This window comes from Bradysia coprophila, unplaced genomic scaffold (assembly GCF_014529535.1).
Source record: "Bradysia coprophila strain Holo2 unplaced genomic scaffold, BU_Bcop_v1 contig_137, whole genome shotgun sequence".
In the NCBI taxonomy this organism is placed as follows: Eukaryota; Metazoa; Arthropoda; class Insecta; order Diptera; family Sciaridae; genus Bradysia; species Bradysia coprophila.
In genome coordinates this window covers 75,980-148,068 of record NW_023503408.1, presented here as the reverse complement: position 1 = coordinate 148,068, position 72,089 = coordinate 75,980, and the positions used below count along the sequence as shown (strand labels likewise).

The 72,089-nt window shown below is 37.7% G+C and overlaps 2 protein-coding genes and 1 long non-coding RNA gene across 3 annotated transcripts; 2 read left to right on the top strand and 1 right to left on the bottom strand.

The window, feature by feature from the left end:
- Window positions 1-31,979: 31,979 nt before the first annotated feature.
- Window positions 31,980-33,779, top strand: LOC119073124 (lipase member H-like). The gene is made up of 5 exons (XM_037178424.1): window positions 31,980-32,143; window positions 32,769-32,966; window positions 33,020-33,161; window positions 33,228-33,443; window positions 33,507-33,779. The coding sequence occupies exons 1-5, from the start codon at window positions 31,980-31,982 to the stop codon at window positions 33,777-33,779; spliced, it is 993 nt and encodes a 330-aa protein (XP_037034319.1).
- A 20,119-nt stretch (window positions 33,780-53,898) lies between these two features.
- On the bottom strand, window positions 53,899-59,017 carry LOC119073116. Its single transcript, XR_005086998.1, has 3 exons — window positions 59,004-59,017; window positions 58,668-58,673; window positions 53,899-54,032 (listed from the first exon to the last, which is right to left on the bottom strand). It is a non-coding gene; the product is annotated as an uncharacterized LOC119073116 (long non-coding RNA).
- Window positions 59,018-63,338: 4,321 nt separating this feature from the next.
- On the top strand, window positions 63,339-64,542 carry LOC119073101 (3-oxoacyl-[acyl-carrier-protein] reductase FabG-like). Its single transcript, XM_037178416.1, has 4 exons — window positions 63,339-63,383; window positions 63,444-63,577; window positions 63,636-64,018; window positions 64,084-64,542. The coding sequence occupies exons 1-4, from the start codon at window positions 63,344-63,346 to the stop codon at window positions 64,319-64,321; spliced, it is 795 nt and encodes a 264-aa protein (XP_037034311.1). The 5' UTR covers window positions 63,339-63,343; the 3' UTR covers window positions 64,322-64,542.
- Window positions 64,543-72,089: the final 7,547 nt, after the last annotated feature.

The window sequence follows — 72,089 nt, the reverse complement described above, 5'->3', positions numbered from 1 at the left end:
ATGTCCCCAGTATCGAAGTCGTTGCACTCTTACTTTCTTTATGATAGTACGTCCACCCAATATAACTGATACAGTTGTATCGTCAACTCTTTCTCGTGCTAATTCTTTCAATCTTTTCATGATGTACGATTCCATACGTCTTAAAGATTGTCGGTTTCTTTTTGTGAGAGTGGCCACCTTCAATCCGTACAATGCGTTTGGTGCTATAACCGAGTGGTACAGCCTAATAAGTGTGTTCATTGGTAGACGGTGCTTTTTCAAAAACGGGTACAGCGAATAGAAGGCTCGATACGTAGCTTGTATCCTATTACGTACTGTTCCTCTTCTATTTAGGTCTGCCGACATGAATATACCCAGATACTTCATCACACTAACCGACTTGATTTTTTTTCCATTAAGCACCATGAATTCTCCGATCGGTTGACAACTTTGTACTGGATCACGTAATAATATGCTGCACTTTTTCTCGTTGATGTTTAATCCTATGTCTCGTAGTTCACGTTCTAATTCCGTAAAAATAGTGTTCATTGTATTCGTCGTTTCAGCCAGTACTATGATGTCATCAGCATATGCAAGCATTAGTGGTAGTCGTAGGCTTTCCATACTTAAGTCTATGTTTAACCTGTTTGCAGCTAATTTTATCGAATGGTGCAGCATGATAATGAATATATAAGGTGAAACTGAAATGTTCATCCAAGTCGGAATTGTAAATTTTTATCAAACTAACTGCACCGTCACGAATGTCGTGATCGTTGTCTGTTTCAAGGTGGAAAAGAAAATTGAATGGCTGCAATACTTTTTCGTATGAATCTATCCTGGATTGTAGTTCAGTAGTGACAATATCCAACGTGGCGTAAAAAATGTTTACTCTGAAGTTTTTAGAATCGTCAAAAAACGTTTCAGCACTACTCCCACTGTCGTATCTAGTGTTTCGCTTAGTTTTTCTTTTGTTGTAACAATTGTAAATCAATTGATCATTTTTGTTTTCCCAATCAGGACAACTTCGAATCAAAATTTTACAATTTTCCTCTAACTTACAGAATGATTGTTCACTTCTCATGTTCTTAACATAAGTGACAAGCGATTGATACAAGGAAACTGTGGTTCGGATGTCGATTTCAGGATTTTGTAATGACTTACTCACACCATTCGCCTTATGAAGAATGTTGCACCAAAATTGGAGTAGTATCGCTGTTTCCAATTTGTAGAATTCATTGTACAGTGACTCAGCCTCCACTTGAGTAGTCTGAATTCGACAAAAAAATGCGTGACACACTTATGCTGTACTATTGCTTTTAAAAACTAACAAGATAAATGGGGACAGTTTTCCTACCTTTTTCTCATCAGGATTCTTTGAGATTTCCATTAAGGCCGAAGGAAATGCACTATATCCCGCCTTTAATGCTTGACATGCATCGTCACGTGCTGACCAACGAGTGTCACTCAACCGCTTCGGAAGTAGCATTCGAGCGTTGGGATCTTTTTCTCTTCGTTTCTGTAGATGAACTTTCAAACGACTGCTCAAGATGTCCCATCGTTTCGTTGATTTTAAAAAAAAACGTAGATATTTTGGATGAACATGAAGAATCGCACAACCTCAGGTGAACCACCAGCTGCATGCTCCAAAACTAAATTCAATGAATGTGCGCTGCACGGGACAAATACAGCCAGAGGATTCAATCCCACTATTCTTGTTTGCACGCCTTTGTATATGCCTGTCATATTTGGGGCATTGTCGTAAGACTGACCTCTACAGTCCAAGATTAATAAACCGGAGCTTTTCAAAAAGTTGAGGATTGCATCAACCATATCAATTCCCTTGTGTCCAACATTTTCCAAAAATGTTAAGAATCGTTCAAAAACATTTCTTTTTTCGTTCACATATCGAATGACAATCGTCAGTTGATCAATGTGAGAGACATCGGGAGTAGAATCCATAATCAATGAAAAGTACTTGCTATGCTTAATTGCTTCCAGGATCTTCGCTCGAGCTTCCTTAGCCAAAAGCTCAATGAACTCGTTACAAATAGTCGATGACAAATATGAAGTGTTGCCTCTTCCTTTATTGCAATATTTTTCCAAATGAGATTTTATCAACACCGCCAAAGACTGTCCCAAGCCAGTTTGAAAAAGAGTGGAGGGAATGAAGTTTAACGAGGACGTAGCAGTAGATAAGATAGGATTAGATAGATCAATCTTAAGGCTGAATGAATCGTGAGTTGGAAGCCAAAAGAATTGGGGTTAAGGGACCAACGTTGAGGCGAAACAACACGATCAGGAAGCCCAAGGATAGAACGATCCCAGAATTCTTATTAGCTACTAGGTTAAGCTTTTCAACGACGTCCTTTAAAAGACGTCAATAACCTTTTGCTCAGATAGGTTCAAAAGAATGGGCAAAGCTTTATGGAAAAGAATGTTCAAAAAGAGTAACACTACCCCGTCGGGCACTGTGCACTTTGATAGGCACTGTGGTCCCGGTACGTGCAGAAATGCGCGGGTCAGAGCTCGGGGATTACCGGGGGCGAGCAAAGTAAAGCTTTCATACTCACCAACCCGCAGTAGCAAGCGTGGTGTTTTAATGCTAAAAACCTTCAAACGAAGCCACAACGAATTATACATTGCCACATATAATGCCAGAACATTGTCGTCAAGACAAAAAATGCAAGAAATGGAAGAAGAGCTAGAAAAGATAAAATGGGATGTTGTGGGAGTGAGCGAAGTGAGAAAACCTGGAGAGGAATGCCTGAAATTACAATCAGGGCATACATTCTTCTACCGAGGAAGTGATAGTCAGATGCTGATGCACGGTGTCGGATTGTTCATAAACAAGCGGTGGTCGGATCGCATAACTCACACGAAAAGCATATCCGATCGAGTGATATACGTAAATTGATAAATAACAGATACAGTGTCAAATTAATTCAGGTTTACGCACCCACGTCCACCCATGATGACGAAGAAGTAGAAAGATTCTATGAAGATGTCGAGAAAGCTCTGGACGAAAACCCATCACATTACCAATATCTCATCGGTGATTTCAATGCGAAGCTGGGAAAACGAGAAGAAGACTCCGAAGTTTCTATTGGCAGTTTTAGCAACGACCAAAGAAATGAGCGTGGAAATGTTTTACTCAACTTCCTACAGCAACACAATTTGTACGCAATGAATTCATTTTTTGCAGGAAAGCCTCAACGGAAATGGACTTGGGCTAGTGCAGATGGTGTAACGAAAAATGAGATCGATTACATCATAACTGGCTGTAAGTCAACCGTTAAGAACGTTACGGTCCTAAACAATTTTTCAACCGGTAGTGATCACCGAATGGTTCGTGCAAGAGTCACGTTAAATACCAGATTTCAAAGATCACAACTAGTTCAAAAAAGTGAAAGGATTGACGTACAACGGCTTTACACACAAAATGAAGAATTTGCTACGAAAATGACTGCCGAATTAGATAACGTCAACAATCAATGTGAAACATTGGACGAATTGAATACCAAAATCGTCGATACAATAATGGGTTTCATGAAATCCAAATGCAAATCCGTCCAAGGGAAAGAATCAAAACTCAGCAGAGAAACATTAGACCTGATCGCAAGCAGAGCAGAGTTGGTAAAAAACGGAGGACGAGATTCGGTGGAATACCGGAACTTGTCTAAAAGTATCAACAAAGCAAGGAGATCAGATGAAAGAAAATATAATGTCCAATTGGCTCAAAACATAATTGAAGCTAACTGCAATATGAAAGTCCTACGGAGAAAAATGACAAACGCCAAAAAAGAAATCTTCAAATTACGAGACAAAACAGGAACGATCCAAACGGATCGAAATGCGATATTAAATATTGCAACAGAATTTTATGAGAATTTGTTTTCTTCAGCAAGACAGAGTCCAACGGAAGAAACCGAAGATAGACCAATAATAAGAAACGTGGGATCGGAGGATATGCCCGACATAACTGTTGATGAAGTCAAGGCCGCAGTAGCCGAGATGAAAAACAAAAAGTCTCCAGGAGAAGATGGTGTTCCAGTGGAAGCCATTAAACTAGGTGGAGACTCCTTATTAAAGGCAATCACGGCTTTGTTTAATCAATGTCTCCAATGGGAAGAAGTACCAGAAGCTTGGGAAAATGCGGTAATTACATTGCTGCATAAAAAAGGAGACATAACAAAGCTGGAAAATTACCGACCCATAAGCCTATTGTCAACACTCTACAAGTTGTTTATGAAAATCATTACGAAGAGGAACACTAACAAGTTCGACTTCTACCAACCTGTTGAACAAGCTGCTTTCAGATCTGGTTTCAGCACAAACGACCATTTGCAAGTGATGAGAACGCTTATTGAGAAGTGTCGTGAATACAACATCGACATAGTCTTGCTATTCATAGACTTCGAAAAAGCTTTCGATTCAGTGGAAACATGGTCGATATTGGACGCATTAGACGAATGTAGAGTAGACTCAAGGTACTCCAACACAATTCGATATGTGTACAAAAATGCTACTTCATGTATAAAACTTCATAAGAGCACGGAGAAATTCAGAATTGGCCGAGGTGTAAGGCAGGGTGACACCATTTCACCGAAATTATTCACGGCGATTCTGCAGAGTGTTTTTAGGAAGTTAAACTGGAGTAAAATGGGAATAAATATAAATGGAGAGTACCTGAGCAATCTCCGCTTCGCTGATGACATAGTACCGATAGCAGCGAATCTAGGTCAGGCTCAGCTTATGCTACAACAGTTAAGTGAAGAGGCAAACAAAGTTGGCCTCAAGATGAACTTATCGAAAACAAAAGTCATGACCAACATCGGGGACGATAGAGAAATCAAAATTGGTGACACTGTCATTGAACGAGTCGACAGCTACTTATATCTAGGACATAAGCTGAAGTTAGGTCTGGACAACCAAACTGCAGAAATAAGACGTAGGATTGGTCTTGCATGGGCAGCGTTCGGAAAACTCAGACTAATTTTCAAAAGCAAAATGAATAATAGTCTGAAACGCAAAGTTTTCGACACTTGTGTCCTTCCAGTGCTCACTTATGGAGCGGAAACGTTAACTTTAACGAAAGCATCCGAAGAAAAATTGAGAGTGACACAAAGAGCCATGGAACGGAGTATGCTTGGAATAACACTCAGAGACAGAATGACGAATCAATGGATTCGACAACAAACCAGGGTCGTTGATGTCATGGAAAGAATAGCATCTCTGAAATGGAGCTGGGCGGGACATATTGCAAGAAGGACAGACGAACGTTGGACCAAAAAGATCATGAACTGGCGACCATATAAAAGACGAGCTGTAGGTAGACCACCAGAGAGATGGACAAACGGAATTAAGAATATTGCAGGTACAAACTGGCAGCAAATGGCAATGGATCGTACGAAATGGAAAGAAGTTGGAGAGGCCTACATCCAGCAGTGGATAGAAACAGGCTGAAAAAGAAGAAGAAGAAGAAGATTTTATCAATGGATCCCACTCAGCGAGTAATTCCAATGCTCCTAAGTAATTACCGTTGTGACTATTACCCAGTAGTTCATTTTTGCCTCGAAATGGTAAACCACGACTTGAAAGAAACCGAAGTACAGAAAGAATGCGCCTCAAAATTTCCTTCCAGTATTTCTCGTTGACGACAGCTTGTTGTGCTAGTGCTGAGTCAACGCTATTGACTTGCATTATTCGTTTCGCAAAAACGTACGCATTTTCGCAATGATATTTTGAGGTTTCATGCTCAACAATTCTGTTCATATGTCTCCAGTCATCGAATCCAGTATCCACAAATTGTCCACTCCGTTTGGTAGAAAAGAGTGTACAAAATATGCAGAACATTTTGCCTAAGCTTTCACTGTAGAAAATCCACTGTCTTTGATGAACTTCTCCATTCTGTTGTTTTTTGAAGAACAAACTTTGTGTACAACATCGGTTGATGCCTTCACTAGTACATCTCTTCGACTTAGAAAGATCCAAATCTGCGACATTTTTCTGGATTTTGTTTTTCAGAAAATTTGTCACGAACGTCGAATCATTTATACGCCACGTCGATGGATCGTCATTGAAGGGGCCAAATGAATCAGAATTATCGATTGCTTTAATAAAGAAAACATTATTTAGAGCTTTCAATCAAAAATATTTTGAAGTGCTGTACGCTGTACCATTTTCTTCAGAAATTGGATTTTCCAAATTTCCATTCAAATCGAGGTCCAATACAACGTTTTGGTTGTTTACTTCTTGTAATTGCTCATTTACTGTTAAATCAAACATAATTAAACTTCACCCCATTCTAATGAGAAAGGTCCAGCAAAAATACCGATATTAAAATTTTGATCTCCATCAGAATTATTATTGTCAAAACCGTGCCCGTGGTTCGAATTTTCTTGTTCGGATGACTGTCTGTTCGCAGCTTCTTTTGGTTGAAAATAACTTTTTATTTTCACGGTCTTATCCACAACAGATTTGAAGTCATCGTTTTTTTTTGGCTCTAGTTTTGCGATAAAACGCGCCAGACTTTTTTGAAACCGGCTGAGTCATTATTACATAAAAGTATAGCAATACAAATATACAACATAAAAAGTAACTTGAAACTTGTAAAAATTTGTAAACTATTATGAAAGGTGACATATTGGCTATTATACCAAAAGCATGCAGGGCCTGCAGGGCAGTTAAAATTTGATTGAAAGAACAAGATTGTACAAGATTAAAATATTGACAACCAAATGCTAGAGTCGTGAATGGTATAATGTATAAATTTGGCGCCATATTTTCGATTTCAATTTTTTCTATGTATTTTTTTCAAGTGAATTTTTTATGCACCTATATTTTTTTTTTTAATAAATCCGTTTATTATCATCCCTTATACAAGCGTGCGTGGGATACGACCCAAAATTCATGCAAAAAGTACAATCAAAAGTAAAAGTAAAAAAAACAAATAATCTTAATTCAACAGGCAAAATTCTCTAAGAGAGATTCGTCAAAAAAGGCAAATAAAGTTAAACTTCAAAACGACCATAAAACTATAAAGATATCACAGAGAAAAATCATCACAACGGTAAACCAGTCAACTTAAATCAGTTAAGAAAAACGTAAGGCGATATCACATTGAACTTGTAAGCACTGTCTTTCATGACCGCAGTCTTGAGCCTAGCTTTAAAAGTCTTAATGCACATTAAATGCCGGAGGTCACCACAGAATTTATTATACTCAGTCGACGATAGCTTCAAGGCTGGATGTTTGTCGGAGCAGTGTAACTGGTTCGCTTGACGAGTGCGGTGTGAATGGATCTCATGGTTAAACCGAATGTCGAAGTTGTTTTTGGTAAGCGAATTGACGACTTTGTGGACGTAGGTGATCCGTTCAACAACTGCCAGTTTCTCAATCGGAAGTATACTTGTTGAGTATAAGAAGGTCGTTGATGTGAAGCGATGTAGGTGGTACAGAGCCTTGATACATCGATTTTGTATTCTCTGCAATTGTTGCAATTTACTCTTGGATCCCACGCTGTATATAGGCAGCATGTATGAGATGTGACTTTCAACGTAGGCAAAGTAGAGTTGTTTACGCTTGCTCAGAGGGATGAATTTCGCTTTACGCCACATAAGCGGGATGAAGGGACGTATTTTCCTCTTAACGTGTTCAATGTGTTGCTTAAACGACAGTCTTTCGTCAAGTACCAAACCAAGGTATTTGAACGTGCTAACACGCTTGATCGCCTCTCCGTCTATAGTTATGTTTAGATCAGCAAGTAGCCGTGCTTTCCCGAACGTCATATAGCAGGTCTTTGATGTGTTGATGGTGAGAACGTTCCGACACAGCCATTTGTGGAGAGCAATCATGTCGATTTGCATTGTACGTTCCAGCTCTTCCGCAGTCTCACACGCATAGTACATTGCAGTGTCGTCGGCATACAATATCAATTTACCAATCAGTCCGAGGGTGAGTATATCGGCAATGTAAATTATAAAGTGGAGAGGACCCATCTTTGAGCCTTGCGCAACTCCGACAGAAACGTTTCGAAATATGCTCCAGCTGTTCTTCATTTTTGTAGCAGTGGTACGGTTGCAGAGGTAACTCATCATCAGGTCAGCTGCTTTGTCAGATAAACCGGCACGTTTAAGCTTAAGTGATAACCGCAAGGGATCTACGGTATCAAAAGCTCGTTTCAAATCGATGAATATAACACCAACAAATTTCTTCCTATAGTTCGCTGTGATGAAATCGACAAGTTGGTAGGCAGCGCTTAGGCAACAGGATTGGCGAATGAAACCAAATTGATTTCCTTTGAAGAAGTTCAGGCTGTCGAGATACGCACACAGTTGTTTCACCAGTAGAAACTCGAACACTTTGGAAAGGGACGGTAGTAGCGTAAGTCCACGGAAGTTTTCAATGTCAAGGCTACCGCTCTTATGAATAAGTTTAAGGCGACCTTTGAGAAGCTCAGCCGGGAAAACAGTCGTCCGAATAGCCAGATTTATACAAAGAGCTATCAGAGAGGCAATGCTGGTCGAAGATGCTTTCAGTAGGCTTACGGGTACTGAGTCAACACCAGTTGATTTCTTGTTCGGTAAACAGTCGATAGCTTCAATAACATCATCAGAGTTTACTTCCTGAAATGACCAGTTGTTGTTGGTGTGAGTTGGGTGCAGATCGGCAATGTCATCAACCTCATAGCCGTGAATAGCTACAATTTCAGTAGCAAGACGTTCACCAGCAACACAAAAGTGCTCATTGACAGCATTGCAAGACTGCAGTGAAGCGGACGTTGGAGCACCATTGATTGTTGGCAGCGCATCCTGGACTTCTTTGTAGCGGTTGAACACGATCTCTTTGTAGATTTTCCAAGTTTTTCGATCATCGCCGGCTGCATCGAATAGCCTCTGGGTTTCGAATTCACAACGGCGTTTCTCATTCTCAACCTTAATGAACTGTACAGTTTTGTCAAATTGGACTCTAATTGCTTCGTTATCTGGGTATAAGTTTACCAAGGTGAACAAGCGGCTGCGATCTCTCATTGCCAGTATAAGATCTCTGTTGATATGCCTTTTCTTTATTCTGTGATCAGATTTGACGTTGATGGTGGTTGTGCAAATGTTCACGATGGATTCCAGAGCAATGTTGAGGTCGTTACCATTGCTAATTGATTCGTTATTATCGCATAAAGAGCTAACCATTGCAACTGCAGCGTTGAGATCAAATTTTGCTTTAGGTACGTGTTTAGTTGCAAAGCGAGTCATCTGGCGGTCGATCGATGTAAAAACAATTCCGTGGTCTGAAAGATCGTTGTGGACGATCGATACTTTATACTGAAGGCCAAGCATGTTGGTGGCAGCCAAATCAAGAATAGAGCCAGAGATTGATCTAGTACTGGCTTCTTTCACAATCGCATTCAGCAGGCCGAATCCGTTAGATTCCAGTATGTCCGTCAGTAATTCATGTTTTCTTTCATCGAGTTGATTCATGTTAAAGTCACCCATCAGTAAGCAGTCAGGCTGCTCAAGGCACAATTTTTGAAGATCAACGAGGAAAGCGTTGGTGTTACCGTCAGGACGATTGTACGGTATGGCAATGGTGGTTTTGATCGAAACAATGTTAACCACAAGAAAATGATGCAGTTCAGTTGTCGTGATGTCTACCAATACATTGGGTGCTGTTTCGCATATTGAGTCGTGAAGAAAAAGCGATACTCCTCCGCCATTCGAGGGGCGTACGTTGTGATAGGCTGAATAGCTAGGTAGCTGAAATGTCGAGCAATTTTCAGATAGTAAAAAAGTTTCACTTATTGCGATGGCATGCAGCACTCCGGGATAACTAGCAACCACCAGTTCAAGGTCTTCAAGTTTCTTTGTCAGATGGTTTATGTTCCAATGCATTGCGTTGAAGTCTCCGGGACTAGGCGGTATTATTGATCCGTTATGTCTGTGGACTACACTCAGTAAGCTGGTGATTGTCGCTGGCTCGAAGTCGTCCATTAATTCCGATGGTAAATGGCTGCAGTTGAATTTCAGATCGCAATTCGTTCACCTGGTCAATACTCGTTATCTTGAACACCTTAGACTTCAACTGTGGTCTGACAAGTACTTCTCCGTTGTTTGACCAGACAAATTTGTATTTGTGGCTGTGTCTCAGCGATCTAGCGGCATACAGCAAGTTCTGATTCGACTTGGTCAGTTGCTCTGTGATGAGAATCGCTTTCTTCGAATCTTGCACTATACCAATGTCACGAGGTGTGATCAATTTTTTGATGCGACGAACTTGAAGAAATTTGCGTTTCGTTTCTACGGAATGGAATTGCACTTGTATCGTCCTTAAAGTTGAAGTGGCAGTCGATGCGATAGGAAATACCTTGACTGCAGCTGGATTAAAGGAAACGTCTTGTTGTAATCCGAGATGAGTCCGGATTGAATCAAACGCTTTCACTGGCACAGATTCGTCGGATTTCTCAGTGATTTCAATTCCACGAATCACAATATTACAGTTCAATTTATGTTGTTCCGCCGATATTCCTTTGTCAGCCAGGTCTTGTTCAGCTGAAATACTCGTTTCTGACAGGGTCTCTTGAGGTTTAGCGGATTGAAGTTGATCTCTCAAGCTTGACACTTCTGATTTTAGACTCTGTAACTCGGACTTTAGCTCGGTATTCTCAGCAGACAATCGAGTGTTACTCTGAGTGGATTGCTCGAGTTTCGATTCTAGTTCAAATAACTCCAGAACAACGTATTGCACACTTTCGAAATCTCCTTTCAGTTTCGCTGAGGTTTCCTGCAGCACTTTGATTTCAGATGTCAGTCTTTCGTTAGCCTCTTCGATTGCTGAGAGTCGAGATTCTTGCAAAGCGAATGATTCAATACGAAAATGACTGCCGAATTAGATAACGTCAACAATCAATGTGAAACATTGGACGAATTGAATACCAAAATCGTCGATACAATAATGGGTTTCATGAAATCCAAATGCAAATCCGTCCAAGGGAAAGAATCAAAACTCAGCAGAGAAACATTAGACCTGATCGCAAGCAGAGCAGAGTTGGTAAAAAACGGAGGACGAGATTCGGTGGAATACCGGAACCTGTCTAAAAGTATCAACAAAGCAAGGAGATCAGATGAAAGAAAATATAATGTCCAATTGGCTCAAAACATAATTGAAGCTAACTGCAATATGAAAGTCCTACGGAGAAAAATGACAAACGCCAAAAAAGAAATCTTCAAATTACGAGACAAAACAGGAACGATCCAAACGGATCGAAATGCGATATTAAACATTGCAACAGAATTTTATGAGAATTTGTTTTCTTCAGCAAGACAGAGCCCAACGGAAGAAACCGAAGATAGACCAATAATAAGAAACGTGGGATCGGAGGATATGCCCGACATAACTGTGGATGAAGTCAAAGCTGCAGTAGCCGAGATGAAAAACAAAAAGTCTCCCGGAGAAGATGGTGTTCCAGTGGAAGCCATTAAACTGGGTGGAGACTCCTTGTTAAAGGCAATCACGGCTTTGTTTAATCAATGTCTCCAATGGGAAGAAGTACCAGAAGCCTGGGAAAATGCGGTAATTACATTGCTGCATAAAAAAGGAGACATAACAAAGCTGGAAAATTACCGACCCATAAGCCTATTGTCAACACTCTACAAGTTGTTTATGAAAATCATTACGAAGAGGAACACTAACAAGTTCGACTTCTACCAACCCGTTGAACAAGCTGCTTTCAGATCTGGTTTCAGCACAAACGACCATTTGCAGGTGATGAGAACGCTTATTGAGAAGTGTCGTGAATACAACATCGACATAGTCTTGCTATTCATAGACTTCGAAAAAGCTTTCGATTCAGTGGAAACATGGTCGATATTGGACGCATTAGACGAATGTAGAGTAGACTCAAGGTACTCCAACACAATTCGATATGTGTACAAAAATGCTACTTCATGTATAAAACTTCATAAGAGCACGGAAAAATTCAGAATTGGCCGAGGTGTAAGGCAGGGTGACACCATTTCACCGAAATTATTCACGGCGATTCTGCAGAGTATTTTTAGGAAGTTAAACTGGAGTAAAATGGGAATAAAGATAAATGGAGAGTACCTGAGCAATCTCCGCTTCGCTGATGACATTGTACCGATAGCAGCGAATCTAGGTCAGGCTCAGCTTATGCTACAACAGTTAAGTGAAGAGGCGAGCAAAGTTGGCCTCAAGATGAACTTATCGAAAACAAAAGTCATGACCAACATCGGGGACGATAGAGAGATCAAAATTGGTGACACTGTCATTGAACGAGTCGACAGCTATGTATATCTAGGACATAAACTCAAGTTAGGTCTGGACAACCAAAATGCAGAAATAAGACGTAGGATTGGTCTTGCATGGGCAGCGTTCGGAAAACTCAGACTAATTTTCAAAAGCAAAATGAATAATAGTCTAAAACGCAAAGTTTTCGACACTTGTGTCCTTCCAGTGCTCACTTATGGAGCGGAAACGTTAACTTTAACAAAAGCATCCGAAGATAAATTGAGAGTGACACAAAGAGCCATGGAACGGAGTATGCTTGGAATAACACTCAGAGACAGAATGACGAATCAATGGATTCGACAACAAACCAGGGTCGTTGATGTCATGGAAAGAATAGCATCTCTGAAATGGAGCTGGGCGGGACATATTGCAAGAAGGACAGACGAACGTTGGACCAAAAAGATCATGAACTGGCGACCATATAAAAGACGAGCTATAGGTAGACCACCAGAGAGATGGACAAACGGAATTAAGAATATTGCAGGTACAAACTGGCAGCAAATGGCAATGGATCGTACGAAATGGAAAGAAGTTGGAGAGGCCTACATCCAGCAGTGGATAGAAACAGGCTGAAAAAGAAGAAGAAGAAGAAGAATGATTCAATACGATTTTCCAAGGTAGCAATTTTATGGTTAAATAACGATGTCGATGGAGTTGATTTGGACGTGACTGCAGCTGTTGATGTTAGATTATTGAATGATAGTCGTATGCCGCTTGGCTGAATTGAAACACGTTTTCCGGATGACGTTCTCGATGATGTAATGGTTGGTACAACCGATGTCCTGACAGTCACTGGTTTAACGGGTGCAACAACCTTCACTGGTTTGACGGATGAAGCAACCGATGCTTTGACCGTGATTGGTTTAACGGATGGAACAGCCGGTGTCTTGGCCGACGCAGTGTTAGATCTGATGGCGGAGTCTTTGGTGGAGACAAGTTTCGAGCGGTCTCTGAGTATCACTACCGATTTCCGGTTGGCCATAACCACTTCACCGAATCAGGTGTAACCGATTTACAGCTCCAGTTCCAAACCGAGCACAATGCAGTATCCGGAATGACAAGTCACTTTGTGGCCAAAATCCGAAACCCTGGGTTCACCTACAGAAGCTTTCACCTGGCCGCAAAGTTCACCTTCAAAACTTATTCTTGACATTCACGGATTGCAATAAACGTACTTTCAGTCCAGTCCAGCGAATTAAGGCAATAGCGACTTAATCAACTGCGCTATAGGGAACACACTACTGGAACAGGTGACTTAGCCCCAAGTAGAGTTACCGTCGTGGCCTTAATTCGATTTATGTTCAGGGTTTGAGGTTACGTTGAATTTCCCTTGTCGAAAAATTGACGCACTGATCAGCCGGGGGCTGTAATCCGTAATATTCAGCGATACGCAACAAACACAACGTACAACGGTACGATTCAGATCGAAATACAAACAATTTACTCACTAATGATACTAAAATATTGAAAAAAATTGATGGAGCAGCAAAAATTTGGTTGCGTTGTGCTACTGTCACTCCACTTCAGCGCCCCTATTTTACCAGCGCCCAGGACAAGGTCCCGAATTGCCCATGGCATAATCCGCCACTGGCCACGTTCGTCACTCGATGATAAGTAAATTTAACAATCGTCGGTATATACTATACACATACCTAATGCCTAAGTGTAAATAACGTAAGGAAATTATAAACGAATTAAAACTTGGCGATGAAACAAATTTCTGGGCAACTGCCATCGATTACGACGGCCAAAAGTAAACGACAATCCCTTGCTAGTGAGGTCTCAGCAAAATGCATGTTGAAACAATTGAAGTAAAAGATTTTGCATTAATCTTTTGAAAATACTATGATCAACAGAAGTTATAGAACCGACAATAAAACTGATATCTGTGACAGGTCAATCGAATCATTTCTATAGAATTGCTATTCCGAATATATGATTGATGGCTGATTAGTACTAATGTTTACAAATAGGTCACACATTGAAATTCAAACTGGTGCATCGTGTCTAATTATTCCCTACCGTCCAAGATTGTTCCAGGGACAGACGCTGCATTTCCTCTTTGTAGAGCTAAACTGATTCTCTGGTTCAAAAAGGATTTTGATCGATGTTCTCCCGTCTTCTCCACAATATGGCTCCTGTATTGTTTAAAGCATTGACTAATCTTCAATACAAATTCATAAGGGTACCGATACTACCCAGAGCTCAACGCTCATCACGGTGTCAGTACGTGATCGCATTCTACGGTAATATACGAATCAAACACTCGTAGCGAACGTTAGTTTTACCCGAGGGCATTGCTCTGGTTACATCGACAGGAAATCAAAAACTATTTCCAACCATTTGAACCACTTCTTACGTCCAGTAGTTCCCAGTTCCGTTGGATACTGTAAAAACTACTCTACATCTTAATATCAATTCCTGCAATCGCTTTTTTGATCTTTGCTACCAAATTACAAAATCAGAGCTGATAAGGAAAAAGTTCATTGACATTTACTGTTCTCATAAGTTACAACAATTTTTAATTTAGAGCCAGACCTATTGTAAATGAAGAAATTGGATACTTAATTATTTGCACTGAAAGCCATTCATGCTGGACAAAAGCCAGAGCTATGGCAATGCAAGTAATGTTTAAACAATTCCGAAAGAGTCACTTACCACACACGTCAATTTGTTGTAGGGCCGTTGTCGTACCCATTTACATGTCGACCTCGTACAAAAAACAAGATTTGGAGCCCACATTGGAACTCAATCATTATGACAATCCCGTCTGGTACTGGAGGGCAAATGACGTTGATATCAACAATGATACCTGGCGATAACATTTACACCGGTACGATTGGTCTATTTCGCGATATTGCACTCAATTTTGGTGTTGAGACAGACTTTGTTGATCTTACAAACCACGATAATCTCCGGAAAGCTCTTACGCCAAAAACGAAGATGGTGTGGATGGAAACACCCACCAATCCGATGATGATTGTTTTGGATATTCGGGGTATCGCAGGTACATTTCAGTTTTGTTATTTGGTGAAATCAGGAAACATAACAAATTTTTATTTGAAGATAGGATCGTAATAAACGGGAGATAATAAAATCAAAAAGGCAGATAGAAAAATCAAAAAGGCAGATAAAAAAATAAAAAAGGCAGATAAAAACAGAGAATTTAGCAGACAAATAATTTAGAAAGGCAGATAAAAACGCATAAAAACGGAGAAGAAAACGTAGAATTTTGGAGATACGTATCTCCATTTTTGATTTATTTATCTGCAATTTTATTTATTTTTAACTGCATTTTTTTGAATTATTTATCTCTGCTTTTAAATTAATTATCTCCACTTTCTATCTGCCTTTAGTGAATTAATTATCTGCCTTTTTATTTAAAATTAACTCCAATAACTCTAATTTAATATTTCCCAAATTGATTTTTTTATCTCCAAAATTTAATTTTTTATCTGCAATTTTGTATTATGTCAGTAACGAGAACAAAGTTCTAAAAAAAAACACTCCGACGCAGTGGCGGATTACCATATGGGCAATTCGGGACTTTGCCCAGGGCGCTGGAAATTTGGGGCGCTCAGTGTCGATAAGAAAGACTCATTTTCAGTGAAAATTTTCCTTTAACACACAAAATGTAATATATAGAATAATGATTTTCACTCAGTTGTTTCATTTAGAGCTATAGGTTCTAACCTTATTGAGGGTATAATTTCAAAATTTTCGCCTGCGGCGCTTCACTCTCATATGAGATATGGGAAGTACGGTCACTAGGTCCCGCGATGGTGATTGTTGTAGTTTTAAGTTACACACATCACGGATGGCGACCCGGCGCTGTTCTTTACAAAAGAGATGCAATGTAGTGTCAAAGTAATGAACAAGAAGGGCAACAAGAGGATCCAAGTGAAGTCATTCCTCTGTTACTGATTTTTGAACGTTAAATCGCTCAACGGGGAGACCACAGGATCCTATTGGAATGTGCAAAATCATTGCGCAGGGCCTATTAAGTTGAATTAAATTCAATTCTACTTAAGGCCGTGCGCAAGCGACATAGACATAGACTTTATCGATAGCAGCATGATTTTATTTAAACAAATTGGAAATTTGAGTAAAAAAATTTGCCTCGCTTCGCTCGCCAACAGTAGTTTTGTTTCATCTTATGAAAATAATGCCTATGGAGAAGGAAGTTTTGCGATGAATATTGAAAATTGAAGGCGCAGAATTTTCAATGCCCGGGGCGCTGAAAACCTTAACCCGCCACTGCTCCGACGTTTGAGATGGTCAGGCAGCTGATGCCGTTTCAGAGAATGGAGTTAGCTGAGTGTGCCCTCGAGTCAATTCAAACTTTAAAGTTATGGGATCTCGAGACCTCGATGGTATCTTCTGGTCGGCCATTACAAGCCGTTTTTATAATCGTTACGTGGTGTATTGTTCAGTCGGGTTTCTGAAGTTGTTTTTTGGAATCGACCTCGTAGAAGTCAATCGAATGACTTTTAGAGGTTTTTCATAATAGGTTATGATTTTAGATGATCAAACTCAATTTCATTGAATTTTCTTTTTTCATTTTCCAGTTCTATCAGGACATTGTTACTGATGGTTTCAGTAACGTCTAGTAAATGGAGTTTGTAAAAACTTCCCATCACGGCTGCAAAGCTACTGCAGTGAACTTTGCAGTCTTTTCTATCAATCCCAATCAAATTGTCATTTTGTGGCTAATTCCTTTAACTATTTGACAATGTAACTTTTTACCAACTGAAAATTACCAACGAAAACTTATCAGTCTGTAAAAGGGAAAATTCACTCGATAATACTGCATTTCGTACCTAGGAATCAAAGACGTTGTCAGAGGTGAAGCCGAGTTCTGGAGTCAAATACTTTAAGAAGACTTTTAGTCATAAATACGAAATCTACTATTATCGACTGAATTTTCCCTTTTTTGGAAGATCTAGATGAATTTTCAATCTTTCAGTTTATAATAATCTATGAAAATTCCCATTTATATCAGTAAACTCTTATTTTTAAATTTATGAGGAAAATGACCTGTTTTTCGATGAAAATAAAATACCGAGAAATACCGGTAGCGAAATTCGGAAAACCGGTATTCGGTATTACCGGTTTACCGGTTTTTACCGGTTTTGGAAATACCGGTTGGATTCCCTAGTAGGGTATCGTTTTAAAGGTGAAACAAAGCAGAATCAAAATATGCAGCTTTTAGATAGGTCACAAGGTCTGGCAGGACATCCAGCCCTCTAAAGTTCCCGGTACCACCTGGTTTTTGGTAGTTTTGGTACAAAAGTCCCTACCGTCCGGAGCAATGACACTTTTCCAAGGATGTTTATATGTGGTATGATACTACAGGGGCTAGCCTGTCTAACGAACATACACATGTCATGGAATCGCGTCATTGCCGAACGTCAGGGGTCCTCCAAAGTGATCATTTTTTTCACCTAAAATGAGCTATATCTCCGGCAGGTTGACGTGTGCCTAGTCGTGTATATACTCAAACGACGCGTCTCTTCAAGGCCTACAATCGTGCTGAAAAAAGTTTTTAACTTTTAAATCATTGAAATGAATTATCACCCAAAAACGATTTTCACCACATTCATGCAGACCAACACTTCGCGCCCTCCCGCGGCGACTACAAAAATTTTTTTCGCCAAACGTAGTACTACGTTTTACTCGCATCAGTACCACGAATCGAACGAGCTATAACTCGACCAGATTCCCGACCCCTTGTGCCAAAATGTCTGATTTCGGTCGACGTTTTCGCGATATCACTCTTAAATGCGAAAATTGTTTCGGAAAGTTTTTGTTTAGTGGTTTATGCAGAAACGTTTTGCATTTAAGTAGTTAGGGAAATGTGAACTAGCACCGCTATGCTTTAATCCATTTCGGACGTAAGAGTACGTTTGGAACGCTCCGTAGACCGGAAGAAGAACTCTTGAAAATATCGCCGATGTTACTTATTATATCCAACTGGTGTAACGATAGTGCAGAACATTTCTTTGTGTTCAAGCTCAGTTCGTACCACGTTGAGAGGACACTGTATGAACACATCTCGTAGGTCGTTGATGAAAATTAGGGACAGCGAACCTTGCGAAACTCTGCGTCGTAATTTACTCTACAATATATCCTCTACGATTAATCAGAAACAGGAAAAACCAAAAACGGATCGTAATAAACGGGAGATAATAAAATCAAAAAGGCAGATAAAAAAAATCAAAAACGCAGATACAATGCACAAAATTGCAGATACGTATCTCCATTTTTGATTTATTTAGCTGCAATTTTATTTATTTTTAACTGCATTTTTTTGAATTATTTATCTCTGCTTTTAAATTATTTATCTCCACTTTCCATCTGCCTCTAGTGAATTAATTATCTGCCTTTTTATTTAAATTAACTCCAATAACTCTAATTTAATATTTCCCAAATTGATTTTTTTATCTCCGAAATTTAATTTTTTATCTGCAATTTTGATTTTATTATCTCCGGTTTTGCCCCACTTTTTATCTCCACATTGAATAAATTATCTGCCTTTTTGAATTTTTTATCTTTTTTGGTATCTCCAATTTTGATTTTTTTATCTCAACGTTTATTATAATCCTTTGAAGATATTGTCCATAAAGAAAGTAACGCCATTCTGGTCGTGGATAACACACCTCTGTCTAGTTATTTTCAACGTCCGCTCATGCTCGGAGCCGATGCTGCTGCATACTTATTAACCAAATTTATGAACGGTCATAATGATGGTACAGTAATGTAGCATCAGAGCTAGCTCATTGAATTAAAATCAATTCTGTTTTGCAGTTGTCATGGGCTCTATTTCTACAAACAGTCAAGATCTCTATGAAAAACTCAAATTGGCACAAAGTATTACAGGAATTATTCCGTCACCATTCGACTGTTATATGGTCTACAGAAGTATGAAAACGTTAGCTCTTCGAATATTTAATGGATAATCATCAACTATCAATGATTATCGATTATTTATGAAACCTTCGATTGATATTTAGTTGATATTGCGTTTGATAATTACTCCACAATATACGAAAAAAAAAAACAGAAATCGAGTTTAGTTCACATTTTCTTAATATCAATAATCGGTTTTCATTCGTTTATCAACAATCGATACTTGATTGTTTCTTATCATCGATAAAACATTCGTCAATAGTTCTGTAAAAAAGTTTCGTCACAAAGTTCTGTAGCAGCTTTTCGCAAATTTTCCTTGTGGGAATGTATAAAGAAAGGTTCTCTTCAGAACAATTTTTGATGAAATTTCAGAGAAGTCGAGCCCTAATGACTTGAACCAAAATTTCTACAAATCAATCGCTCAAGTCGTGAATTACCGTTATTTCGTAAGTAATTTTTCATAGAATGGAAAGAAAACTCAAGAAAATATCCAAAATTGAAATAATTTTTTTCCTGAAGCATGAAAACGTAGTTTTATCACATTTAACAAAATTTGACTAAAATCCGACATTTAATTTTTGTCAGAAATAGTATATTACTTCCGAGGTTCCAAGTTGTGTATTTGATAAGTGGGGTGTTACAGTCCGACCCGAAGGGGAAGGCTGTATTCCCCACTTGTCAAATAACAACTTGGGACCTTGTAAGTACAATGCTTTACGTGATTAGGCAATGTAAATGAAAATGAAACATGCCGTAACACGTAAAATGGAAATAATTTCATCAATTTTACCTGATTGAGTTGAATTCGTATTCGTATTAACATTTTACAAAAACTGGATTTGAAAATGGGAACGGTAAAATTTAGAGAAATGGAGCAGCCATTCGCCATTTTTTTTTTTCAATTTTTTTAATGATAAAAGACACTTGAGAATCAGATTTACAAAACCGTATCACTTCACAACACTTTTACCTGATCGGAGTGTATTGATGTCTTTCTTCCCGAATTATTTTCTTGTAAGTTTTCCTCAATGAATGTTTCAATCCGACCGACCTTCCTTGTTATAAAACTTACGTAAACTGCCGTAAACTACACAATGTATCAGGTAAAAGATTTTATTTGAGTATTTGAAAAATTCAATATCACTGTGATCACTGTGATCCTAAAATGAATCCCACATTTTTAAAACATAATTATTCTCTTTAATTTGCGGTGATCATCGTGATGACTAAAATTTGAATGACCAATAATAATGCAATTTGTGATTGTCACTTATCACCTCTTATAGTGATTGATTACAGATTATTTCAGAAATATGGCACATACTAAACAGCCTCCATACACTTCGGCCAACACTCAACGGGGAACAGCTGCCTACTCGATTTTCGACATTTCATTGATCAGAATTTTATTTTTGTTATGTTGATATTTTTCAACTGGTGGTCCTTTTGTGCGTGAAAATTTAAAAACATAGAAATTTCTTCTGTAAACACGAAAGTCTTTTTGTTGTTCAATTCAAGCTGAAATGGTATGTAATTCTATATTGTAATTGTTTTTGTGTTTCAAAACAGTTTAACAATTGTTTTGTCATAAAATAATTCGTTTTAACAGAAATAGAAATAATTTTAATATTATTATGGCTCTGATTTGTAGAAAAAAAAAATTTACGTCCATCCGAGAACGATATTGTAATTGTTCTCGTTATATCGTACCCTTGCATATAAAAATTCGTATATCCGCAAGATGACGGTTGATTTTAGACAGTTTTGCATGTAGCCCTTACTTAGTGTGTCGTTAGTTGTAGACATTGCCTAAAATCGTAATCGATAATCGCTAAATAACTATTTGTGTTTAGTGTTAATGCGTCTGCCTGAGACACTGAAACTAATCTAAAATACTATAGACATAAACTAAATGTTAAAAAAATGGTTCCGAAAATTTTCGATTTTTCCTGCTAAATTTAACTTTTTTTTTTTTCAGAATTCACGTTTATTCTTCTTAATTTCTAATCATTAATACAATTCGTTGAAATTATAAATATTGAAAAGAGAGATTAGAATAATCTTCTTTGCAACTCAATTTTGGAAATGATCGAATACATTGAGAGATATTTAATTTTGGTGAAAAGTTATAAGTTCTTCAGTGGAAAATTGATTTATAAAAAAAAAAAAAAACACTTATGTTAATTGTCGACCCATTGGAGCCATTAAAATCTCTTTCAAATGATGAGTTCATGTACTAATGGATTCGGTGATCTTCGGCAAAATTCTTGAAATTTAGTTGTTATCGATTCAATGAATTCGGTTATTGGTTCAATCTTGGTGAGTGCTTGAAGTGAACTCGTTCGAAAATAGAAGGGAACATTTAACATCATTTTGAGGATCTTGTTTTGTTGTGTTTGGAATTTGTTTTTGTGAATGTTCGCGCAACTTTGCCAAACAGGAGCCCCGTAAAGTATCAGTGACCTGAATACAACTTTGAATAGAACAATTTTAGTTTTCGTAAAAAGCTTGGATTTTCTGTTTATGAATGGGTAGAAAATTCGTATGTATTTGTGTGTTTTTTCGATAACGTTAGTAATGTGATTGGTGAATAACAGTTTCTTGTCTAAAATAATACCGAGGTACTTAACTTGTGTAACCCAATCTATCTTAGTACCATTCATATTTAGCTTTCGATTTGGTAGGAATTGTGGTTTTCTTCTTCGGGTGAAAAATATGGATTGCGATTTCTCAGGGTTAATCTTTAGTCTCCAATTAGTGAAATACGAATGAATCATGTTCAATGCGTGTTGCAGTCGTGATTGTATTAGTGTACGGTTAGTTGAAGATGTTAAAATCGCGAGGTCATCTGCGAAAAATGCAATAATGATGTTAGCAATTTCCGGAAAGTCGCTCAAGCTGTAAAGTTTAGGAGAGAGCCGTGATCCTTGAGGTACTCCAGCACATACATTCATCGAATTGGAGATCGAACGGTTCACTCTAACTTTGAAACTTCTGTTGGCAAGAAAAGATTGAATAATTTTAATTAGATAAATTGGAAATTTCAATTTGATCAATTTGTGTAGTAAACCATCATGCCAAACAGTGTCGAATGCTTTTTCCCCATCGAATAGTACCATTCCTGTAGACATTTTCTTTCCGAATGCATTTTTAACGTGGTGAGCAATTCGAAAAGTTTGTTGAACTGCTGAGTGAAACTCTCTGAACCCAAATTGATGATTTGGAATGATATTGTGTGAGTTGATGTGGGTGTCCATTCGATTCAGCAAAATTTTTTCGAAAATTTTACTGATTGTGCTGAGTAGAGTAAGGCTCGGAACAGGTCAGGTTCAGGTCAGGTCAGGTCATGAGAAAAAATACCTGAGGGAATCAGGTCAGGTTCAGGTAATTTCCAAACCTGACCTGACCTTAACCTGACCTAACATGAAAAATACCTGATCTGACCTGATTTGACCTGAATTTGATAAAAGAAAGAATATTATGGGCGTTTTCAGCTTAGATCTGAGTCAGGAAGCATTGTTTTGAAGAGAATACCAAACGATCTGATTAGCCAATATATTGTTATTGTTTTCTTCGTGATTTATTGAAGAAATAAGTCGAACATTTTAAACGGTAGAAATCATAAATATAAAAAACAATAATTCAGTATTTTCGGAAGAGGAACAAAATTTAAGAGTGCTCACCCCTTGGCATATTTCTAGTCTACATTTCTGCGCAAAAATATTCGTTTTTTGATAATTTCTCTGAACCAAAATCTTTTTTTTGAAAAAGCACAACCATTAAAGCATGCAAAAATCAGTTACTTTTAAAAGAAAAATTGGTTTGTGGTTGATAACTTATCCCACTTGGCGAAACCTTTGCAAAATGTTTAAATTAGACATTTTGCAAAGGTTTCTCCAAGTGGGATAAGTTATTAACCACAAACCAACTTTTTTCTTTAAAGGTAACACATTTTTGCATGCTTTAATAGTGTTCCTTGTTCAAAAAAAAGATTTCGCTTCAGAGAAATCATCAAAAAACGAATATTTTTGCGCAGAAATGTAGGCTAGAAATATGCCAAGGGGTGATCGCTCTTAAGGTTTGTACAACGATTTAACGCACATAACCGCGTGTTTAGTTTTGTGTGTGAGAGAGCATCTGGTGGGTGAAATAACGTCAACAGCTCCAAACAGTTCAACACAGGCCGATCCGGACTGAACCGCGAAAAAATCGCGGGCTATACTTGGCAAAGTGGGAAAATGTTCCAGAATAGGAATTCCAGTAGTCCAAAACATTAATGTCGTTGATCTTCAAGGACAATTTACATGACGCTTGTCAGAACAAAACAATGAAATATTGAGGCATATCATTTGACTGTAAAAATAAATCATTTAGGTGGGATGTATTGTAGTAATTGAGTAGACTTGCCTCTTAAAAGTACCCGAAACCAACATCAGGCTCGTGTTTAAAATAGCCTTCATTGCTTGACTGTTTTTCAAAATGTTTTTTTTTTCGTTTTAATTAATAAATACTTAGCAGAACAGAACTTTTATATAATTTTGCCAAAATTTATAAAATTATCAGAAATGTAAAAAAATGGAAAAAAAAATCAGGTCAGGTCAGGTTTTTTCAGGTCAGGTCGAAACAGGTTAAAGATCACTTCAGGTCAGGTCAGGTCAGGTAATTAAATTTCAGGTCAGGTCAGGTTAACAGATAATGCAGGTCAGGTTTCAGGTTGACCTGACCTGTTCCGAGCCTTAGAGTAGAGAAATCGGTCGATATGAAATTGGTTTAGTAAGATCTTTGTTCGATTTCGGTATTGCAGATACTAATGCACTTTTCCATTCGTTCGGAAAGTAAGACAGAAGCATGCATGCATTGAATATGTAAGTGAGGTATACAATGCCTTTCATCGGAAGTTGCTTCAACAGTACATTCGGAATTTCATCTGGACCAGGCGCTTTATTCTTCTTCATTCCTTTGATGGTATGTTTGATTTCTGTTGGTTTTGTTAAAAACGTTAGATCGTTTGAAGTTATTCGATAGTTATTGAGATATTCGATACTATTTGCAACTTCGTTATCAATGGTTTGGTTTCTGTAATCTTTGGTTATTTCATGGGCTTTCACGAACTGGGTGGATAGTGCATTCGCTTTTTCAACATCAGTCAGGAGAATTTGATCATTTACTTTTAAAGGCGGTGTATGTTTTATCCGGTTTTTGATAATTTTTGCTGTTTTCCATAGTTTATTCGTACCGTCCCGCACATTAATATTCTTCAGCATCAAATTCCATCTATTATTTCTGAGCCAATCGATATCTGTTTTAATATTATTGTTAAGACGATTGATAATAGATTTAGTGATTGGTTGATGGAAACGATTCCAATGTCGACCCAATGTTCGCCTGAATTGAATTTTAAGTTTCAATTCGTCAGGAAATATTACTTTTGAATAATGTGGTTGTACAAGTGGAACGGACAATTCCTTGGCTTCCTTAATAGCAGATGTTAAATTATCAATCATTGCATCAATTTGATCAGTTGATGTTATTTGGTCAAGTGAAAACTTTGATGTGTCGATGCGTTGTTTTATAATTTGTTGAAATCGATTCCAATTAGCGTTTTTGTAACACGGGATGAAGTGAGATGGGGACTTTCTAATACTTTCACATTGAAGTTCAAACTCAATTGGTTGATGATCCGAAAATAGGCCAGGAGTAGCTACGATTGGTTGTGTGATGTCATGTTTGCCATTCGTAAGCACAACATCGATTGTTGAAGGTGAACATCTTCGTTGCGTGGGATAATGCGTTGGTTCGGGTGGATGCTGAATTGTAAATTGTCCATTAGATAACAGATCGTATACTATAGTTCCTGCACGGTTTCCACGGATGCAATTCCAAAATCGATGCTTTGCATTAAGATCACCACAAACAAAATAGCTGTCATTGGATTTCGTTAGAAGTTGAATGTCGTGCTTGAAGTCGATCATTGCTTCACGGCTCAAATCAGTACCCGGAAAATACGCTGATATTATTTTGATTGGTCCAGTTTTCGTTTCTATAGCGATTCCTATGCAATCAATAATCCGTGTGTTGAAGCTGGGTAAAATTGAGTGTTGAATTGTGTTCCGAATTATAATTGCAACCCCACCGCCGGTTTGATCTAGTCTGTCTAATCTGTAACACTTATAATTTGCATGTGAGAATGAATGTTGTGGTTTAAGAAAAGTTTCTTGAAATAACGCTATGTCAATTCCGTTCTTAAAGAGATAATCGAATATTTCGAGGATTTTCTTTTGTACACTGTGTGCATTCCAATATAGAATTTTCAATTTAGTATTACGGTTTGTCGACATGATGGCTGCAGGTATTTCATCACTAGTTCACCTAGAGTTTCTAATTGTTCGAACTTTGTACGACATCGCTGGATACTGTAAATCATTTCCTTGTAAATGGACATGAGTTCTTTAGGTGAGAACAAATCATTCCTTTGAGAAAATGTGTTATTTCCGGGAAGATCAAATGTAGATTCCTTGAAGTGTGTCGACCATGAATTTTGATTCCGCTGATTCGGTTTAAAATTTCTATTATCATTAAGTGGCGGAAACTCTTGGTTGTTATTCGTCGGTACACGTTGATTGATCTTGATGAATTTCTGATTGTGTGTTCGATTCGTGGATATATTTTGCTTCAATTGTACATACTTTATGCGACAAGGGCATTGCGAGTAATTTGCTGTGTGATTACCCTTACAGTTTGCACATTGAAGAAGACGTTTGTTGTCAATATCAACATTTACATTGCAAAGTTTCGTCACGTGATCACCACCGCATTTAACACATTTAGGAGACAATCTGCAATTTCTTGATCCATGGCCATACAATTGACAATTTTGACACTGCGTTACAGTTGAACTTTGTTTATAGTATTCCCATCGTACTACAACGTGATTGATGGATTGTACTTTCTTAAGTTCATTCATCTTCACAGATCCCTTTTCAAAATAAATCAGGTAATTACACTGATCGGAAAATCGCTTGTTTTTTAATGTCATTATCTTAATTTCGGTACATTGAACACCAGACTCAGTAAGATGTTCCTTTAGGATGTTAACATCCATTAGATACAAGCCTTTTAATACAACTTTGACTGGTTTAGAATTTGGCAAGTCATGGGTATAAAAGAAAATCTTTTCTTCATCCATTGCTTTCGTCATTGACCTAAATCGTTCAGAAGTTGCTAAGTTTAAACGGATCCCAATGGACATGAACTTCAATGAGTAATCTCCGATCGCAAATTTAGTTAATAATTTTATGACTGTGTCATGATAGTTTTTACCGTACACAATTGGTGGAACTCTTTCGCGTTTGGGCTTGTCGGAATCGTTGACATCGATCTCAATTTCATTTAGCGGACCAAATCGATTTTGAAGCAATAATTCATTTGAAGCATAATTAGTGTTTTTGTTTTTCATATTAAGGTTCGTGGGCGTCGGATCAATTTTTAATTGTTTCTTCATCGGTGTGCCAAAATGGTTTTCTGCATCACGTTCATTCTTTGGACATGAATCTTTCGAATATCGTCTTTTAATATTCAATTTTAAATGGGTAGAACCCGAATGGATACTTTTGTTTTGAATTTTGTTGGTCTTATTTGATGTTTTTGACTTAATTTTGATCGTTTTTTATTTTTCAACTGGTGGTCCTTTTGTGCGTGAAAATTTAAAAACATAGAAATTTCTTCTGTAAACACGAAAGTCTTTTTGTTGTTCAATTCAAGCTGAAATGGTATGTAATTCTATATTGTAATTGTTTTTGTGTTTCAAAACAGTTTAACAATTGTTTTGTCATAAAATAATTCGTTTTAACAGAAATAGAAATAATTTTAATATTATTATGGCTCTGATTTGTAGAAAAAAAAAAATTACGTCCATCCGAGAACGATATTGTAATTGTTCTCGTTATATCGTACCCTTGCATATAAAAATTCGTATATCCGCAAGATGACGGTTGATTTTAGACAGTTTTGCATGTAGCCCTTACTTAGTGTGTCGTTAGTTGTAGACATTGCCTAAAATCGTAATCGATAATCGCTAAATAACTATTTGTGTTTAGTGTTAATGCGTCTGCCTGAGACACTGAAACTAATCTAAAATACTATAGACATAAACTAAATGTTAAAAAAATGGTTCCGAAAATTTTCGATTTTTCCTGCTAAATTTAACTATTCTCATTATTATCTCTATTATTTACCATGTTTTACGACCTTAAAAGAACTCACTATACAATATATAAATACAAAATTCGCAATATAGAAATATTTCATCATTTCAAACGAAAACCATTTAAAAAATACATTCTGTAAACAAACAAAAATTCATTATTTTCAAAATTTTGCGCACAAAGGACCACCAGTTGAAAAATGTTACGTAGGCAACCTAACAAAAAAAATCGAAAAATCAAAAAAAAATCGAGTAGGCAGCTGTTCCCCGTTGAGTGTTGGCCGAAGTGTATGGAGGCTGTTTAGCACATACATTTTTCACAGCTTAAATTTATTTATGATCGAATTCACACAAAATGTACGGTACATTAACAAGTAATCTTACGAAGAGCCAGACAAGCCTAGCTCGTCTAAAATTGCATTTTGGCTAGCAATAATCAATTTCTGATTATCAACGATCATTCCAAGCCAAGTTTTTAAAACTTTGGTCTGAAAGAAGACCGTCCCTTGTGATTCAGAGTTTTCGCATTTATTTATCTGTTTGGTACTTGGCGGTTTAATTTTCGTTCTGTGACTTAAGTCGTCGGCACCATCAGTAGCGCTTCGATCGCTTCCACCAACTAACGGATCAGCCGTCGTTGATTGCATCGATTGTGACTTTGAACGTCTCGGTTGAGCAACTGCATCTGGGGATTTGTTGTAATTAAGCCAAAATCATCACAAAAGGGAAAACACTGAATGATGGTGTCTGTAAAAAAAATGTGAGAGGTGATCGAAAACCGAAAACATGCACTTTTCTTATGCAAATTTCGTCAGGTACATACAAGATGCGTAATAGGTACAAACCCTTTTTTGCCACTCTCAAACTGTTAAAGAGTGTAGCTACCCTAAGTGGTTTATTACGCGATTAGGGTCAATAAAGTCATTAAAAAGATTATATTTTACCACAGCATTCAATGGATTAAGCAATCTCAAATGTGAAATGGTATATTTGGAATATTATGTGGTGAGTAGAGATGTGCAGGCCGACCTATTTTCAAAACCCGACCCAGCCCGGCCCAGACAAATTTTTCATGCCCGAGCCCGACCCGACCCGCGAATTTTGTAGTAGAGTCCAGCCCGACCCGATTGAGCGAAAAAACATAAAATTGGCGCGCCTAACAAGTGGAAATCGTTCGGTTACCTATCGTTGTAATAATGTAGTCTCACCGAAATGGTTTACATCAACTCTAGAAAGTGTTTTTCAACGAGCCATCAGAACAGTCGGAGCGTTTGCTGCGACTGAGCCCCGTACAAACCCGTATATCTATTGCGTACGTGACCCTAGTGCGTCTGTCACCCTACTTTGTGTACATCTTATAAATTGCGCATAGCGCAATTACGAAGCCCCGTACGACGTTCCTATCAAATAAAACAAAAATTTCAAATCGCGCTAAAAAATTTTGAGTATAAATACACAAAGGGCCTAGTATCGCCCTCAGTCCGAGGACCCAAATTTAATGTTTTTTCAACTACATTCTATTCGGCCTTCCAAATGAAACAAAAATTACGAAAAACGGATGAAATTTACTCGAGTTATATGTGAAATACACATAGGGCCCTAGTAGCATTTCACTTCTAAGGCCCTAACTCACGGTCCACTCACCCGATTGTAAAATTATTATTTTCCTGGATTGGTATTGTCAATACCTATCATTTGCCGTGTCATTTACATTTCCATCGTTTATTTTGCCATAAATATCACCAAAAGACCTTAAATCACTTAGGTGGCCCTAACTCACGAAGGGCCGACCCGAATATGCCCACCTTCGAACTTAGCCTCACTATTTCGACTATCTTTCAGGGGAAAAGAAATTTTTGAAATCGGATTTGATTTACTCAAGATATCGACGTGACGGACAATCAGACGGACATACAAAATTTTTATTGCGGATTCGTCATCTATGAACATAGACAAACACTTTGCCCTTACCGTCTGCTTCGAATTCCATCAATTACACACGGCATCGTAATCCTATAGGCCCCTTCGTACTTCGTACGGGGCTAAAAATTGGATTGTAGTCGAATGGGAATAAACAACAACGGAAAATACTTGAGTCATCTACGATCTCGTCTACGATTCGCATATCATCTGATGTTTTGATAGCAACGGATCTGGACCAAGCACAAGTCATGTTACAACAGCTGAACGAAGAATCGAACAAAGTCGGTGTCAAAATGTCCTTGACAAAAATCATGACAAACATCGATGATGACAGGGACGTCAAAATTGAGGACACCGTCATCGAAAGAGTCGACAAGTATGTGTATCTTGATCACAAGTTAAAACTAGGTCTAGACAATCCGACAGCAGAGGTCAGAAGAAGGATTGGTCTTGGATGGGCTGCGTTCGGAAAATTAAGGATGAAAAGGCAAAAAGAACACCCAGTCTGAAAAGAAAAGTGTTTGATTCGTGTGTCCTACCGGTGCTGATGTATGGAGCAGAAACGTTAACACTAACGAAAGCATCCGAGAACAAGCTCAGAGTAGCACAAAGAGCAATGGAATGAAGTATGCTTGGTATTTCGCTTAGAGCTGAAATGAGAAAGTCGTAGACGTGATGGAAAGGATAGCATCTCTGAAGTGGAATTGGGCAGGACACATTGCGAGAATGATAGACGAACGTTGGACCAAGGCCATAATGAATTGGAGACCACCAATGACACGACCAATGGGCAAACCACCAGATGGACGAACTCGATCAAGCGAATGGTGTGGACAAACTGGCAGCAAATTACAATGGATCGTTCAGAATGGAAGACAAAAGGGGAGGCGTAAATCCAGCAGTGGATATCAACGGGCTGATTAAGAAGAAGAAGAAGAAGTCTCAACGCTCGGACTGTGTTGCAATTTTTATTAAAATTTTTGTTTAAGTTTTCACATTTTTTTAAAAGACTAACAAAGTCTGGCCAGCCTGAATCTTTGGGATATTTCATCAGCCCGCAGCTGCATTTCTGTCGGTATTATTTGTGGCTGTATCCTCTTCGGTTTTTGCGTCCGAGTCCAATTAAAATAATTTCTTTGTAAAAAAAACTTATGAAATGATTCATATGACCTGGGTTATTGTTGTTTTCTACCTGAAAACTGGTAATTGCGGCCTAGTTGGGCGACTTTATTTATGAGGGGCTTAGTTGAGCCCTTTACTATATGCCTAGTTGGGTAATTTATTACTTGGCTTAGTTGAGCCAATTGGTTTGACTATTATAGTACATTTTCTACCTTGGTGTATATTTCGAGAATAACTTCGTATGTACAATTGTATATAACGAGCGCCAGCGAGTGTATATACAATTGTACATAAGAAGTGATTCGAGAAATATACAACAAGGTAGAACAATGTTTTATCTCCTGCAAGCTGATATTTCATACATTAGCGAAATAACCACAAAAATTTGGATTTAAAATTAATTAATTAAGCATGTTGTTTTAAAACGCATTCACAACAAAAAAAACATCATACAGAGAATCCTTTATTTACTTACTCACACACATATACTATCCACCTCAAGTTCAAATCACATCATTCCGACTACTCTGATTATTTGATCGATGTAGAAGTGACTAACGAACCACTACCGACACCAATTGCATCGCGTTATGTGATTTGTTGGCGTAGTGGTCAGCATGTTTGGTTGATATGCTGCTGGTCCCGTGTTCGCTTCCGCCGTTCGGCGATTATTTATTTTTTTTCAAATATGTAGATGGAAAGTAAATTTACCCTAGGTGGGTTATGTGTGAATTATCCAATCGTATAGGCTGTGGTTATGTATGTGTTTGTGTTTATATGCAGAAACGCGTAATGTATGAAATATCAGCTTGCAGGAGATAAAATAAAAACCCGACTAGTTGTCGGAGAGGCTTCTAGTTTAATAATGAATTCCATTCGTACAGAGCTTCAGTATTTATAGGCTAACTTAATGCTAACTAGACGAAAATCATTTTAAATGATAGCTTGGATGATTCATATGAAAGGGTGGTTTTAACAGTTATGGAGAGTAATGTTCAGTATAGTCACATTGAAATCAATTGCAATCGGTATGTGAGGTATTCTGTATTGTTTATCTTTTGTCAATTGTGGTACTGTGTCTGGATTTGGTTGTGGAATGTGTGGAGGAAAGATTATGCTTTCATCGCATTGAGTTTTTGGTGGATTGGAATCGTCAACTATTTGCTGGTTGAATTGGGGATAGTCTGGCGGTTGTACACCTACTTCCATGTCTTAATCTTCGGACGTTGTGAATAGTGATGGAGATTGTGACCGAATCATAGTTTCGATATTTATTTTATTTATCGTATGGCGTTTGCAATCAACATATCACAGGTTGTAATAGACTAAGTCATCAAAAAGAATCGTCAAAAGTTCAAACATTAAACATTAAGGTCAAGATTCAACAGCCATTCAACCGCTCCCTCATCCAAACGTTTTAGCCCCTCTAGGCCACCTAAAAACTTCCTGATCGGGCAGTCGTTCACTATATGATCCATAGTTTGGTCCGGTGCGCCATAGTCAGATGCCATTGACTCAGCTAAATTCCATCGAAACAGGAAAAATGAGCGCAGTTTCCGTGGCCGATTCTTATGCGGTTCAAACGAACCCACGCTTTACGTCGAAGGTTGAATCCGAGTGGTTTTTCGTTCGGATCGTTGGCTGGCTCTCTGTGTCTCACATTACCGTTGTTCCAGGACGTTTTCCATTCCTCGCCCGGTTGAAACGGTAGGCGGATATCGTTTATTGCTATCCAAGGCGGGTTTCTAGACAATAATCTTCGATCTGGCAGGTCAAGAAGGTCTACATGGATTGGAAATCTCAACGCCCTTTGTTGCTTTTTCCACTCTTTAACGAACGCCTTCGTCCTTCTTATAGATGGTGGCTCGATGTTGGCCAATACATTAAGCCATTCGACCAGTGTGGATGAGACTGTGCCCGTTACTATTCTGAGCGCTTTATTAAGTGCAACATCGATTCGGTCTGTATGGGCGCTACCCAGCCAAACTGGTGCGCAATATTAGGCCACCGAATAGACCAATGCTAATGTCGTCGTTCTAAGCACTCGTAGTTCACGCCTCGCATGGCTATTTCTCAGGTGAAAAGCAGAAACTTTTGTCTTTGCCGGGTTCGGTGTTAATCTACATTTGATGAAGCCTTCAGTTCAATAAAATTTTCTTCTCTCTCGAACTCACAGCTTCTGCGAGCCCGGTAAGGAGTAGTGATGATAACGATTGGGTTATGGTACCCGACACGAATGGACGAATGCATCTAGTTGACGTCAGACCACTCGAAGTGGACATTAAACCATTATTTAACGCATTCAATGATGTGTCTTCCGCTTGTTCACCAGAAACAATCCGACCACTCCGGAAGCTCAAATAATCCGAATCCACGATAGCGACGCACTGTCGAGAAGTTTCTTCAATGTAAATCATCCAACGAGATTCCACATCCATGGTTGGAATGGAGGTGGTCAAAATACGGTTGCGTCTATCAGGAACGCGTTCTTGAATCGCGGTGACAATTTCAACGTTTTCACAGTTGACTGGTACGAACAATCAATCAAAAATGCAAAAAGGTGTAATGTGTCCTTGTTTATAGGGGCGTTGGTGCCACTACTCCAAATTCTATTCTCGCCTGTAACCGTGTCAACGATGCAGGGCATGTTGTCGCTCAGTTTATTGATTTTTTGAATGCTAACGGACTGTCCTTTAACTCGATTGGACTCATTGGACACTCACTGGTTTGATACAAATTCGGACGCAAGTCTTGGTGCAATTGCATGTTACTCTTCAATTGTATGTCTTAGGGTGCCCAAGTCGCTGGGGCTGCGGGAAAGAGAACGACTCGTGGCATGGTCGCAAGTATTGTCGGACTCGATGCGGCTGGACCTTTATTTTCGCTAGACGATCCTGCCAACCGACTTCACCATACTGATGCTCAATATGTTGAGCATCACGTCACCGATGGAGGACGACTAGGTTTTCAGCATCCCATTGGCCACGCCAATTTTTATCCGAATTGGGTAGGTCAAATCAAATTTGTTCACTTCAGCCTAGTATAAACCGGAATTTGGTCGTGTATCAAGGGCACACAACAACCAGGCTGCGGGCCAGATTTAACCGGCCAATGTGGCCACAGTCTAGCAACAACTTTCATGGTAAAGTCCATCAATCCATCGATCATTTTCGGGGCTACGAGATGCCGAGATCTGGATGACATACGTTCCCGACAGTGTATAGTGAGTGGAACCAGTAGACGATTGGGAGGTGAGCCGGTTCAAGACGGTCCTGGTATAATTGGAAGTGTTTATTTCTTGGCAACGAATTCCACAAGTCCATTCGCTCAGGGCCCCAGATAGGCTAACGATTCGTCCGCTTAGTGATATTGCTCAACACATGCTGAAATGCTAATTGTGATGGGATAAATAAAAGTGGTGAATTACTGTGGCTTAGCATAGTTTGAACAGACAAGAGAAAAACGTAGCAGATGCTGAGACATAAGCCCCGCACAAACCCGTATGCCTACTGCGTTTGGGACCGTAGTACGTCCGAAATCATACTCCGTCTGTAGCCCTACTGCATCAGTGCGGAACTTGAAAATTTTACAGCTTCGAAATTACGTACGGCCTAAACGAAGTATCTCTCAAATAATAGCAAAAGCAAAACCTAATCCGAAAATTTAAAGTACATGTCAGGTAAGAACCACCCTACTGCCGCCTCAATAATCCGAAAACCCAAAGAAACCTCATAAATCCTTCAAATTCCTTGAGTTCTACAACTGGAAAGATTGCCGCTAGATTTATGGAAACCAACCAGCTCTATAATCCCAAAAGTTCAGAGAAGAGCCAAAAAAAATTCACGAATCCTTCAAAATCCCACACTTCCAGAACTGCGAAGGTGGTAGATCATGCATGAAGAGTGATGCAGCTTCGTCAACCAACATTCCAATTACTGAAAAAGAATTAGGAAAATCGATTTTTCTTCAGTTTCATGTGAAAACCGACTCCTGTGATTCTACCGTTCACTCTGAGGGCTCCAGCTCGTGATACAATGAACCGATTTTCATCAACTTTTTTGCTCAATTGGTGTGGTCGATACCTTTTGCCAGTATTGTGATAACTGTTACTACAACAGATTTCATGAAGTGGCCAGATTAACCGTTTAGAAACAGTAGACGTATTGCCATATCATGATTAAATCTGTTACTTCTTCTGTTCAAAGGTTAATTAACACTTTGTGTTTGATACCAAATCTTGTACTTCTTTTGTTGTATACCATGTGTTTTCAATAAAAGGACATTCGAACAGAAGATCATCATTCATTCTTGTCGTTGCTGTCGACAACAGATGATTTTTTAAATACACAGATACAACGTAAAGTCCTGCAGTGTGTCATTTAAATCGAAGCAAATAACATGATAAAAACGGAACATGCAGAAATACTTGGGCAGCAAATTCGTTGAGCGATAATTTTGCCGTCCATTTGTTCTGCAAGCAAATTGTGTCCAAGTAACATCAGTGCGCCGTTTCAACATTGAAGCAACACTTGGTATTATTGTCGGCGAAGCGTATAATAGATATTTTATCAATCAATTCATTTATCGAACGTGCCTATAGGCAATTTCTATGTTTCTTTGGAAGCCGACCTGTTCATTCGCATTCGCAGTTTCGAGAACATCGCGGAGTCTCGTCACAACTGTCCGTTCGAAGAGCTTGAAGCAGCAGCGATATTGGTTGAGTACATTGACTGGACTGGCCACGTCGCTTTATTTGCAGGTTGCATCTCTGATCGCAACGAAGACCACTGCATCTGGATTGTTAGTGCACGTGGTCCGATGGCTGGTCCCAACTTTACTGTCTTGTTACATCCATTCTACGCTGTAAAAAAGAACGAAAAATAGTAGCGTTACGACAAAATTGAAAAAAGAAAATTTAGGGACACCTACCAAAATCACGTCTACTTAAGCGAGTAGATTACAAAGTTGTTTTAGGTCGGCTGCCCGTAATGGTTGTCGATCGATCGGGCATTAACGGCGTTTCCAATGGATCAATTTACGAAGATCGAAATTTTCGCATACATCAGTAAGATTTGTGTAGTTGAAGTAGGTTCTAACAAAAGGATTACTCACTGTACTTTTGGATTGCTCATCGAATAGACTTTCGCCAGCTCCCACACAATCTTCTGCCCAGCGATGCCCAACAAATTCCACTGACACCCTTGAAAAAGGACGTATGATTGAACTACGTCTCTTTAACACTTATGTCTTCGTCCGTAATCGACTTTTTTGTCTGGTCAATGTTTAAGCGTGTCGACTCATAGCAAAGTGTCGAGTAAATAGAGGATAGAGCTGCTAGATGAAAGATGTGCGGTGCGTGAAACTTCAGCTCTTTGATATTCTGAAGAAACTCGTCCTCTGTTTTCGCTTTACGACTGAATAGATGCCCCCAAAGCGAACAAATCCACTTTTGCGTCCCATTCCATGTCCACCATTAACTGTTCGGGGCTTTGGTATGCCACTGTGCCCCACCGGCCGTTGTACTTCTGATCGACTGGCAAACAAAGGCCGAAATCACGCCCAACAGAACGTCAACTGTGATATTTTGCGCAAAGTCAACCATTAAAATTCCATGGTTCTCCAAAAGCATTTTTAACGATCCTCTACATTCGTGTCGTAAAATCAAAAATAGATTCGAGCGGTTTCGAAAACATCCAAAATAACGGTACTGATTTTAGCAGACGTCCTCACACGCCAAGAGCACAACACTGAATGATGGTGTCAGTAAAACAAGGCATCAGAACAGTCGGAGCGTTTGCTGCGACTTAGCCCCGTACAACCCGTAATTCTATTTCGTTCGCAACCATTATACGTCCATAGCCCTATTAAGCCCGGAACCCTAATACGTCTACAACCCTCTAATGCGTCTGTTACCAAAATGCAAGTCAAGTTGCGCATTGTCAAATTTACTGAAACTGTTCATTTTTAAAATTGCGCATAGCGCAATTACGAAAGCCCGTACGAAGTACCTTTCAAATAAAACCAACAATTTACGACATTATTTTAGAAACCCAAAATTTTTTGCCAACTTTCCATTGGGTATTCAATTACCTCTCAAATGAAACAAAAACTATCAAAATCGGTTGAGATTTACTCGATTTATGTGCAAAAAGCACTTAGGGCCGAGTAGCGGCCTTAGTGCAAGGGCCCAAATTTGAAACTTTTTAGCCCCGTACGAAGTACTGGGGGCTTATAAGATTAATATGCCGTTTGTAACATGTCGAATTGGAAGCAGCCAGTAAGGGCAAAGTGTTTGCCTATGTTCATAGATGACGAATCTGCAATAAAAAAAATGTCCGTCCGTCCGTCCGTCCGTCCGTCCGTGACCCCTCTAGCTAGAGTAAATCACAACCTTTTTTCAAAATTCTTTTTTTCCCCGATTGGTATGGACAAAAGTAAGGTCAAGTTCGAAAATGGGCATGGTAGGGCCGGCCCTTCCAGAGCTAGGGCCCTATAGGTGTTTTTCAGTCTTTCGACGATATCTACCGAAATACGCACGCAATACCTGCTTGTGATATATCAAATAAAAGGTATTGACGAGTAGAACAAAGTTGCTGAACATTGTTTTTGGGTAAGATGCAATGTGGGCTTGTTGGGATGGCTCAAAGGTCGTTACTCGGCCCTAAGTGTTTTTTGCACATAAATCGAGTAAATCTCATCCGATTTTGCTAGATTTAGTTTTTTATGAAAGGTAATTGAATACCGAAAAGAACGTGGCGAAAAAAGTTTCAAATTTGGGCCCTTGGACTAAGGCCGCTACTCGGCCCTAAGTAGTTTTTGCACATAAATCGAATAAATCTCATCCGATTTTGCTAGTTTTTGTTTCATTTGAGAGATAATTGAATGCCGAATAGAATGATGTCGAAAAAAGTTTCAAATTTGTGCCCTTGGACTAAGGCCGCTACTCGGCCCTAAGTGTTTTTTGCACATAAATCGAGTAAATCTCATCCGATTTTGCTAGATTTAGTTTTTTATGGAAGGTAATTGAATACCGAAAAGAACGTGGCAAAAAATTGTTCAAATTTGGTCCCTTGGACTAAGGCCGCTACTCGGCCCTAAGTGTTTTTTGCACATTGCTCGAGTAAATCTCATCCGATTTTGCTAGTTTTTGATTTATATGGAAGGTAACTACCAATACCAAAAAATACCAAAAAGAATTTGGTGAAAAAAATTTAAAATTTGGTCCCTTGGACTAAGGCTGCTTTGTGGCCCTGTGTGTTTTTGGCACATAAATCGAGAATATTTCATCAGATTTTGCTACTTTTTGTTTCGTTTGACAGATAATTTAATACCGAAAGAAAATTGGTAAAAAAAGTTGTAAATTCGGATTCCTTAGATACATCGTAAACTTTTGTTTTATACTTGAGAAGTACTTCGTACGGGCTTTTGTAATTGCGCTAAGCGCAATTTTAAAGATGAACGGGCTTATTAGGGCTAGAGACGTATAATGGTTTCGGGGAAAATAGGTTTACGGGTCGTACGGGGCTCAGTCGCAGCACACGCTCCGACTGTTCTGATGCCTTGTTTTGCCATCATTCTATTCGTCATTCAATTATCTCTCAAATGAAACAAAAACTAGCAAAATCGGATGAAATTTACTCGATTTATGTGCAAAAAACACTTAGGGCCGAGTAGCGGCCTTAGTCCAAGGGCCCAAATTTGAAACTTTTTTTGCCACGTTCTTTTCGGTATTCAATTAGACTCCATAAAAAACTAAATCTAGCAAAATCGGATGAGATTTACTCGATTTATGTGCAAAAAACACTTAGGGCCGAGTAGCGGCCTTAGTCCAAGGGCCCAAATTTGAAACTTTTTTCGCCATCATTCTATTCGGCATTCAATTATCTCTCAAATGAAACAAAAACTAGCAAAATCGGATGAGATTTACTCGATTTATGTGCAAAAAACACTTAGGGCCGAGTAGCGGCCTTAGTCCAAGGGCCCTAATTTGAAACTTTTTTCGTCACGTTCTTTTCGGTATTCAATTACCTTCCATAAAAAACTAAAACTAGCAAAATCGGATGAGATTTACTCGATTTATGTGCAAAAACACTTAGGGCCGAGTAACGACCTTTGAGCCCTCCCAACAAGCCCACGTTACATCTTACCCAAAAACAATGTTCAGCAACTTTGTTCTACTCGTCAATACCTTTCATTTGATATATCACAAGCAGCTATTGCGTGCGCATTTCGGTAGATATCGTCGAAAGACTGAAAAACACCTATAGGGCCCTAGCTCTGGAAGGGCCGACCCTACCATGCCCATTTTCGAACTTGACCTTACTTTTGTCGATACCAATCGGGGAAAAAAAGAATTTTGAAAAAAGGTTGTGATTTACTCTAGCTAGAGGGGTCACGGACGGACGGACGGACGGACATTTTTTTTATTGCGGATTCGTCATCTATGAACATAACCAAATGCTTTGCCCTTACTGTCTGCTTCCAATTCGACGTGTTACAAACGGCATATTAATCTTATAAGCCCCCAGTACTTCGTACGGGGCTAAAAAGTCCTCAGTGCTTGTGTGCGGTTAATGTGAGGTGATCGAAAACCGAAAACATGCACTTTTCTTATGCAAAGTTCTTCATAAAAGATGCGTAATAGGTACAAACCCCTTTTTTGCAACTCTCAGACTATTAAAGAGTGCAGCTACCCTAAGTGGGTAAGTTGTTAAGCGATTAAGGTCAATAAAGTCATTAAAAAGGATTATATTTTACTACAGCATTCAATGGATTAAGCAATCTCAAATGGTATAAAATGAAATGGTATATTTGGATTATTATTTGCTGAGTCGAATCGAATGAGAATCTCATTATGTGACCCACCACGCCACATCCACTTAAAATTTCACTCGAACAGAAATACAGTCTTTGACATTTCAAATGTCTCACTGTCAAATTTTTCTGAGAATTGCGAATTCACAATGGCATTCTTTGAAAAAAATGACAGTGTGACATTTGAAATGTTAAAGCCTGTAAGTGGAAAAGTTGTAAGAAAATTATTGAAAACGAAACGGTCGGCGTTCCTTTCAAATGAAACAAAAATTTCAAATAGCCCTAAAATTTTAATTTATTTCTAGTATCGGCCTCAGTCCGAGGACCCAAATTTAACTTTTTTTTTCAACAAAATTCTATTCGGCCTTTGATTACCTCTCAAATGAAACAAAAATTACGAAAAACGGATGAAATTTACTCGACTTATATGCAAAATACACATAGGGCCGAGTAGCCGTTCACTTCTAAGGCCCTAACTCACGGTCCACTCACCCGATTTTTCCTGGATTGGTATTGACAATACCAATCATTTGCTGTGTCATTTATGTTTCCATCGTTTATTTTGCCACAAATATCACCAAAAGACCTTAAATCACTTAGGTGGCCCTAACTCTCGAAGGGCCGACCCGAATATGCCCATCTTCGAACTTAGCCTCACTAAAAAAATTTTGAAATCGGATTTGATTTACTCAAGATATCGACGTGACAGTCAGACGGACAGACGGTCAGACAAAATTTTTATTGCGGATTCGTCATCTATGAACATAGGCAAACACTTTGCCCTTACCGTCTGCTTCGAATTCCATCAATTACACACGGCATCGTAATCCTATAAGCCCCTTTGTACTTCGTACGGGGCTAAAAACCAATGGGTTATTAATTCATTTCAGTATGTTCAGTATCCATTAGAAAACGTATGTCAGTACGAACAAAACGTGGGTTATACCTGTAAATTTTAGTATGGAATTAAGAGGAATGAATGTTTTAGTGTATTTTCACTAATAGACTCTAATTTTAGCTAACTTTCAACAAAAATAATTGAAAAAGATCGCTCACCCTTAGAACTTTTCTTCGTCCATGTAAATTACTTCGTTTTTATTATCATTACGATCATCCGCTTTTGGATTTTCAACGTCCATTACTTGTGATAGGAACATATCACATCCGTCTGCTGTTAAATAGGTAAGCACATTATAAGCATAAGTATAAAGAATTGGTCTCTCGCATTGAGAGCAACACATGTTTTCGGATAAGAGTATTTTAGCGATTGTAGGTGTTTTTTGCGCCTGAGTAAGTATATGTAGCCTTCATAATTTCACTTCAAATTCTAAGTTCTAGATTATTTCAGTCAACTATTACTGGTAAAAATATTCGAATATATTAATCATTCGAGGTATTCTCGTCCTATGCGATCAATGCTATAATGTGTTGATAGCGGTATCACTGTACATTTTAGATGACATCGAATTGATGTCGATATTCAATACACATATAAAATAATGGACACTGAGTTATAAGAGAATACAACAGACGCATGTATATGTAGGTGGCACGAAACGTGTGTAAATGCTAGAAACAAGTAATATCTGTGCACAGTAGCCCATATTACTGGCATCTGAAATTAAAATGTCCACAGCAGCTCAATTGGTTAGAGCAACACCCCGGCAAGGTGGATATTCTGGGTTCGGGTTCCAGTCGTGGCACCAAAATTTTATTTTAGATTTAATTTCATTGATTCAACATCTCTATTTCGGATTTTCGATAACAACTGACATAACGGCAGGCTCATCATCTTTTCCAAGGAATCTAGTGCTTCGACGTGATAATTTGATCGATTTTGAATTACATTCGATTCCACTGATGTGTGCGGTAGAAACACGTTCTCGTCGTCGTCATGAGGTGTCCAATTAATGTCATGTATATTAAAATCTCCAATTACTAGAATTCTATGATTACGGTACCGTTCAATGATGAATTTGATACGTTGATAGTGTTTCAGCACAATGTCCAGATCAAATTTAGGTACTCAAGTAACAGACATAGATAATTATCGACTGCGGTTTTATACGTATTTCAATGGCCAAAAATTCACTCGGCAATTCCTGGTCAATGGATGAATCGAATGAAACAGATTTACTGTTCAGTGAATGATGCACCAATATTGCTACGCCGCCACAACGCCTTTGTGTCTGCACTTTCCCATCATGACGGTAGACAGTGAAGTGAAGGCCAACACCTTGTAGACGGATAGTTCAATTTTCATGCAAATATTTCGCTTATTTGTGATGCTTCTGGCGTTGTCGTAATAGATCGGTAATAATGATGTGCGTTCCGGTTCATTGATCGAATTAACGGTTCAGACAGGTTGCGGTTGAACACAGTTTAGATTGCTTGCAGATTGACTAACGATGACTGATAATGTACTTTGGAAAAATACTGTGATGAGCGGCTGACTCGTTGTATTACGACCATAGCATGCCCGAACATATGAAATTTTAGAGAGATGGTTCGAATTACTTGGCGTAGCGTCACTTCGTGTTCGACGGCCAATATATCGGATCCATCAGCTTATTGAAGTCAACCAATGAACATCCAATACGGAAGGATACAAATCTGTATTCGGATAGATCACGCCCTTTTTTCACCAATTTACGAATATCAACATCAGCCGATGTAATCTTTCAAGCATACAAAAACTTCCGGTTTACAGTAGTTATTTCGTTCAACGATTCCTTAATTGATGAGAAATATTCAATGTTGATTTTGCTCGATTCACCAATTGCTGCTGTTTGCTCTTTCACCGTTCCTTTGATCGACTCAATCGAAGTTAGCAAAGTTCCAATGGTTTTCGTTTGACTTTCCACCTTATGAATCAACGATTCAACGACGGATTGCAATTGATTGTTTTCTTTGCTTTTCAATGGAGTTGATACTGCCAAGGTAGGTTTCGAAATGGACCGCGTCGGATTGCCAACATTAATTGTGGTCTGCACCATGTTGCCTCCAGAAATCTCTCTACGATTCGCCAAACACTAATCACAGACCATTATAATGTTGTCACTGAGGAACAGTTCCTCCGGTCTCTTTTTGATCTCGTAGCAGGCCAAATGAAAGAGCCTGACAGCTGAAACATTGCCAAATGCTATCCGAGGAAATGTTTTCCGGTGGACACTTTTCCCTCGAACACTTCCTTAATGGTATCGGTGCCATGACAGATACAAAGAAATCCAATTACTTTTTCTGACAATGTCGGTTTGAAATTGCAAAATTTTACCTGGTACAGCCTGGGACAGTCAAAATAGTACATTGAATGACAAGGGGCGAAAGTAAAAAAATTCAACCGTGTGCGAGAGTTGATGCCCGCGCCGAAGGCAAGGGCCTCAATCGCACAGGTTGATTTTTTTTACTTTTGCCCCGAGTCGTTCATACTATTTTTTTTGATACCAACATCGAAAGTTGATACGTATCGCAAACAGCAGAACAAAATGTTGAAATATGAAAGCATTTAGCCAGAAAATGCGGGGGTCCAGGGGGCGGCAGCCCCCTGGTATATCAAAAATTTAATTATTTAGCCATCACAACAATAACACACACAAAAATTAACAAATAACTAACAAATCATTAACAACAAAAATTATCAACTTCGTATGTTAATTTCAATAAGAGCACTGGCGCACGCTTTATTTCAATTTTGATCGCAGTACACTTATTGACAAGAGTCGACTATTACATTATGTAGTCGACTTTCGCATTATGTATATTGACTTTCGCTTTATGTATTCTTTCTTTCTCCCCGCTCAAACACATAACTTGCATTTTTTTACTTTCGCCCCGGATTTCGAGGGCGAAAGTATCAACTTTCGATGTTGGTATCAAAAAAAAGTTATTCTATACGTGTTTCATCGATTTCAGCTGTTTCGCCATTATAATTTGTATTGTTAAAACAGCTGAAATCGATAAACACCAAAATCATAAAAATGCACTTTTTTGACTGTCCTTGGTTGTAGGGTATTTCTCGTTTATTTATTCAAGAAAAAGAAAAAAAAATCCAAAAAGAAAAAGACTGGAACAGACTAATTTCAAATTTACGCGCCTCGAACGATTTACTTAGATTCTGTTTTTTGTGTCTCATTCGCTCAAATGGATTTTATTTAACGCCAAATATTTCGTCTGCACATCGCAGACATTATCAATGACTAGAAATAACAAAGGCACATAAGCTTCCATGGAGTTACACATAAATTAGGACAATTTTTACCTAAATTTATTGAATTCTGATAAGAATTACGTCTAAAAAAATTTATTAAATTGCACGGTCCGTTTTGTTTACTAAACAAACTTCAATGTCAATGACACATTATCACAGCTGTCTGAATTCACCATGATAACAGCCATAGAGGGGCGCTTACATGACTAGGTTCTTTTCCCTCACTGTTCTTCGGAAGTCAGATAATGTTGTTGTAAGCAACTGGTAAGTATTGACTGTCCAATTGGCGGTTTAAATTCGACGAAGTCTTTTTGATAGCGATACTCTCCAGGATGTTTAGCCTCTTTTCGTTCTTTTCTTTATGGACAATCTTGACTCCACTCCATCTTGGTTTGTGGCCAGTCTGAATGGCATGTTCGCTGAGACCACTATGTTGTTCATCGTTGGTGGAGATGTGGTAGTCATGTTGGCCTATTCTCTTGCCTAATTTCTGTCGTGTTCTTCCACAATACCGTTTTCCATATGTGCATGGTACCTCGTATACTACATTGGACTGTTGCAGGATTGGTGTTTTGTCCTTGAGTCGACTGAATACCGACATTTTCAAATTGTTATCCGGTTTCGCCACTGCTCGAATTCCATTCTTTCCAAGTTCTTTTTTCAGATTTTCGAATAAGCCAGAGACGTAGGGTATTGCTACCATGTTGTTAAGATCTCTAGCTTCTTTGTGTTGATCCCTATTGGTGTAGTTGCCGAATTTTTGGGTTGTGGAAAGTATCACGTCATTGACAAGTCTCTTTGGATATCCGTTTTCTATCAAAGTTCTTTTCAGCAATGTCAAATTATCCTTATGAAATTCAGGGTCGGCTAGTTCCAGAATCTTTTGGGTGAGTATGCAAATCGTATTGCGTTTGTACGTCATTGGTAGGTGTGAACGGTAATTCAGGTATCTGCCTGACCATGTCGATTTATGGTACCAATTAGTCTTGATTGATTGTCCTTGACGGATACATAAAACGTCTAGAAAGGCGATTTGGTTATCCTTTTCTTCTTCTAAGGTGAACTGTAACCGGTTGTTGTATTGGTTGAAGACGGAATTACGGTTGAAACTGGCCAACATTATCACGAATTTCAAAAATTCCCGAACGAAATATTCCTGCAAAGAACTTTTCCTCAAGAAACAACTGCAAGAAACCAAAACGTATCTCAAAGAAAACGACGAAATTCTTGTGGTCAATAAGTCACTAAGAGAACCCTGAAGATGATTGCATGGCAATCGAAACCGTGGTCGGTTAAATAAAATAAAGATTAGCACAATTTCAAGAAAAGTGGTTTTATTGACTCGCGGATATCAAGTATTTCCAAAAAGTACCGGATGTTTAATAATTGTGCTGTATTTCGTGCCCCATTTTTGCGTGTATTCAACGAGAACTTTTTATTTCGAATATGAACAAAAAAGAAAAACCCCGAGACTTAATGAGTAGTTCTCCGTCGGTGAGCGACTCAATGAGTGGTTCTCCGTCGGCAAACGGAATGCGAATGCGACAGGGAAATCATTTATCCGAGTCTCCTAATGTATGTGGACCAATTCCGTTGACCGCGTCTGAAATCACTCAATCTGATGCCACTCGACCTGCTAAGTCACCTGCCTCTTCTAGTTTCTCAGTCGATGTATCGACCAAAACGTCAGTTGCTGCACCGGTATCTGCTAAAGTCGAAAGCTCTGCAGTTAAACCGCAAAACCGCAAAACAAGGTTCTCATTAAAATTGTACTTAATGCCTTGACTGTTCCGTGAAGAATGATTTATTTTTTCTCTAAATTATCGTACAGAAAACAAAGTTAGACTACTCGATTCTCCTATTTCAATTTGCACACTAGGATTAGCAATCCACAAAAACAAATTCAATCACGAAATATTTCAGCGCCGGCTCATACACATAAGGTTCCTTATGTAACCAATTTCGATCCGTCTGTTACCGAAAAGGACGTTGTCAATTATTTGTTGCGGAAGAACGTTATCTCGTCGGCTGAAGACATGTCATGCAAGATATTGGTCTCACCCTACATAGATATGAAGGACGTTACTTTTGTATCATTTATGATCACTGCTGACTCTGAAATATTTGACTCTATAGTTAACAGTAAACGTGTTACCGTTTACCGTCAGCTTATGCTACAACAGTTAAGTGAAGAGGCAAGCAAAGTTGGCCTCAAGATGAACTTATCGAAAACAAAAGTCATGACCAACATCGGGGACGATAGAGAAATCAAAATTGGTGACACTGTCATTGAACGAGTCGACAGCTATGTATATCTAGGACATAAACTGAGGTTAGGTCTGGACAGCCAAACTGCAGAAATAAGACGTAGGATTGGTCTTGCATGGGCAGCGTTCGGAAAACTCAGACTAATTTTCAAAAGCAAAGTGAATAATAGTCTGAAACGCAAAGTTTTCGACACTTGTGTCCTTCCAGTGCTCACTTATGGAGCGGAAACGTTAACTTTAACGAAAGCATCCGAAGATAAATTGAGAGTGACACAAAGAGCCATGGAACGGAGTATGCTCGGAATAACACTCAGAGACAGAATGACGAATCAATGGATTCGACAACAAACCAGGGTCGTTGATGTCATGGAAAGAATAGCATCTCTGAAATGGAGCTGGGCGGGACATATTGCAAGAAGGACAGACGAACGTTGGACCAAAAAGATCATGAACTGGCGACCATATAAAAGACGAGCTATAGGTAGACCACCAGAGAGATGGACAAACGGAATTAAGAATATTGCAGGTACAAACTGGCAGCAAATGGCAATGGATCGTACGAAATGGAAAGAAGTTGGAGAGGCCTACGTCCAGCAGTAGATAGAAACAGGCTGAAAAAGAAGAAGAAGAAGAAGTGTTACCGTTTACGTTTCGTTCGCCCTTCGTTGAATAAAAGAAATTTTTTCAACAATTTTGGTCAAGTCAAAGCAATACAACACTTTGTCAATGTTGAATTACTGACCAAGCAATACAACAATTTTATTAATAAATAAATAAAATAAAAATGTTCCGCCACTGACAAATTTTCAGTTTTCAATTTTCTACCACCCGAAATTGTACCTTACCATAGTCTGGTTTTTTGTTGAAATATTGTAATATCTAACTGGTCGTATGGCCAACGTAGTTAAGACCATACTGTTTGATGTATTTAAGAGAACAAAATAAACGTCACTGTCATACCAAGCATTTAACTGAAAGGCTGTGTAACCTTGTGTACTCTGCTGATCCAAATGGATTACAACAGGTTATTGGCCCTCATCACGCAAAAATATTCATCGTTTCGTGATAATTAACGTTCAGTCGTTTTGCAATTTGTTTTTTCGTGCAACGATGGTCGCATTTGTCAAGAATTTTTGCTGATTTTTTTTTCATCACAACATCATTGTACAACATCATGTCGCAAGAATTGTCTCATCGAATCGTCAAGTTAAAAGGACGTGTGAACTATGATACATGGAAAATAGCGTGCAAATATTATTTGGTCATCAAGGATTTGTGGTCTTGCATTGATAACAAACCTGATGAAGCTAAACCGAAGGAAATTGAACGGGATTTAGAGGCCTGGTCGGAGCTAAATTTGCTGATCGATGAAAGTGTTTTTTCGTATATTGCCAACACCACCACAGCACAGGAAGCTTGGAAGAAGCTAGAATCCGCATTCGAGGACAGTGGTTTATGTCGAAAAGTGGGATTATTGAAGGAATTGGTTACAATGACCTTGGAAAAAAGTGAATCCGTTGAAGCTTACGTCGCTCAAAGTCATCAAGGCAGGATTAATAATCGATGATGTATTGCTAGCATCCTTAATGTTGTCTGGTTTGCCTGATGAGTTTACGTCTATGGTCATGGCAATTGAGAACTCCACCGTAAACTTGACATCCGATGCAGTAAAAACATTTTTATTGCTAGAAACCCGTCTTCGCTCTCGAACAATAAGTAGCGGTGCTTTTAGCGTACAGCCCGTCATACCAATTTCCATTTTCGCTGTCACAAGTGTGGTTTGCCGGGTCACAAGGCGAAGAATTGTATCAAGAACGAATCGAGTTTCGAAATGAAACATAATCCGGACGATTGGAAGCAGCATGCGAATGAAGGGAAGCATAATGCACACGAAGGGAAGCATAATGCGCATCAAAGGAAGCATCATCATACAGTGAGTAAATCTCTAAAATGTTTGATTTCAGTATATTTAGCTAATCCTTCTGTCACATCTTTTGACAGCTTTTTACGTTTTAGTACGTTTTCTCTCCCAGTAGCAAAAACCCAATCCCAGCAAAAAAAGAAACTATATCGAATGCCGCAAATGCATTTGAAAACGAACATTCGGTGAAATACTTTTTTATCACACCAAATGTTTATCATTTTATACAAATATGTTCATCTTTATAATAACATCGGTGAAAAAAAAACCTAATTTTGTCATGCAAAAATATAGATAAAAATTGACAAAATTGCCGACCACAAAAATATGTCGTCGATTCTCATGCATTTTTTATGCATAGCAAAAGAAGACAGGATCAAGCAACGTAATATTTTGTCTCACATAAAAGCTCAACTTTCTTGTAAGACAAATATTTATTTATTTATTTATTTTATTTATTTTCGTTTAAAGACCAAATAACAGGTCAGAGCCCAATAACAATTCAGTCTATTAAACGTTGCTTGTTCCTGTCTTCTTTTGCTATGCATAAAAAATGCATGAGAATCGACGACATATTTTTGTGGTCGGCAATTTTGTCAATTTTTATCTACATTTTTGCATGACAAAATTAGGTTTTTTTTCACCGATGTTATTATAAAGATGAACATATTTGTATAAAATGATAAACATTTGGTGTGATAAAAAAGTATTTCACCGAATGTTCGTTTTCAAATGCATTTGCGGCATTCGATATAGTTTCTTTTTTTGCTGGGATTGGGTTTTTGCTACTGGGAGAGAAAACGTACTAAAACGTAAAAAGCTGTCAAAAGATGTGACAGAAGGATTAGCTAAATATACTGAAATCAAACATTTTAGAGATTTACTCACTGTATCTAATTCAACAGTATTTTTCTCGAGGGGGACACCACTCGGGTAATTGATTACACACCCTGCTCGGAATTGACAAGAATGGAAAGGAACGAAGTACTGTAGGCTTATAAGACAAGTAAGGCCACTGACGTGGCCTGCCCGTTTCTCCATTTTGTTAGTTGTTTAAAAAATTCTCAAGAGTAATTGAGCTCAAATCAAGATATGCTACAGATATTTTAGACAAATTCTGGAAAATATTCCATCACAACACTAATTGCTGGGGTCCCTCGATTTTTGAAAAATGTCAAGCGGCACTTCAGGACATTTATCAATTACCATCTAAAAGAGTTTTAAGAGTTTCTAAAAGAGGCCGAACAGAATGTTGTTGAAAAAAAAAAATTGGGTCCTTGTACTAAGGCCGGTACTATGGCCCTATGTGTATTTTACATACAACTCGAGTAAATTTCCTCCGTTTGTCGTAATTTTTGTTTAATTTAGAAGGTAATCGAAGGCCGAATAGAATGTAGTTGAAAAAAAAAATTGGGTCCTCGGACTAAGGCCGGTACTAGGGCCCTATGTGTATTTATACAGTCCCTAAACTTTAAAAATATTTGATTTCAGTATATTTAGCTAATCCTTCTGTCACATCTTTTGACAGCTTTTTACGTTTTAGTACGTTTTCTCTCCCAGCAGCAAAAACCCTATCCCAGTACAAAAAGTATATCGAATGCCGCAAATGCATTTAAAAACGAAAATTCGTTGAAATACTTTTTTATCACACCAAATCTTTATCATTTTATACAAATATGTTCATCTTTATAATAACACAACATCGGTGATTTGCATGCAATTTAAACAAAACCAAATCAATTGTTCATGTGTTACATTTACATTATGGAAGAGGAATGTCTTATTCTTTATCCAAATTTGTGCACTAAATAAACATTTCGATAAACTACAAAACTAGGTCCCACCTTTTGGGCGGGTCAGGTCCCTTGACTGACCATTTTTTCAATATATTTTTGATCAATTTCATTGTTGAACTTCCGAAACATCACTGATACAAATACCTACATTTAATGTATCGATTACTCTATACATGACAACAAAATTTGACAGAAAAAGTTCTTCAAATAAACCTTCGAACGTAAGACCGAATGATCTTTGAGTTCTCATTTTTCTTATAAATTTGCAGCAAGATTTTCAATCAACCACAAATCGTAAAAAAAATGAGACTCGTGTGAATTACGGCCCTCGCTCCGCTCTGGCCGCAAACTTCCCACTCGTATGAGCTATCTATTATTCTGTTTGATTGCCATTTTGTCAAATTTAATCAGAGTAGATGCGAAGTTTTACGAATGTGGAACGATGAGAGGACTCTTTCACTTTGGTAAAAAATAAAAAACGCGATAGATGTTCTTCTCTTACAGTTTTGTACAAAAAAGGAAGTCCCCCGGTACTTACTAAATTTACAAAACCTTCAATCGTGAATAAAATTTGGATGGTAATAAACGACCGATAAATTAATTTATTTTTTTTTGTCGTTTCTTCACTTTTGTCGATTTTTTTCGTCGATTCAGAAAGCGACAAAAGTGAAGAATTGACGAAACGTCTCTAAGTTACATTTCGTAGAAGGATGAATTCCCTAGGAACGAACAAAACGCCTTCTCATTACATTTCGTTGAAGGATGGAGTCCCTAGGAACGAACAGAACGCCTTTGCATTACATTTCGTAGAAGGATGAATTCCCTAGGAGCGAACAGAACGCCTTCTCATTACATTTCGTTGAAGGATGGAGTCCCTAGGAACGAACCGCCATTGCTTTATATTTCCAAAATCGACAAAGTGTGAAGGAAAGCCTTTTTTTACTGATTTACTGAAGAGGTGCCAGCGACATGTACCACATTTCTATCGGTAATTTATTATTTTTTATCGGTAAAATTGAATGAGTTGTAAAATATTTTGTTTGATTGTTGGAATAATGAATTTAAAAAAAATAATTTTTAGAAATTAGTTGAGAATGACTTAAGTTACATTGCCTACAAAGAAAGATGGTTACATTTAACATAAAAATTTCCTACACTTTTCAATCATAGTGTGCTCATTTGATAGCAGGCATTTTTCTGCCGTAAGACATTGAGTAAAAAACATCTTTCTTTGGTATAGTAGACGCATTAAATTTGTTAGTCAACTATCAAATTTGATAGTCAACTATCAATTTTGATAGTCAACTATCAATTTTGATAGTCAACTATCAATTTTGATAGTCAACTATCAAATTTGATAGTCAACTATCAATTTTGATAGTCAACTATCAATTTTGATAGTCAACTATCAAATTTGATAGTCAACTATCAAATTTGATAGTCAACTATCAAAATTTGATAGTCAACTATCAAAATTTGATAGTCAACTATCAAGTTGTTAGTCAACTATCAAGTTGTTAGTCAACTATCAAATTTGATAGTCAACTATCAAGTTGTTAGTCAACTATCAAATTTGATAGTCAACTATCAAGTTGTTAGTCAACTATCAAATTTGATAGTCAACTATCAAGTTGTTAGTCAACTATCAAATTTGATAGTCAACTATCAAATTGTTACTCAACTATCAAGTTGTTAGTCAACTATCAAATTTGATAGTCAACAATCAACTATCAATTTTGATAGTCAACTATCAAATTTGATAGTCAACTATCAATTTTGATAGTCAACTATCAAATTTGATAGTCAACTATCAAGTTGTTAGTCAACTATCAAATTTGATAGTCAACTATCAAGTTGTTAGTCAACTATCAAATTTGATAGTCAACTATCAAGTTGTTAGTCAACTATCAAATTTGATAGTCAACTATCAAGTTGTTAGTCAACTATCAAGTTGTTAGTCAACTATCAAATTTGATAGTCAACTATCAAGTTGTTAGTCAACTATCAAATTTGATAGTCAACTATCAAGTTGTTAGTCAACTATCAAATTTGATAGTCAACTATCAAGTTGTTAGTCAACTATCAAATTTGATAGTCAACTATCAAATTTGATAGTCAACTATCAAATTTGATAGTCAACTATCAAATTGTTACTCAACTATCAAGTTGTTAGTCAACTATCAAATTTGATAGTCAACATCAGATTTGTTAGCAGTTCACTAACAAGAGATGTTTACCGGTTAGAGGCTGGGCATGTACTGACGAAATTTTTCTTTTTACTTGTTTCATGCACATTATCGAAAACATACTTATACGATTTACACACACTACGCAACCAAATCAAATTTCATCAAAGTAATCTTTTTCGATAGAGGCTATAATCAACAGTGTAAAATCCTGTTTTTCCTGGATAGCTTCCAGATCCTTCGTCCCACATTGCCCATCTTCGAACTTAGCCTCGAGATTTTAATTCCACATATTTAAAAAAAAGATTCATCCAAATAGCTTGAGAATTACTCAAGTTATCGTGCCTTCAACGATTTTTTGTCACCCACATTTAACGTTTTTCATACCATTTCATACATTTTCAATCATAGTGAACTTTTTTGTCACCCACATATTTCGGTATTTTCTGGTGTAAGACCCTGACTTTCAGTCAAGGGAATAACTCAATAATATTGTATTGTGGCCTGCCTACGTCTACGATATGCAAATTTATTAAATTTTTGTGGACGAAAGAGCGACGCAATCTCAATAAACTAAACAGACATCTGAAACAAATTATGATCGGATCTACTACCCTCTCGTTTTCATACGTTTTGTTCATTATTTCATTATTGTTGCTTGACATTAGAGATTTTTTTTTTCATTGTGCAAAAGTCAACCGACAAGAGGACAGCGAATTATAAAACTTGTTCTTCAATTTGTAAATTTTAATTTAATTTTTGTGCTTTATTGTGACTTTGATATCAATTTCTATCAGTATTTTCGAAATTATTTCAGCTAAATGCAAAGGAGTTGCTTGTTCAAATGTTGGATTTGTTGTATTAAATCAGTAAAAATGTTTTCTGTTTTGATCGTCTACAATCATTGTTTGGAATATTCTGTTTCGAATAGTTAACAATATTAATAACCAAGATGGCTCAGTATGTTTCTCAATTCGTCGGTCCGAAAATCAATAAATTGAAACAACTTTAAACATTTTGTGACCTTAACGCCATAATATCAGCTGTGGCTCGAAATATAAATACAAAAATCAAATTAGAATTTCTTACGTGTAGTCGAATTGACTTCAGACATAATTTTGTCATTTCGCTTGCACGTAAGGTGCGAGTTTTTTTAAAAGGAATTTTAACGTGATCTTATGTGTTTAAAGATTGAATTAATAGCTGATGATGTGTTATGTGACAATAAAGTCACGAAGCGTCGGAAAATGTTTCAATTTTGGATATTTTTGATCGACAAATCGAGAGACATGAAACCTCTAAAATGTGCAATAACTATTCGGTATAAGTATTACCGCTGTGCATTTTATATGTGATTATGATGGCCAATAATATTGATGATGTCTCTAATATCTGCAAGTTCGAACAAAACGCCTTTACGTTGCAGTTTGTAAATGGATGAATTCCCTAAGATGAAACAACACGCCTTTACGTTTCTCTTCGTAAATGGAATTGTACAAACGCCTTTATGTTACATTTCGTATAAGGATGAATTCCCAAGGATTGTACAAAAATACTTTACAGTAAAGGCTTTACGTTACATTTCGTAAAAGGATAAATTACTAATTCATAAGATTAACAATAAACAGATTATCATTAAGAAAAAAAAATTAACAAAATGTTTGTTAAATCCTAGCGATTTTTTGATTTTGATTTTTTGGTGAGATTTGGTGACATCACAAAAATTGGCATCACAAAGATCCGCACTGACTTAAAACACCTCTTTGTCTTATTTTGTCATAAATTGTTCACTCCTTTTATTTGATTGCAAAGAAATTTTCAGAACAAACAAAAGATGCTTCATCAGAGTTATGCTGTCTGCTGAAAGATGCTTTAAAGAGGAGGTATTTCTTGTCTACCTCTTGAATAAAATTTAAACTCATGTGAATACGGCCGCAAAGCTCACAGTAGTTGAAATTTTCTAAATTAAAAGACTTTTTTTAGCAAATAAATCTACTGAATTGACCCGATTTGCTCATCAATGAGGGATGCAACTAGTGTGTTTACGGCCCTCGCTTCGCTCTGGCCGCAAAGTTCACACTCGTTGATTTTTTTTCTAGCATAGACAGCAAGATATCACGTCTTTTCAGAACAAATCATAGATTATTGATTCATCATTTTCCATTAACGTTAACTTCGTTAGTAATTTCAGTTCTGTCGAAATTACTCCGTATGATAAGGAGACAGAGCCATCACAAATTTCATTCTTAGTCGAATAATTTTTTTTGTTGAGGATTATTCAAGCTATCGTGCTATCAAGCGACCGACGAGACGAAAATTCTTTTGGGAATATCTCTAAGACCTGCTCTAAGGTGACTCGTCCGTTATTGGCCATCTTCAAACTTAACCTCAGGAATTTAATTCCTCTCGATTAAAAAAAAGTTTTGGAAATCTGTTGAGAAATACTCAAGTTATCAAACGTTGACCCAAAAATTCTTTTGGGAATATCTCAGAGATCTCCGGTCTATTATAGCCCATCTTTGAACTTAACGTGAGGAATTGAATTCCCCGTCGATTAAAAAGAAGTTTTTGGAAATCCGTTTAGGATTATTCAAGTTATCGTGGAATCAAGCGACGAGCCAAAAATTCTATTAAGAATATCTTTAAGATCACCGGTCCGTTATAGCCCATCTTCAAACTTGACCTGAGGAATTGAATTCCTCTTCGATAAAAAAAAGTTTTTGGAAATCCACTAAGAATTACTCGAGTTATCTTGTTATCAAGAGACAAGACAAAAATTCTTTTGAGAATATCTCCGAGCTCCCCAGTCTGTTATAGCCTATCTTCGAACTTAACCTAAAGAATTTAATTCCTCGTCAAATAAAAAAAATAATTTGGAACTCAGTTGAAGATTGCTCAAGTTATCGTGTTATCAAGCAATGAGACAGAAATTCTTTTGGGAATATCTTTAAGATCATCGGTACATCATAGCCCATCTTCGAACTTAACCTCAGGAATTTAATTCCCCGTCGAATAAAAAAAAAATTGGAAATCCATTGAGAATTACTCGAGTTATCGTGTTATCAAAGAATGAACAAAGTGTGACAAACATTTTCTATATTTAAGATTTTTGGTCACACATTCATGTATTTTCAATCATAGTGAACATTTTGTGACAAACATTTTAGAGTGTTTTTCATCCGTAAGACCCATGACTTTCAGTCAAGGGAATAAATGCCAATATATATTTCGTCTTTAGTTCAAACATTAAAAAAAATTCAAAAATGTAAAAAGAACTGATTTTGTCATGCAAAAATATAGATAAAAATTGACAAATTTGCCGACCACAAAAATATGTCGTCGATTTATATGCATTTTTTATGCATAGGTAAAGAAGACAGGAACATGCAACGTAATATTTGTCTTACAAGGAAGTCGAACTTTGATGTGAGACAAAATATTGCGTTGCGTGTTTCTGTCTTTTTTACCTATGCATAAAAAATGCATATAAATCGACGACATATTTTCGTGGTCGGCAATTTTGTCAATTTTTATCTATATTTTTGCATGACAAAATCAGTTGTTTTTACATTTTTGACTTTTTTTTAAATGTTTGAACTAAAGACGAAATATATATTGGCATTTATTCCCTTGACTGAAAGTCATGGGTCTTACGGATGAAAAACACTCTAAAATGTTTGTCACAAAATGTTCACTATGATTGAAAATACATGAATGTATGACCAAAAATCTTAAATACAGAAAATGTTTGTCACACTTTGTTCATTCTTTGATAACACGATAACTCGAGTAATTCTCAATGGATTTCCAATTTTTTTTTTATTCGACGGGGAATTAAATTCCTGAGGTTAAGTTCGAAGATGGGCTATGATGTACCGATGATCTTAAAGATATTCCCAAAAGAATTTTTGTCTCATTGCTTGATAACACGATAACTTGAGCAATCCTCAACTGAGTTCCAAATTATTATTTTTATTTGACGAGGAATTAAATTCTTTAGGTTAAGTTCGAAGATGGGCTATAAAAGACTGGGGAGCTCGGATATATTCTCAAAAGAATTTTTGTCTTGTCTCTTGATAACAAGATAACTCGAGTAATTCTTAGTGGATTTCCAAAAACTTTTTTTTATCGAAGAGGAATTCAATTCCTCAGGTCAAGTTTGAAGATGGGCTATAACGGACCGGTGATCTTAAAGATATTCTTAATAGAATTTTTGGCTCGTCGCTTGATTCCACGATAACTTGAATAATCCTAAACGGATTTCCAAAAACTTCTTTTTAATCGACGGGGAATTCAATTCCTCACGTTAAGTTCAAAGATGGGCTATAATAGACCGGAGATCTCTGAGATATTTCCAAAAGAATTTTTGGGTCAACGTTTGATAACTTGAGTATTTCTCAACAGATTTCCAAAACTTTTTTTTAATCGAGAGGAATTAAATTCCTGAGGTTAAGTTTGAAGATGGCCAATAACGGACGAGTCACCTTAGAGCAGGTCTTAGAGATATTCCCAAAAGAATTTTCGTCTCGTCGGTCGCTTGATAGCACGATAGCTTGAATAATCCTCAACAAAAAAAATTATTCGACTAAGAATGAAATTTGTGATGGCTCTGTCTCCTTATCATACGGAGTAATTTCGACAGAACTGAAATTACTAACGAAGTTAACGTTAATGGAAAATGATGGATCAATAATCTATGATTTGTTCTGAAAAGACTTCTATGCGTGATTTCTTGCTGTCTATGCTAGAAAAAAAATCAACGAGTGTGAACTTTGCGGCCAGAGCGAAGCGAGGGCCGTAAACACACTAGTTGCATCCCTCATTGATGAGCAAATCGGGTCAATTCAGTAGATTTATTTGCTAAAAAAAGTCTTTTAATCTAGAAAATTTCAACTACTGTGAGCTTTGCGGCCGTATTCACATGAGTTTAAATTTTATTCAAGAGGTAGACAAGAAATACCTCCTCTTTAAAGCATCTTTCAGCAGACAGCATAACTCTGATGAAGCATCTTTTGTTTGTTCTGAAAATTTCTTTGCAATCAAATAAAAGGAGTGAACAATTTATGACAAAATAAGACAAAGAGGTGTTTTAAGTCAGTGCGGATCTTTGTGATGCCAATTTTTGTGATGTCACCAAATCTCACCAAAAAATCAAAATCAAAAAATCGCTAGGATTTAACAAACATTTTGTTAATTTTTTTTTCTTAATGATAATCTGTTTATTGTTAATCCTATCAATTAGTAATTTATCCTTTTACGAAATGTAACGTAAAGCCTTTACTGTAAAGTATTTTTGTACAATCCTTGGGAATTCATCCTTATACGAAATGTAACATAAAGGCGTTTGTACAATTCCATTTACGAAGAGAAACGTAAAGGCGTGTTGTTTCATCTTAGGGAATTCATCCATTTACAAACTGCAACGTAAAGGCGTTTTGTTCGAACTTGCAGATATTAGAGACATCATCAATATTATTGGCCATCATAATCACATATAAAATGCACAGCGGTAATACTTATACCGAATAGTTATTGCACATTTTAGAGGTTTCATGTCTCTCGATTTGTCGATCAAAAATATCCAAAATTGAAACATTTTCCGACGCTTTGTGACTTTATTGTCACATAACACATCATCAGCTATTAATTCAATCTTTAAACACATAAGATCACGTTAAAATTCCTTTTAAAAAAACTCGCACCTTACGTGCAAGCGAAATGACAAAATTATGTCTGAAGTCAATTCGACTACACGTAAGAAATTCTAATTTGATTTTTGTATTTATATTTCGAGCCACAGCTGATATTATGGCGTTAAGGTCACAAAATGTTTAAAGTTGTTTCAATTTATTGATTTTCGGACCGACGAATTGAGAAACATACTGAGCCATCTTGGTTAATAATATTGTTAACTATTCGAAACTGAATATTCCAAACAATGATTGTAGACGATCAAAACAGAAAACATTTTTACTGATTTAATACAACAAATCCAACATTTGAACACGCAACTCCTTTGCATTTAGCTGAACTAATTTCGAAAATACTGATAGAAATTGATATCAAAGTCACAATAAAGCACAAAAATTAAATTAAAATTTACAAATTGAAGAACAAGTTTTATAATTCGCTGTCCTCTTGTCGGTTGACTTTTGCACAATGAAAAAAAAAAATCTCTAATGTCAAGCAACAATAATGAAATAATGAACAAAACGTATGAAAACGAGAGGGTAGTAGATCCGATCATAATTTGTTTCAGATGTCTGTTTAGTTTATTGAGATTGCGTCGCTCTTTCGTCCACAAAAATTTAATAAATTTGCATATCGTAGACGTAGGCAAGCCACAATACAATATTATTGAATTATTTTGTAGTTTATCGAAATGTTTATTTAGTGACTTATTGCAGAAAGTTACACTTGTTAAACAAAGAAAGAAAAACACAATTAGCTGTGCACAAATTTGGATAAAGAATAAGACATTCCTCTTCCATAATGTAAATGTAACACATGAACAATTGATTTGGTTTTGTTTAAATTGCATGCAAATCACCGATGTTGTGTTATTATAAAGATGAACATATTTGTATAAAATGATAAAGATTTGGTGTGATAAAAAAGTATTTCAACGAATTTTCGTTTTTAAATGCATTTGCGGCATTCGATATACTTTTTGTACTGGGATAGGGTTTTTGCTGGGAGAGAAAACGTACTAAAACGTAAAAAGCTGTCAAAAGATGTGACAGAAGGATTAGCTAAATATACTGAAATCAAATATTTTTAAAGTTTAGGGACTGTAATGCGAATTATTATACGTCGCATCAGCCTTGTGCAACGGGCTTCTGAATTGGGCAGTGAACTGGTTGTCCTATATGTCTTTTCGAATGAATAGAAATGCAGTGAATTAGTTGCATTGACTGGAACAAAATGCAGTGAATTGGTTGCATTGAATTAAAGCGCAGTGAATTAGTTGTGTACCAGGGATTAGTTATCCGATTATTTTTTGTTATTTTTTACGTGATTTTTATTTGTCTATTCTGGACAGTAAACTAAATTTTTAGTTCAAGAAGGAAGGTTCTTCCAGAATTTGTTTTTTCGAAATTTTTGATTTTTAAAGAACTTTTTTTGTGACGTCATTATTTTGATCATTGACCAGATTACATATTAAGTGGGTGTGTTGAAATATTGTAATATCTAACTGGTCGTATGGCCAACGTAGTTAAGACCATACTGTTTGATGTATTTAAGAGAACAAAATAAACGTCACTGTCATACCAAGCATTTAACTGAAAGGCTGTGTTTCCTTGTGTACTCTGCTGATCCAAATGGATTACAACATTTTTCAGAGTCTGAGGACCACTAGAAAAACTTGTTGAAACTCGTTGAAAAAAATAATAATTTGGGCATACAAAATGTGTTGATTTTCAAAATTCTGCGAGTTTTTTGATTTTTTTGTTTATTTTCACTTCTTTTTCTTCAAAAAATCGGTTAATTTTTTATTTATTTTACGGACGCGTCCGTATCTGCTTACGCTTTCCATTTCACCAGTCGAAATGGGAGTAACAGTAGTGATTGGCGGGATAGGAGTGATCTGAACCCAAGAACACATGTATGGAAAATATTACTTTAGTCAATTGCGCATCGTCTTAGAGACAATGAACACTTTCAGTAAATTTGATTATACCCAACTTGACTAGTATTAGGGTTCCAGGCGTATTACGGCTACGGACGTTTTATGGTTACAGACGAAATAGGATTACGGGTCGTACAGGGCTAAGTCGCAGCAAACGCTCCGAGTTCTGATGCCTTGTTTTTATTGCGGATTTGTCATCTATGAACATAGGCAAATGCTTTACACTAACCGTCTGCTTCTAATTCGACATGTTACAAACGGCATATTAAACCTATAAGCCCCCAGTACTTCGTACGGGGCTAAAAATCGAAAGGTGCGAAATTTGCTGAATATGCTTAATATATTGCGGTACCTAAGTATTTCAAAGACAAGTTAAAGAAATACTTGGCTTAGTGTCAATTGATTGAAAGCAAAACCAATGAAATGAGACGCGATAATGAAAAAATATCGTTCCATTTGTTCAAGCAAATAAACATAATCCAGGACGTAGAAATTACAATCAAATACAAACACTATGTCATATTGGTGATTGCGCCATCGGTTTAGATGGCAAGCCGTATTTAAGGTATTTGTATAACCAATGGATTATGTTTAAGTTGAAACCACTGGAAGACTGGACGAATGAGTATTGTTTAAATAGAAAAATTGATCTTCAACATGATATTGTTTCCCTGAAAACAAATTGTGTAAAAGAAAAGATTTCAGGCTTGACAGTAATTACTATTTGTAAAAATGGGCGCTGGGGGACTTAGCATTAATCGGACGTGTTAATCCCCCAAAATGTCGTTTCACCTGCGGTGTGTCTCTGAATCAATTTGAGGAATTTTCCCATGAACCTTTACTCGACTCGGCAGAATTCACACCCAACAGGCCCGACCAGGGCTCATTTGAAGTGAACTGATGACGCATTGACCGAAAATATATGGCTATATGAGCCAATCAATTACTTGTCAACAGTCTTCAATGTGTTCGCACACCTTTTCACCCCGTCCACTACTCGGTTCGCTTTTCGATCGTCGGTTAAATCTATGCATCTGACGAGTCAGACGTTAAGAAGGCATGGATTTATTCTTTCTGCCGCCTGATCATTTTCTTTTTCGGCCGTTATTCATAGTTCTTGTCATACGTCTTCTTGACTGTACTTTCTAAGAATTGCTCTTTTCTTATTCCATATTGACTGCGTGGACCGATCACACGAATGGAGAATCATGCGAGTTGTTTACATGGACCGGTTACCCGATCATTCAGTGTATGGAACGTGGACTGTTGTGCGCTGCTGGACCGCGAATTTCCGAAATAGAACGCGATCGATCAGTTTCAATCAAGTGACGAAGCAAAAGGCGAAACGAGGCTCCGACGGGTCGACTGGGCCGAATTTCACCTCCGGTTTTGCTTAATGAATTTACCTTATTCTATTTGTAAATTCTTATGTTGTAAATTACAGCCAGTAGGTGTCAGCCGTTGGCTTAAATAAATAAATAAAAAAAATAAATAAAAATAAAAATCTAATTTTCCAGGTAAGACCCATACAATGATTGGAAATGATGCGGATCCGGGCATAACAGACTTCGGGGAATTTCGCACAAGTTGTAGCGTGTGCGAAATTCCCCCCATATGATCCTTGGTACATGACATATGTCAAAAATTCTTTTCATAATATTTTCATTGTGCATTTGTCCACAGATTCCAAAATGACATTTTTTGTATTTATTTAGCTTTTTACAAGTTTCAATCGAGGTTTTGTGCAATTTTCCCTTTATTTACTCTAAATTTTGTGTAATAATCAATTTCGGAAAACATTACACTCATTCGATGAGTAAATATAAATATTTTTGGCCTTTAGTCTTAACATTTATGCTACGGGAGTGTTAGAAAACTAATATATTTTGGGTCATCAGAAACACATAACAATTTTTATACAGAAATTCTTAAGTTTTGTCCTATTTGGAGCGGTTTTTCTCAGAGATTTCGTGAATTTATCGGTTCTTATATATACAGCACAAAGTCTTTCATATTCTAAGTGAATGCTTGTCACACAATTTAACTTAGTGATCATATCGTTTCAATCTTATTCTTGACCAGACACCAGAATTTTAGGGGATTTCTATCTCTAAAGAATTTCATCATTTTGACTGTAATACCGTCAAATCTTAAGGTTCAGGTTAAGGATTACAAATCACTTTTTCCTCCGACAAGTACCATAAATGAAGTGAAAATTTCTGGATGATTAGCCGGGTCAGTTGAGGGTCGACTTTCATGTACCGCACCATGTCTTGAATGAACTGTAGATCGTTCCGTGCCGCACAATTTGACTGCGGACATTGACTTCGGTTTCAAATAAAACCGGATCAGGTACACGTTCACCATCCCACCAAATCTCGCTTCTCTTTCGCTGTCAGCTTGAATTGGCTTCTGAACATATACATTTTTAACGAGTATAGAGCCTTTGACATCCATCTGGCGTGATGAGAAGCACCTGGTGAATGAAACGTGATCAGACCTGGTTTCTTCTGCAATGTTCCGCCGATAAAAAGAAGTGCCAATACCAAGAATTCGAAATAGTCCGCCCTCAAACTTTTCTTTTGCTTTTCCTTTTTCATTTGCTCATCAATGAACATCGTGGACAATTTAAGTACTCCCCGCAAATGCTCACTGATTTCTGGGTCGTTTATCCCTGGTTCATATTTTGAGGGTCAATGTTACCTAAGAAAATTTTCAGTTACAAGTTAAAAATTGTGACGTCCCAAAAATAGTCTCTCAGTAACCCATTGCCCATTGTTCTCGAAATCTTTCAAAAATTTTAACTTTCGCCCTAGACGTTATAGTAACTTTTTTTAGCATGAAGAAATATTGTTTTGTACTGTGGTGTATGTTGGTTGAATTAATGTTGAACTGAAAGCTAACCAGTATCTAGCCCGGTATTTGAACTTGTTGTATCATAACAACAACCATCGATTGAGTCCGTGTTGGATACGTTTGTCCTTCCCGTGCTCACATATGTAGCGGAAACGCTTCCAACAAAAGCTTAACAAAAGCTTCCGAAAATCAATTTAGAGTGGCACAAAAAGCCATGGAACGGAGTATGCTTGTAATTACGCTAAGAGATAGAATGACAAATCTATGGATTCGACAACAAACGAAAGTCGTTGATGTCATAGCATCTTTAAAATGGAACATATTGCAAGGACGAACGAACGTTGGACCAAAAAGATCATGAAATGGAGACCACCTAAAACACAACATAGAGGTAGACCACCAGAGAGATGGAATAATGGTATAAAAAGAATTGCAGGCACAAATTGGCAACAAGTGGCAACTGATCGTTCGGAATGGAAGAGAATTGGGGAGGCCTACGTCCAGCAGTGGATAGAAACAGGCTGAAAAAAGTAGAAGACTCAACAACAAAACCTGTCGACACGGCGGCATTACCGTATGAAGCCCTTTCTTAACCACGTTCAGAAGCTTTCTCGCAACCGACCCTTAACTTTCGCTTCGTCGGCACGGGCAACAGCGGCATTGACACTGTTCGCGACGAAGATGGTGATTCTAGAAGCGATGCGTTTGCGCGTTCGACCTGGGTTGACCTAGTAGGTGGAGCCATATCTCGGTTCAAGACTCTTATACACGTCATCAGACATGACTATCGCATTCGACTTTGCCTAGATATCATCAGATTTAGCTGATTTAAGTGACTTTTCTGTGAGTGACATGAAAGTCGGATTATTCACCAAATCAACTTTCAAATTCAGAGTACGTTTCACGATTGCAAGCTTCTCTACCGAGTTCGTGCAGTCGCGACTGTTCCGAATTTTTTATAAATTATAGTTTGAACAATACGCTTTGGGTTGAGACAGAAGCAGTATTCTCTCTCAAATGGTCTCTGCTCTACTATCCGTATTTGCTATAAGAAAAACTGTTTCCAATTTATGAAACCAAATCAACTTTTACAGTGTTAGTTCACAGTCACGGTCAATTACCTTATATCAGGAGACCGACCGACGACACGTGATAAGAATTATCTGAGTTAAAAAAATTCAAAATACATTTTTGTTTTGTTATCCATTCACTTCAATCCAAGCGCTTGATATGGCAAGACGTTTTGATAATAAAGTTGTGCTTGTTTCTGGTCAGTTCTGGGTTGCTAATTTTACTGTTCACTGAAAGAATTTCAATATTTGCTTCTTAGGCGCCGCAAATGGAATCGGTAAGGCCACAGCTACCCTGTTCGCCAAAGAAGGCGCAAGCGTAATTATCGTCGATCGAAATGAAACCGGGGCTAGAATCACTTACGACGAGTGCAATAATTTCGGCGCATTGCAAGTAATTTTGTTGAATTCTGTAGCTTCGAGCAGCCACTTGAAGGAGATCTGACTTTTAGAATTTGATGTTGGTGGCGGATTTATCAATTACTTCAGATATTCACAAAATTGTAAATGAAACTGTCGAAAAGTTCGGTAGAATCGACGTGCTTGTGAATTGCGCAGGAATCGGAAGACAAAATTCCATTTCAAGTCCTCACCTTCTGGCTGATTACGAACTCATATTCAATGTAAATGTTAAAGCCGCTCTGCTGCTCACTCAGCTATGTGTGCCCTATCTAATTGAAACGAAGGGCGCTATAGTCAATGTGGCTAGCATATCCTCCTTCAAACCCTCCGACGTAATGTTGATCTATACAATGTCTAAGGCGGCGCTGACGATGCTAACTAAGAATTTGGCTTGTGACCTTGGCAAACGGGGTGTTCGAGTGAATGAAGTAAAGTAAGGTCCAGCAATCAGACAAATTTCCATTCTTGATACTGTGAACGTGATCTATATTTTACAAGTCCTGCTCACACGGCTACTGGCCTATATAAGGAGTTTGGTTGGTCAGACACAGACGAACAGTACATGCTTAATGAAGGAAGGCGATCGAATCCGCTTAATAAAATTAACGAGCCGGAAGATGTGGCGAAAGCAATATTGTTCTTAGCGTCGAACGACGCATCAACCATAAACGGAGTATCGTTATTGGTCGATGGAGGATTGATGCTGGCCCCAAACAATCACGCAGGGGAACAATGAAGTGGTTGCAATTGATTCAATACTGACGTTGAAATATATTTTGATCTTGACCTTGGATCACACACTTTTATGGGCATTTAACAAGAAAATTTGTTGTCGAAACTAGAGATAAACGGTGCAGGTATCGATATTTTGATAATAATTATGGCTTGACAAAGATAACAGGTAGATACGAAAACGAAAGTAATTTGGGTTTAATAAAATTCATGCTGTTAAAAAGACGACCGACACAATGTGCGCATACCATCTACCAAAGAATAATACTATATCAGATGAACGTGTTAAATTGGTGTAAATATGACTTAGTTTTTAACTAAGCCAACTAAAAATCGGCTCACATGGACATCTTCTGGTCAGGTCAGGTTAATATTTTTAGACCCGTACGAAGTACTGGGGTCTTATGCGTTTGTGCATACGTCCGTAACACGTCGAATTGGACTCCCTGAGTAAGGGGAAACCTATTGTGGTTGTCTAGAGATGCCAAATCAGTGAAAAAAAATGTCCGTCTGTCCGTCTGCACGTTAACTTGAGTAAAACGCATCCGATTTTAAAAATTCTTGTTTTTCCCGTTTGGTAATGTCAAAAGACAGACTAAGTTCGAAGATGAGTGATTTTGGATCGACCCCTCCCGAGCTGTGGCCCAATAAGTGCTTTACGGTTTTTCGAAGATATCTCCGGACATTCAAACGTTACACTTGTAACTGATACGTTAAATAAAAGGTATTTACAATACCGATCGACAAAAAAAAAGTTTATGGAAATCGGATGACCGACTCGTGAGTTAGACCCATTGGTGTGAAACAGACACAGGGCGGCAAGCAGTTTTTGCTTGTAGGTCGGCCACATTTGAACCGATTTTGACTACTTTTGCTTTAATAGATAGGTATTGACCGTACCAATCAGGGAAAAAAAGTTTATGAAATTAGGTTCACCTGAGCGTGAGCTAGGTCTCTTGGAGTGAGCTCTTATCCGGCTACTCGGCCGTACAGTGAACGTGGAGTATTTTGTCAATATCTCGAGTAAATTTTGACCGAATTTCATGAATTTTTTTTTGTTTGAAAGGTATTAAGGAATGTAAAGCGTCGGTAAAATTTCCGGTCTCCTAACAAAATGGCTGCCGGTGGCCATATTGGATTTTAATAAAAGTGATATATCTTGGGAAAAATGGTACTTAGAGTGTTTCTGTTAACATGGAAATAATTTGTTATGTGTGTGGGTTGTTTCAGGCATTCCATATATGGACATCTATATATATCTATATTCACCTATATTGAGCTATATACAGGCATATAGAGCTATATAATAGCATATTCATCTGTGAAATGTTTATTTATAGGAAAATATAGGTAAATATAGCGGTATATAGCTGTTTAAATAGGAATTTCTGAAAGTTGACTTCGTACGGGGCTGTCTATATTGCCTCTGGCAATTTATTTGTATATGATAACAAGGCAAAGAGTGGATAATGTAAGTGATTTTAAAGGGCGAATAGCTTTTCAGTAGAGAATGAAGTAAAAGAAATGAAGAGTTTCACAGTAAAGGCTTTTGATACGAATAGGTGTTTCGTACGGGTCGGCGTTAGCTATGTTTTTTGTAGTAGAATTAGGTTTCTGATAAATTCAGGTCTTCTTCTTCTTCTTCTTCTTTTTCAGCCTGTTTCTATCCACTGCTGGATGTAGGCCTCTCCAACTTCTTTCCATTTCGTACGATCCATTGCCATTTGCTGCCAGTTTGTACCTGCAATATTCTTAATTCCGTTTGTCCATCTCTCTGGTGGTCTACCTATAGCTCGTCTTTTATACGGTCGCCAGTTCATGATCTTTTTGGTCCAACGTTCGTCTGTCCTTCTTGCAATATGTCCCGCCCAGCTCCATTTCAGAGATGCTATTCTTTCCACGACATCAACGACCCTGGTTTGTTGTCGAATCCATTGATTCGTCATTCTGTCTCTGAGTGTTATTCCGAGCATACTCCGTTCCATGGCTCTTTGTGTCACTCTCAATTTATCTTCGGATGCTTTCGTTAAAGTTAACGTTTCCGCTCCATAAGTGAGCACTGGAAGGACACAAGTGTCGAAAACTTTGCGTTTCAGACTATTATTCATTTTGCTTTTGAAAATTAGTCTGAGTTTTCCGAACGCTGCCCATGCAAGACCAATCCTACGTCTTATTTCTGCAGTTTGGTTGTCCAGACCTAACTTCAGTTTATGTCCTAGATATACATAGCTGTCGACTCGTTCAATGACAGTGTCACCAATTTTGATTTCTCTATCGTCCCCGATGTTGGTCATGACTTTTGTTTTCGATAAGTTCATCTTGAGGCCAACTTTGCTCGCCTCTTCACTTAACTGTTGTAGCATAAGCTGAGCCTGACCTAGATTCGCTGCTATCGGTACAATGTCATCAGCGAAGCGGAGATTGCTCAGGTACTCTCCATTTATCTTTATTCCCATTTTACTCCAGTTTAAATTCCTAAAAATACTCTGCAGAATCGCCGTGAATAATTTCGGTGAAATGGTGTCACCCTGCCTTACACCTCGGCCAATTCTGAATTTCTCCGTGCTCTTATGAAGTTTTATACATGAAGTAGCATTTTTGTACACATATCGAATTGTGTTGGAGTACCTTGAGTCTACTCTACATTCGTCTAATGCGTCCAATATCGACCATGTTTCCACTGAATCGAAAGCTTTTTCGAAGTCTATGAATAGCAAGACTATGTCGATGTTGTATTCACGACACTTCTCAATAAGCGTTCTCATCACCTGCAAATGGTCGTTTGTGCTGAAACCAGATCTGAAAGCAGCTTGTTCAACAGGTTGGTAGAAGTCGAACTTGTTAGTGTTCCTCTTCGTAATGATTTTCATAAACAACTTGTAGAGTGTTGACAATAGGCTTATGGGTCGGTAATTTTCCAGCTTTGTTATGTCTCCTTTTTTATGCAGCAATGTAATTACCGCATTTCAGGTCGGATCATTATAATGTCAGATTCATGTTGACGTTACCTGTTCTGAGCTAGTATTTTATCACGACAGAAACATTTGATATTTAGTTCTTGTCATCTCTATTTTCTCAGAGGGCTGAAGAGATTCCAGGGTCGGCTCAGCCCTCCATAGCTCCCCGGGGCCTGAATCTTTTCAGACGCCTACAAATAGTCTCTATGTAATACTACTTTGTTTACGGAATGATATGTTTTAAAGGAAAACACCATTTAAATTACACAAAATTTCAATTTTTATTGGCAACGGTCAGTTAAAGATAAACCGATGGATCTACATAGGTGAGGCGTCTATAGAATACAATGTGGATGTTGTAGCCGTTTATACTCTGGCCATGGCGGTAAGAAAATTGTTCGAACGTTTCAATGAAAACATTAAGTCCACAAGGTGGAAGAGAAAAACATATTTTCATCACACCACACGAAGTGAACAAAAGTGACCTGAAACTGTTTGAAATAGTCGATGGCAACGTTCAACTGGTGCGATACAACCACGGGCAGGACACTCTGTGAATAGCAGCATTTAAAAAATGAGGAATAGCGTGAATAGTGGCAGGCCCGTGAATACAACGGAGATGCGGAAAACGTTCGTCAGATCGTTGTGACGCCATATTATCTCAACAACCGTCACGAAGAGTTGACCGAACACATCAGCGTTACACAATATGCCAAAGAAGCAAACTACCAAGCCGATGCGGGAATGCAAAAGCCTAAATTGACTTGAACTCCAGGCTGTCAGTCTGTCCATCGGGCGATTGGGAAAATAGGCGCCAATTGAGAAGACTAATTTTTTTAACTTGGAAAGGCTGACATTTAGGGTTTAGCAAAATGTCAGGATTCGGCACATTTCAAGTGAAAACGCGCCATTTTCTTCTGCTCCGCTTCGGGCGCCACAAGCATTTGCCCATTTGGCCCATATGGAAAAGGCGGCACTGGCGACTCCATATTAAGAACTGATCGAAAGGGTATCAATATCAATGAGGCATATCAGTACTGTTTATGGCAGTTGTCTGTTCGTAACGAATTCAAACAAAGGGGTGCGTAGACGTGCAATAGACAATTGAAATATACAAGATATTCTGAAGATATACTCGTTTTTGCAAAATATTTGGACATCAGTGATGCCATCACTCGACCTGAATCTCAAACAAAACTAAACGACGTTAAGACTCTTGAAACGCACTTGGTTTGGATATTAAAATGTCATTAATATTAAAGCAATATTGGTCGGTCGGACACTGGACCAACGAAAAGATCACAAGAAGCCATTCTTATTAGAGAGGCTGTGGGTTAACTGAAGGACTTTTCTAAGTTGATTGCCACTAATCGAAAGAACTTTGTTTTCCAGACTTTGCTTCTTTTATACACGATTTTTCTTTATCACAATAATTCGTATTTGTAAATATAAATCAGCTGAAACTCTAAATGTGACAAAAGTGTCAATAAATCAAATCGATAAAGTTAATGTTGATGTGGATTGCGATCGTTAAGAATATGGATGGTGTTTGCGACGAACAGTGATGCCAGGTATGATGACATAACTTCCCCCTACGCGAAGCCTTAGGAGATTTGCGGAATCTTTCCAACTGAGAGTCGTCGCAATCTGCATCGGAGGATGATGATGACTCGGAAAACTTAAGTTCGATGTCGTTCGAATCATTCCAGTCGTTTTGATTGTTGCGATCCTCGGTAACTGGGTTTTGGTTTATGTTGCGATCCTCGTTAGCCGGGTTTCGATGATGCTCAGCTGGTTCATTTTTCTCTTTATCTTTTAATCCATTAAGCATGCCTGGTGTAAAGGTCACTTTCCATTTTAGTCTGTTTCTTAAGAATCCACCGACTTTGTTTGATATGTTTCCAATGTATGGCAGAGGGACCCAATGTTCTTCAAGTTCTTCTTCATTGGATGTATTCATCCTTAAATTTTGTGCGTTTCTTGGATTTATGGTTTGCAATGTGTTTGGTAAATTATTGTCTGGGTTATTGTTTTGTGCAGTTGTGTCAATATTTGTGAATTTTGCTCTCATTCTTGCTATTCTTGTCTTTATGAATTGCATTGGATAGTTATTTTGCATTAAAACGTTCGTGATATGGTTGAGTTCATCTTCAAGATGTACTGGACCGCAAATTTTGAAGGCACGGAAAACTAGAGCATCTACAACTGAAATTTTTTGAGATTTGTGATGGAACGAATTGTAATTTAGGTATCTGTCTGTGTGGGTTGACTTTCTGTATACTCTGGTTTCAATGCGTCTGTCTTTTGTTCTTTTGATTAGAATGTCTAAAAATGGTATTTCGTTGTTGCATTCTTTTTCCATTGTAAATTGGATATGTGGATGGTATGAATTTAGGGATCGTCTGATTTCTTCTGCATCGTTTTCATCTCCTTCGATGATAGCAAAAACATCGTCTACATAGCGTTTCCAGAAAATAATTTTGGGACATTTTGGGATGAGTGCTTTTTCTAGTTTTTGCAGGTATATGTCATTTTGTAAGAATTCTTAATATGTGAAAACTCTAAATTTTGGTTCGTCGAAATAATCTCATTCAATGTCCTTGATAGCTTGTAATGTACTGAACTTCTAGTTTCTTGTTTGTGGATTTTCGGAAGACCAAAAAATTTCGATATTTTTGGATTGCAATCTATCATTTTTTTTTATAGTTCGTTGTCGATGCGCTTTGAGTCTTTCAAACATTTTCTTCAAGATCTTGTCTGTAGGATCTTCTGTTAAAATAGAATAAGGACCATTGTCGATCAAACCTTTAATTTTGTTGTGATATTCTGTAGAATTCATTATGACTGTTGCGTTTCCTTTGTCCGCTTTTAGTCCAATATTTCATTGTTAGGTTTGATTGAGCGTCCTTGTTCGATCATTTTAATACAGAATAGTTTTGAAGAAATGCGTTAAACGAAATGTAGCGAATTGCCGTAGTATGCAGGACTATAGTACGAAGGTTGTTTACAGAAGTGTAGTCAAATGAATTGTGAAATATTTTGGTGAGTAGAAAGTCTTCAATTTACTCTAATTTCCTTCGAATCGTTCTATGACTTTTTCCACATCTTCGAGGTGCAGAACTAACTTGATATTTGATATATATATATACCGATACCGAATTTTAGAATGATTTTTTTTACTTCTCCAATTTCTTGCCAGTGGCTGATTTTTTTCAGAATTTTACGTCAACACACTCGAGAGAAAGAAATGAAAAACGTCAATAACTCCACTATAACTGCACTTTGGAGTTTCATATTCTACCAAACGTAGTTCTAGGCCGACACCTTTCGATTGATTTGGGGGCACTTTTTACATGTTAACCCTGCTAGGCCCTTTAAGCACAAATCCAATTATTCAATAACCATCAAACATTTATTTAAGTAATACATGAAGATTCCCAATTTTCCTCTATAAACTGAGAAGATTTACTATACAGCCATAAGACCGGCTCACCGATAGCAATCATTTTGTAGACCACAACGTGATCCGTTCGGGCAACAATACCAATTCAAATTATCATTTTTCTTGCAACAGTGATAGTTTCCTCCACAAAATCCACCTCCAGGACACACCTCATCCCGCACTTGGTTGTTGTAGTGTTCAACTTCTCTGGCATCCAGTGTGGTCTCTTCGATAGCTAGATAACGAATCAAAAATAAAACTTTGCAAGACACAATTTCCAAAGTAAAAACCAACTAAACCTTTTGAGTTGATGCCGACTGTTTGACAAAAAATTATGCAAGCGATTGAAATGATTACTAAACTTTTCATTTTTCGACTTTAGTTTTTTTATATTATGTTTGATTGAAACAATTTTAAATGTTAATTAGTTGTAGTTGAATGATAATTTGAAATGTTCGCTTGTGTCTCGCTTTATATAGAAATTTTGAATCGAATTATCTACCGACAGGGAAGTAAACATGTTGATTTTTGATGGCGCTGTAAACAATCACAATCAGAAACAAATGGGAATTGATAACACTTTCAATCGATATCTCTTTCTGTGACTAATTGTTTACTTTCGGGCATTTCGCAAAAATGTTTCCACGCATTTAATACGCTGTATGTCAATTCGCTTTAATCCAAATATATTTACTTCCGATGCAAAGGTATCGACCACACCAATTGAGTAAAAATGTTAATAAAAATCGGTTCACCAGATGATCAGCTTGAGTCCTCAGATCAGACGTAAGTCGTGCTACTCGGGCTTGGACTTTCGGGCTTATTGGGGCGGCATCATCCAGATCTCGGCATCTCGTAGCAACAAAAATGTTCGAGAGATTGATGGACTCTAACATGAAAGTTGTTGCTAGACTATGATCACATTGGCCGGTTAGATCTGGCCCACAGCCTGGTTGTTCTGAGCCCTTAACATGGACAAATTCCGGCTTTTAATAAGCTGAAATGACAAAATTCGGATAAAAATTGGCGTGGCCAATGGGATGCTGACTACTAGGTCCTCCATCGGTGACGTGGTGCTCAACATATTGAGCATCGGTAATGTGGAGTAGGTTGGTAGGGTCGTCTAGCGAAAATAAAGGTCCAGCCGCATCGAGTCCGACAATACTTGCGACCATGCCGCGAGTAGTTCTCTTTCCCGCAGCCCCAGCGACCTGGGCACCCTAAAACATACAATTGAAGAGTAACACGCAATTGCACCAGGACTTGCGTCTGAATGTATATCAAACCAGCGCGTGGCCTCTGCATTGGCGTGCCAACGCCTGTACGTGTACAATTTCGGATTTATCGAATAAACATGTGAAAGAATCTGGCTT

Bases quoted from the DNA above. Each gene is read 5' to 3' on its own strand.
- LOC119073124 (XM_037178424.1), top strand. From the start codon at position 31,980: ATGAGCGCAGTTTCCGTGGCCGATTCTTATGCGGTTCAAACGAACCCA. The intron at 32,144-32,768 runs GTAGGCGGATAT...CTTGTTCACCAG, and splicing joins TTCCTCGCCCGGTTGAAACG to AAACAATCCGACCACTCCGG. The intron at 33,444-33,506 runs GTAGGTCAAATC...TCGTGTATCAAG, and splicing joins CCAATTTTTATCCGAATTGG to GGCACACAACAACCAGGCTG.
- LOC119073101 (XM_037178416.1), top strand. From the start codon at position 63,344: ATGGCAAGACGTTTTGATAATAAAGTTGTGCTTGTTTCTG. The intron at 63,384-63,443 runs GTCAGTTCTGGG...TTTGCTTCTTAG, and splicing joins TAAAGTTGTGCTTGTTTCTG to GCGCCGCAAATGGAATCGGT. The intron at 64,019-64,083 runs GTAAGGTCCAGC...ATATTTTACAAG, and splicing joins GTTCGAGTGAATGAAGTAAA to TCCTGCTCACACGGCTACTG.